This window comes from Aegilops tauschii, chromosome 4 (assembly GCF_002575655.3).
Source record: "Aegilops tauschii subsp. strangulata cultivar AL8/78 chromosome 4, Aet v6.0, whole genome shotgun sequence".
NCBI lineage: Eukaryota > Viridiplantae > Streptophyta > Magnoliopsida > Poales > Poaceae > Aegilops > Aegilops tauschii.
Genome location: NC_053038.3, coordinates 528,669,567 through 528,741,655, shown reverse-complemented (window position 1 = coordinate 528,741,655; position 72,089 = coordinate 528,669,567). Strand labels below are relative to the sequence as shown.

General features: G+C 43.4%; 2 protein-coding genes across 3 annotated transcripts; one reads left to right on the top strand and one right to left on the bottom strand.

Moving 5' to 3' along the window:
- Positions 1 to 35,446: 35,446 nt before the first annotated feature.
- Positions 35,447 to 38,347, top strand: LOC109786837 (serine/arginine-rich splicing factor RS31). Its single transcript, XM_020345401.4, has 5 exons — positions 35,447 to 35,710; positions 36,027 to 36,139; positions 36,232 to 36,464; positions 37,445 to 37,805; positions 37,935 to 38,347. Exons 1-4 carry the CDS (start codon positions 35,605 to 35,607, stop codon positions 37,803 to 37,805), a joined length of 813 nt encoding a protein of 270 aa, XP_020200990.1. The 5' UTR covers positions 35,447 to 35,604; the 3' UTR covers positions 37,935 to 38,347.
- Positions 38,348 to 45,420: 7,073 nt separating this feature from the next.
- LOC109786836 (ABC transporter G family member 45) lies at positions 45,421 to 66,458 on the bottom strand. 2 transcript variants are annotated; one of them, XM_040387771.3, is made up of 22 exons: positions 66,201 to 66,458; positions 66,005 to 66,125; positions 65,769 to 65,857; positions 65,526 to 65,610; positions 65,261 to 65,420; positions 64,956 to 65,032; positions 64,827 to 64,877; positions 64,662 to 64,752; positions 50,141 to 50,442; positions 49,339 to 49,931; positions 49,090 to 49,250; positions 48,872 to 48,975; positions 48,620 to 48,779; positions 48,360 to 48,523; positions 47,944 to 48,276; positions 47,575 to 47,865; positions 47,218 to 47,301; positions 47,016 to 47,149; positions 46,701 to 46,928; positions 46,438 to 46,609; positions 46,082 to 46,336; positions 45,421 to 45,831 (listed from the first exon to the last, which is right to left on the bottom strand). In XM_040387771.3, the coding sequence occupies exons 1-22, from the start codon at positions 66,290 to 66,292 to the stop codon at positions 45,562 to 45,564; spliced, it is 4,017 nt and encodes a 1,338-aa protein (XP_040243705.1). In that variant the 5' UTR covers positions 66,293 to 66,458; the 3' UTR covers positions 45,421 to 45,561. The 2 variants fall into 2 exon arrangements, with proteins under 2 accessions (XP_040243705.1, XP_045084030.1); XM_045228095.2 differs by lacking the exons at positions 64,956 to 65,032; positions 65,526 to 65,610; positions 65,769 to 65,857; positions 66,005 to 66,125; positions 66,201 to 66,458 and having other exon boundaries at positions 65,261 to 65,397.
- Positions 66,459 to 72,089: the final 5,631 nt, after the last annotated feature.

Here is a 72,089-nt window from a genome sequence, read left to right as displayed (position 1 = left end):
CCAGCCGTGACTATGAAGCTAGTTTGTTAAACTTGATGAAGGAGCGATATGAGGTAACTACTATTTTTTCTCTTTTGTCCAATTGCAGTTTATCAACTCCTAGTAGCCCCCAAGTGACGGTTTATGATATCAATCTAAACCGGGACTGTTTTCATAACTTAACTTTGCATATTTAACCTCCAAGGACCGGATGACCTCTTTATGATGAACCGGTTCCTTAAAATTTGCCATACTGCTCTTTCACCGGTATAGCCCCCAAGGGTCGGTTTAACTTTATAAAGATGAACCGGGACTGTATAAGAATTCCCATACCAACAGTTTTTGAGCAAACACACATTAGCCCCCAAGTGCCAAGATTAATACTTGTATTGTGCTTGGGACTTGTAGAAATTTTTGATAAGGAGCAAATATGCATTAGCCCCCAAGTATCAAGGGCATAACTTGTTATGTGCTTGGTACTTCAAATGTGTACTGTCAACTCATTATGTATCTATCTTTTTATAGGCTGAACTGAGCAAGAAGGAAAGCCAAACCACTGATCTGCAAGAGAATATCAAGTTCCAACAGGCCGAAACTTCCAAAGCAAAAGATGAGCTCACGAGCGCCTTAGCCGCTATGGAAAAGCTGAAGGAGAGCTTCGCCAAGGAACGGGCGGATTGGAAGACAGAGAAATCCGCTTTGCGGAAAAGAGCTGAAGACGCAGAAGCAGCTATCAAACCGGTGGTAGACGAGCTGACTGGTGTAAAGCGGCAGATACATGCCATGACTACTGCTGTGTTCGGTAAGCATCCTTGCTTTATACTTTCAACATATCTTCCCATGCATTGCCGGTTTACCGATGTTTGTAATGATACAGGAACTCGCATTAGTCATCTGGGCTCTGATGTTCAGAAGAAGCTGAAGGCTGCCTACACGCTGATAGAGCAACTATATACCAGCGCACAACGAATTATCTGCACCGCTTCTCACAATAAGCTGTCCCTGACGTTAATCAAGGATACCTTAGACAGGCTATCTATGCTGCCTGCCCGGGTAGAAGAGCTAAAGAGGTCTGCTGCAAGGGCTGGCGCTCTGACCGCACTAACCTGGGCAAAAGCATGGGTTCCGGACCTTGATCCGACGGACGTGGCTAAAGGCTACCCAAGCTTAAAAGAAGACGGATCAAAATTTGGCACTGAAGATCTCCGCGCCATAAACCGGGAAGTACGTCCACTGGCTTGCCAACTTGCTGAAGAGCCCGATCTTTCATTTTACCAGGCGAGTTATGATGCCAATAACAAGCGGGTTGCTCCACCAACTTCTAAGGCTCAAAGCCTGATCCCTCCAATCCGTAAGCACACTTATGCCCCTGATATTGAACCGTCAACCCTTATAAGCGACGAAGCTGTGTTCCAAGCTTTAACTGGGATCGACGGGACAACTTTTGACTTCCAGCCATTGGGTAGAGACGAAGAAGATGAACCGGTGCAAGATGATCCGCAGCCATCAGGTCAAGCTGATAAGCAATCATAATCCGGGGGCCGGTTTAGTCTTCCACGTACTACAATGCTTATTGAGAAACAATTATCCCTTTGGGCACTGAAACGCCTTGTAATAGGCTAGTTAAAACACTTGGTCTGTTATGCCTTCGTGCATATTTATCTGCAACTGATGCGTGTTAATCCGCCATGCTTTAATATATGATGTTCATAATCCATAGCTATTTATTCAAGTTGTTCCTGCAGATAAGAAGCTTAAAGTGCCCTGTCGGTTTACCACCGGGCGGGTCATGATACCCAAATATATATATGACCACGGTTTATAACCAAGGTTGTAAAAGATAACCAAATATGGAAATACATGATACCTGTGACCTTTAGGCATAGTGTTGGCTGACCAACTTTGTAATGAGGGTAATAACCCTAATCCGGAGTAGAAGTAATTCCTGTTATATGATGCCAGTTTATCAGAAAACCGTTCCGGGCTGTGATAAACACCGGTTTATTCCATACTGGTGACTTTTAGCCAAAACCAGACCGGGCTGATAGTCTCTGGATTATAACTTGATCATGTACTGACAACTTGTAGTTGACAGCCTAACCGGGTTGATAAACGCCGGTTTGAAAACGTCACAAATCTTATGAAAACAAAGAAAACTCGGAAAAAGGCAAATAAAAACCGTTGTAGTCGAGGCTTTTCATGGGCCGCCAGGCCCCAAATTCGATCAAGAGGTGTAGCTATGGTTTGGGTTCGACCAAGCCCCCAAGTGATGCTGTGGCATTACGCCGATCAAGAGGTGTAGCTATGGTTCGGGTTCGACCAAGCCCCCAAGTGATGCTGTGGCATTGCGCCGATCAAGAGGTGTAGCTATGGTTCGGATACGACCAAGCCCCCAAGTGATGCTGTGGCATTGCGCCGATCAAGAGGTGTAGCTATGGTTCGGATACGACCAAGCCCCCAAGTGATGTTGTGGCATTGCGCCGATCAAGAGGTGTAGCTATGGTTCAGATACGACCAAGCCCCCAAGTGATCCTGTGGCATTGCGCCGATCAAGAGGTGTAGCTATGGTTCGGATACGACCAAGCCCCCAAGTGATCTAATATGAAGCTTTGAGAAGCTAAATCAAGGGGTAAACCGGACGCCGCTTTGTAAGCTCCATGTAACCACACATGATGTAAGGAAAACAATAGATACCCCGCTTTAGCTGAGGGTCCAGTTTATTATATTGATCATAATATATACAATGTCATAATATGTACATAAGCAGAGCCTGTAGCTCAAGTATAGTAGGGCTGAAGATGAGCAATATTCCACGGCCGGTTGGTCTCCTCCTCCGATTTACGGGAGTCTTTGCGCTCTCGAACATTGATTAGGTAGCATGACCCGTTGTGCAGATTCTTGCTGACCATAAAGGGTCCTTCCCAAGGGGGGGATAGCTTATGCATGTCCGTCTGATCCTGGATGAGTCGAAGCACCAAATCGCCTTCTTGAAAGGTTCTGGTTCTAATCCGGCGGCTATGATGACGACGCATATCTTGCTGATAAATCGCCGAACGGGCTCCCGCCATGTCACGTTCCTCATCTAACAGGTCAAGAGCTTCCTGCCGTGCCTTCTCGTTGTCAGCTTCAACATATGCCGCTACACGAGGCGAGTCATGACGGATGTCACTAGGAAGAACCGCTTCCGCTCCATAAACCATGAAGAACGGTGTGTATCCTGTCGATATGTTGGGTGTGGTATTGATGCTCCATAATACTGAAGGTAGCTCCTCAACCCAACAACTCGGCGTCCGTTGCAAAGGAACCATAAGCCGGGGTTTGATGCCTCTCAAGATCTCTTGATTGGCCCTCTCCGCTTGACCATTAGACTGTGGGTGAGCCACTGATGACACGTCAAGCCGGATGTGCTCACGTTGACAGAACTCCTTCATGGCACCTTTTGACAGATTGGTACCATTGTCTGTTATAATGCTGTGTGGAAAGCCGAACCGGAAGATCACCTTTTTGATGAATTGAACCACCGTGGCTGCGTCACACTTACTAACTGGCTCTGCCTCCACCCACTTTGTGAACTTATCAACCGCCACCAAAAGGTGGGTCTTCTTGTCCTTGGACCTCTTGAAAGGCCCAACCATATCCAGCCCCCAAGTGGCAAACGGCCAGGTGATTGGAATCATCCTCAATTCTTGAGCCGGTACATGAGCACGTCTTGAGAATTTCTGACAGCCATCACATCTTTTGACCAAGTCCTCGGCATCAACATGAGCTGTCAACCAATAAAAACCGTGACGAAATGCCTTGGCCACCAAAGATTTTGAACCGGCGTGGTGACCACAATCTCCTTCGTGGATCTCACGCAAAATTTCACGGCCTTCCTCAGGAGACACATAGCGTTGAAACACCCCTGTCACACTGCAATGATGTAACTCTCCATTGATAATAGTCATGGATTTGGACCGCCGGATTATCTGCCTGGCCAGAGTTTCTTCCTCTAGTAACTCGCCCCGGTTCAAATACGCCAGATATGGAACCGTCCAATCCGGGATAACATGAAGGGCCGCCACCAACTGAGCCTCCGGATCAGGAACAGCCAAATCCTCTTCACCAGGGAGCTTGACGGACGGATTATGCAAAACATGCAGGAAGACATTAGGTGGAACCGGTTTACGTTGGGAACCCAGGCGGCTTAAAGCGTCTGCCGCTTCATTCTTTTGCCGGTCCACATGATCCACCTGATAACCTTTAAAGTGACCTGCAACAATATCCACCTCACGACGATATGCTGCCATTAGTGGGTCCTTGGAATCCCAAGTACCGGACACCTGCTGAGCCACCAGATCCGAGTCACAGAAGCACTTAACTCGGCTTAGGTTCATCTCCTTAGCCATCCGAAGACCATGGAGTAAAGCCTCTTTTTCAGCTGCATTGTTAGTGCAAGGGAACATTAAACGGAGAACATAACAAAACTTATCACCTCGTGGGGAAGTTAATACGACTCCAGCCCCCGAGCCCTCCAATTGCCTGGACCCATCAAAATGAATAGTCCAATAAGTATGATCCGGCTTCTCCTCTGGCGCTTGTAATTCTGTCCAATCATTGATGAAATCCACAAGTGCCTGAGATTTGATCGCCGTTCAGGGTATGTATTTCAACCTGTGAGACTCGAGCTCGATAGCCCACTTAGCAATCCGGCCAGTTGCTTCCCTGTTCTGGATTATATCCCCGAAAGGAGCTGACCACCGTGATGGGATGACCTTGGAAATACTGCTTAAGCTTCCGGCTTGCCATAAAAACCCCATACACTAATTTTTGCCAATGCGGGTACCTCTGCTTGGACTCAATAAGTACCTCACTGATATAGTAAACCGGCCGCTGAACCGGATATTCCTTTCCTGCCTCCTTGCGCTCCACCACAATAGCCACACTAACAGCCCGAGCATTAGCTGCCACATATAGCAACAATGGTTCTTTATCCACTAGAGCGGCGAGAATCGGCAGATTAGCCAGCTGCCGCTTTAAGTCCTCAAATGCTTCATTAGCGGCATCACTCCAGACGAAGTTATCTGTTTTCTTCAGCATCTGATACAAAGGGATGGCCTTCTCGCCAAGGCGACTGACAAACCGGCTCAACGCGGCAATCCGGCCTACCAGGCGTTGAACATCATTGATACACTTTGGTTTAGCCAAGGAGGTGATGGCTTTGATCTTTTCTGGATTAGCTTCAATGCCCCTGTTAGACACCAAAAAGCCCAAGAGATTGCCTGCAGGTACACCAAAGACACACTTGGCCGGATTAAGCATCATTTTATAAGCCCGCAGGTTATCAAAGGTCTCCTTCAAGTCATCAATCAATGTCTCCTTCTTCCTTGATTTTACTACAATATCATCCACATATGCATGAACATTGCGGCCGATCTGTTTATGAAGACAATTCTGCACACACCGTTGATAAGTCGCCTGGGCACTCTTGAGCCCAAAGGGCATGGACACATAGCAGAAGGCTCCAAAGGGAGTTATGAAGGTTGTCTTCTCCTGGTCCTTAACTGCCATTTTGATCTGATGATAACCAGAATATGCATCCAAAAAGCTTAAACACTCGCAACCCGCCGTAGCATCAATAATTTGATCAATACGGGGAAGGGCAAAAGGATCTGCTGGACAAGCTTTGTTGAGATCTATGTAGTCCACACACATACGCCAAGTGCCATTCTTCTTGAGGACCAGCACCGGATTAGCCAACCACTCAGGATGGAATACTTCAACGATAAATCCAGCCGCCAAGAGCCTGGCTACTTCTTCTCCAATAGCTTTGCGTCTTTCTTCATTGAACCGGCGGAGAAACTGCTTGACCGGTTTATACTTAGGATCAACATTGAGAGTGTGCTCAGCGAGTTCTCTCATTACACCTGGCATGTCAGAAGGCTTCCATGCAAAGATGTCCCGATTCTCACGGATGAACTCGATGAGCGCGCCTTCCTATTTCGGATCCAAGTTAGCGCTGATGCTAAACTGTTTGGACGAATCGCCAGGCACGAAGTCAACAAGCTTAGTCTCATCAGCCGATTTAAACTTCAGGTCCGGATCATGCTCTGTAGTTGGTTTCTTCAACGAAGTCATATCCGCCGGATCAACATTGTCCTTGTAAAACTTCAACTCTTCTGTTGCACAAACCGACTCAGCATAAGCCGCATGACCTTCTTCACACTCCAGAGCAATCTTGCGGCTCCCATGCACGGTTATAGTTCCCTTGTGACCCGGCATCTTGAGCTGCAGATAGACATAACAAGGTCGTGCCATAAACTTAGCATAAGCTGGCCGTCCAAATAGGGCATGATACAGGCTTCTGATTTTCACCACTACAAAGGTCAAGGTTTCTGATCTCGAGTCATGCTCACCTCCAAAAGCCACCTCCAGAGCTATCTTACCAACAGGATAAGCCGACTTACCAGGCACCACACCATGGAACACCGCATTGGACGATTTAAGATTTTTATCTGTCAGCCCCATGCGACGGAAAGTTTCATAATAAAGGATATTTATACTACTCCCTCCATCCATGAGTACCTTAGTGAACTTATAACCTCCCACCTGAGGTGCCACCACCAGAGCCAGATGACCCGGGTTGTCAACCCGGGGCGGATGATCTTCTCTACTCCACACAATTGGCTGCTCGGACCAGCGCAAATAATGGGGCACTGCCGGTTCAACGGCATTCACCACCCTTTTATGAAGCTTTTGACTGCGTTTGTCCAAGCTAGTGGTGAAGACATGATACTGTCTGCTATTCAACTGCTTCGGGTTGCTCTGGTAACCTGACTGCTACTGCTGCTGATGATTGCCTTGATGATTATAGCCACCTTGGTTACCCTGATTACTTTGATTGTTATGTCCACCCTGATTACCGTGGAAGCCTGAACCGGAATTTCCTCCGCCATTACCCGGCCCATGAGAGCCGGGGCCCGAACCGCCTCCTGGTCCATGATCATACCGGAAAGAATTAGAATTTTTGAACTCCTGCATGATGTAACAATCTTTCCAGAGGTCTGTGGACGGTTCCTCCTTCGTCCCATGCTTTGGGCAGGGCTGGTTCAACAGATAAGACAAACGGTCCGGATTAGGATTTGGCCTTCCACCGCGCTGGGGCGGTTTACCCTTACGCCGCTGGCCCTTGTCATGTGCATTAGTGTTAGCCACAAAGTCTAAACCGTGGTCCGCCTTACGCTTGCCGCCGTTTCCATGACCCGCCGGGTTGTGGTGCTGCCCCTTGGCGTTGCTGCTCTTTTTTCCCTTCCATGTCTTATCATCGTAAGACTCGGGATCCTTGGTACTATCAGAGTCGGCATATTTCACCAGTGCAGCCATGAGGGTTCCCATGTCATTACAATGACGTTTGAGCCGTCCCAACTTCAACTTCAGGGGTTCAAACCGGCAATTGCCTTCCAATGTTAAAACTGCGGTGTCAGCGTTGATGCGGTCCGATGAATGCAAAATCTCCCAAACCCGGCGCACCCAATGGGTTGTTGACTCTCCTTCCTCCTAGACACAGGCAGCTAAGTCCACAATTGACATGGGCTGCTTGCATGTATCCTTGAAATTCTGAATGAACCGGGTCTCAACTCGGCCCATGACCTGATAGAATTAGCCGGTAAGCTCTTTAACCAAGTGCGGGTTGTCCCTTCTAGCATCATGGTGAAGTATTTCGCACATGCCGCATCATCCACATCCAGCATCTCCATGGCCATCTCATAGCTTTCGACCCATGTTTCAGGGGATAAATCGGCGGTGTAATTCGGCACCTTGCGCGAGCCCTTGAAATCCTTGGGCAGGCGCACATTGCGTAACGCCAGGACGAGACACGGCACTCCCAAAGAACTAGAGGTAACTCCTGGTTCCACCGATGTGGTTGGACGAACCGGAGTAAGCTGACGGGATTCATGCTGCGCCGCTAACTCGGCCTCCCTGCGTGCCCGAGCCCGGTCCACCACCTCCTGAGCATCACCAGCACCACCCGCTGGGTTATTGCCATGGGGCGGATCACGGTTCCGCGCATTGCTTGACACTGCCGGTTCATCCATACGCCTGCTGTAACTCCGGCTTGGACGGGGAGTAGAATGAATCCGATCGTAACTATATGAATAAGCCTCCTGTTGAACCAAGGCTGTCTGAAGAAGCTCCTTAACCCGACGCGTATCGACCGCCGCCGGAGAATCGCCTTCGATCGGGATGGCCGCCAGCCGTGAAGCGGCAGCGACAATGTTGTCCATTGGGTTAGAATAATGACCCGGTGGCGTGGGGACATGCGGTACTACAATGTTGTTCTGACGAGGCAAATCCACCAAACGTGGCTGAACCGGCGCCCCTGCTCCAGGAGCCTCTGCCTAGTTTACCACCGGCGGATTACTGGTCCCTGCTCCTGGGGTGTTAAAGAGATTTCTAGCGTCATAAACCGGCGGCAGGCGAGATCGGTGCCTCCTCTTCAGGACTTCGTTCGACGCACTCTGATCTAGCATAATCCGGAAAGCTTGTGCATCCAAAGCGGCCCGCTCCACGGCTATCCTGGTATCCTCAGCTGCTAAATCGGCTTTGGCCTGGGTGATCTGATCTTTCACTTTTGCGATTTCCACATTGTGTGCATCCTGATCCGCCGGGTTAACCTCCGCCATCAGTGTCGCCAATGCATCAAACAAATCAGATAGAACCTGAGCTGGCGGTCGCACAGGGCCTCCTGCCCCGGCATCTTGTATAGAATTTGCCCTAAAACCGACCAAACGCGACTCAAAAACAAAGGACACGCAAAAACTCCTCGATAACTACCTCTTTCGTGGCTCGTCCAATATAACTTTTTACTACCCAATCCATGCTTAAAAATGTTGTTCACGGATTTTTTTTCCATGTTAGGTACCCATATATGATGTCTTGTACAGAATTTGCCCTAAAACCGACCAAACGCGACTCGAAAACAAAGGACACGCAAAAACTACTCGATAACTACCTCTTTCTTGGCTTATCCAAAATAACTTATTGCTACCCAATCCATGCTTAAAACTGTTGCTCACATAATTTTTCCAAGTTAGGTACCCATATATGACAGCTTGTCCAGAATTGGCCCTAAAACCGACCAAACGCGACTCGAAAACAAAGGACACGCAAAAAAATCCTTGATAAATACCTCTTTCGTGGCTTGTCCAAAATAACTTTTTGCTACCCAATCCATGCTTAAAAAATGCCGTTTACATAATTTTCCAAGTTAGGTACCATATATGACAACTTGTGCATAATTTGCCCTTAAACCTACCAAACGCGACTCGAAAACAAAGGACATGCAAAAACTCCTCGATAACTAACTCTTTCATGGCTCGTCCAACATAACTTTTTATAACCCAATCCATGCTTAAAAATTCCGTTCACATAATTTTTCCAAGTTAGGTACCCATATATTACATCTTGTCCAGAATTTGCCCTAAAACCGACCAAACGCGACTCAAAAACAAAGGACACGCAAAAACTCCTCGGTAACTACCACTTTCGTGGCTCGTCCAACATAACTTTTTGCTACCCAATCCATCCTTATAAAATGTCGTTCACAGAATTTTTCCAAGTTAGGTACCCATATATGACATCTTGTACAGAATTTGCCCTAAAACCGATCAAACGCGACTAAAAAATAAAGGACACGCAAAAACTCCTCGATAAATACCTCTTTAGTCGCTCGCCCAACATACTTTTTGCTACCCAATCAATGCTTAAAAAATGCCGTTCACAGAATTTTTCCAAGTTAGGTACCCATATATAAGAGATCTTGTATAGAATTTGCCCTTGAACCGAACAAAGGGCACGCAGAAACTCCTCGATAACTACCTCCTTCGTGGCTTGCCCAAAATAACTTTTTACTACCTAATCCATGCTTAAAAATGCCTTTCACAGAATATTTCCAAGTTAGGTACCCATATATGACATCTTGTACAGGGTTTGCCCTAAAACCGACCAAACGCGACTCAACAACAAAGGACATGCAAAAACTCCTCGATAACTACCTATTTCGTGGCTTGCCAAAATAACTTTTCGCTACCCAATCCATGCTTAAAAAATGTCGTTCACAGAATTTTTTCCACGTTAGGTACCCATATATGGCGTCTTGTAGAGAATTTGCCCTAAAACCAATCGACCAAACGCGACTCGAAAACAAAGGACACGCAAGAACTACTCGATAACTACCTCTTTCTTGGCTCATCCAAAATAACTTATTGCTACCCAATCCATGCTTAAAAAATGCTACTCACAGAATTTTTCCAAGTTAGGTACCCATATATGGCAGCTTGTCCAGAATTTTCCCTAAAACCGACCAAACGCGACTCGAAAACAAAGGACACGCAAAAACCCCTCGATAACTACATCTTTCATAGCTCATCCAAAATAACTTTTTGCTACCCAATCCATGCTTAAAAAATGTCGTTTACATAATTTTTCCATGTTAGGTACCCATATATGACGTCTTGTACACAATTTGCAATAAAACCGACCAAACGCGACTCGAAAACAAAGGACACGCAAAAACTACTAGATAACTACCTCTTTCTTGGCTCATCCAAAATAACTCATTGCTACCCAATCCATGCTTAAAAAATGCTGCTCACAGAATTTTTCCAAGTTATGTACCCATATATGACAGCTTGTCCGGAATTTGCCATAAAACCGACCAAACGCGGCTCGAAAACAAATGACACGCAAAAACTCCTTGATAAATACCTCTTTCATGGCTCGTCCAAAATAACTTTTTGCTACCCAATCCATGGTTAAAAATGTCGTTCAAATATTTTTTCCAAGTTAGGTACCCATATATGACATCTTGTGCATAATTTGCCCTTAAACCTACCAAACGCGACTCGAAAACAAAGGACACGCAAAAACTCCTCGATAACTAACTCTTTCGTGGCTCGTCCGACATAACTTTTTATAACCCAATATATGCTTTAAAAATGCCGTTCACATAATTTTTCCAAGTTAGGTACCCATATATTACATCTTGTACAGAATTTGCCCTAAAACCGGCCAAACGCGACTCAAAAACAAAGGACACGCAAAAAATCCTCCATAACTACCTCTTTCATGGCTCGTCCAAAATAACTTTTTGCTACCCAATGCATGCTTAAAAAATGCCGTTCACAAAATTTTTCCAAGTTAGGTAACCATATTTGACATCTTGTACAGAATTTTCCCTAAAACCGACCAAATGCGACTCCAAAACAAAGGACACGCAAAAACTCCTCGATAATTACCTCTTTTGTCGCTCGTCCAAAATAACCTTTTGCTGCCCAATCCATGCTTAAAAAATGCCGTTTACAGAAATTTTCCAAGTTAGGTACCCATGTATGACATCTGTTACAGAATTTGCCCTAAAACCAACCAAACGCGACTCGAAAAGAAAGGACACGCAAAAACTCCTCGATAACTACCTCTTTCGTTTCTCGTCCAAAATAACTTTTTTGCTACCCAATCCATGCTTAAAAAATGCCGTTCACAGAAAATTTCGAAGTTAGGTACCCATATATGACATCTTGTGCATAATTTGCCCTTAAACCTACCAAACGCGACTCGAAAACAAAGGACACGCAAAAAGTCCTCGATAACTAACTCTTTTGTGGCTTGTCCAACATAACTTTTTATAACCCAATCCATGCTTAAAAAATGTCGTTCACATAATTTTTCCAAGTTAGGTACCCATATATTACATCTTGTAGAGAATTTGCCCTAAAACCGACCAAACGCGACTCGAAAACAAAGGACACGCAAAAACTCCTCGATAACTACCTCTTTCGTGGCTCGTCCAACATAAATTTTTGCTACCCAATCCACCTTAAAAAATGTCGTTCACAGAATTTTTCCAAGTTGTGTACCCATATATAAGACATCTTGTATAGAATTTGCCCTTGAACCCACCAAACGCGACTCGAAAACAAAGGACACGCAAAAACTCCTCCATAACTACCTCTTTCATGGCTCGTCCAAAATAACTTTTTGCTACCCAATCCATGCTTAAAAAATGTCGTTCACAGAAATTTTCCAAGTTAGGTAACCATATATGACATCTTGTACAGAATTTTCCCTAAAACCGACCAAACGCGACTCCAAAACAAAGGACACGCAAACTCCTCGATAACTACCTCTTTCGTGGCTCGTCCAAAATAACTTTTTGCTACCCAATCCATGCTTAAAAAATGTCGTTCACAGAATTTTTCCACGTTAGGTACCCATATATGACATCTTGTACAGAATTTGCCCTAAAACCGACCAAACGCGACTCGAAAACAAAGGACAGACAAAAACTCCTCGATAACTACCTCTTTCATGGCTCGTCCAAAATTCATGGCTCGTCCAAGTAGTTTCAAGAAAAAGGGCAAGGGAAAGAAAAGGGAACTTCAAAAAGAAGGGTAAGAAAGTTTCCGCTTCCATGAAGAAGCCCAAAGCTAGACCCAAGCATGAAAATGAGTGCTTCTACTTCAAAGGAATTGGCCACTGGAAGTGGAACTGCCCTAGATACTTGGCGGATAAGAAGGATGGCAAAGTTAACAAAGGTATATTTGATATACATGTTATTGATGTGTACTTTACTGCTACCTCTTGAGCATGTGTTGGTTTTCCCTTGAAGAGTAAAGCGTGATGCAGCAAAGTAGCGTAAGTATTTCCCTCAGTTTTGAGAACCAAGGTATCAATCCAGTAGGAGACAACGCACAAGTCACCTAGTACCTGCACAAACAATCAAGAACCTTGCAACCAACGCGATAAAGGGGTTGTCAATCCCTCACGGTCACTCGCAAAAGTGAGATCTAATAAAGATAGTAAAGTAAATATTTTTGGTATTTTTGTTGTATAGATTGGAAAGTAAAGATTGCAAAAGAGTAAACGAGATGCGTTGTAAATAAAAGAGATGCAATATAATAAGAAAGAGACCCGGGGGCCATAGGTTTCACTAGTGGCTTCTCTCAAGATAGCATGTATTACGGTGGGTGAACAAATTACTGCCGAGCAATTGATAGAAAAGCGCATAGTTATGAAGATATCTAAGGCAATGATCATGAATATAGGCATCACGTCCGTGTCAAGTAGATCGAAACGATTCTGCATCTACTACTATTACTCCACACATCGACCGCTATCCAGCATGCATCCAGAGTACTAAGTTCATAAGAACAGAGTAACACATTAAGCAAGATGACATGATGTAGAGGGATAAACTCAAGAAATATGATATAAACCCCATCTTTTTATCCTCGATGGCAACAATACAATACGTGCCTTGCTGCCCCTACTGTCATTGGGAAAGGACACCGCAAGATTGAACCCAGAGCTAAGCACTTCTCCCATTGCAAGAAAGATCAATCTAGTAGGCCAAACTAAATCGATAATTCGAAGAGACTTGCAAAGTTATCAAATCATGCATATAAGAATTCAGAGAAGAACCAAATAATATTCATAGATAATCTTGTTCATAAATCCACAATTCATCGGATCTCGACAAACACACCGCAAAAGAGTATTACATCGAATAGATCTCCAAAAACATCGAGGAGAACTTTGTACTGAGAATCAAAGAGATAGAAGAAGCCATCTAGCTAATAACTATGGACCCAGAGGTCTGTGGTAAACTACACACGCTTCATCGGAGAGGCAATGGTGTTGATGTAGAAGCCCTCCATGATCGATTCCCCCTCCGACAGATCGTCGGAAAAGGCCCCAATATGGGATCTCACTGGTACAGAAGGTTGCGGCGGTGGAAAAGTGGTTTCGTGGCTCTCTGCGATGTTTCTAGGATATAAGAGTATATATAGGCAAAAGAAGTACGTCGGTGGAGCTACGAGGGGCCCACGAGGGTGGGAGCGCGCCTACCCCCTAGGCGCGCCCTCTTGCCTCGTGGCCGCCTCATGGAGTTCCAGACTTTGACTCCAAGTCTTCTGGATTGCTTTCGGTCCAAGAAAGATCATCACGAAGGTTTCATTCCGTTTGGACTCCGTTTGGTATTACTGTTCTGCGAAACTCTAAAATAGGCAAAAAAACAGAAACTGGCACTGGGCCTCCGGTTAATAGGTTAGTCCCAAAAATAATATAAAAGAGCATATTAAAGCCCATTAAACATCCAAAACAGATAATATAATAGCATGGAACAAACAAAAATTATAGATACGTTGGAGACGTGTCAAGCATCCCCAAGATTAATTCCTGCTCGTCCTCGAGTAGGTAAATGATGAAAACTGAATTTTTGATGTGGAATGCTACCTATCATAATTATAAATGTAATTTTCTTTATTGTTGCATGAATGTGCAGATTCGAAAGATTCAAAACAAAGGTTTAATATTGACATAAAAATAATAATACTTCAAGCATAGTAATAAAGCAATCATGTCTTCTCAAAATAACATGGCCAAAGAAAGCTATCCCTACAAAATCATATAGTCTGGCTATGCTCTATCTTCATCACACAAAATATTTAAATCATGCACAACCCCGATGACAAGCCAAGCAATTGTTTCATACTTTTGATGTTCTCAAACTTTTTCAATCTTCACGCAATACATGAGCGTGAGCCATGGACATAGCACTATAGGTGGAAGAGAATGGTGGTTGTGGAGAAGACAAAAAGGAGAAGATAGTCTCACATCAACTAGGCGTATCGATGGTTAGATGCCCATCAATAGATATCAATGTGAGTGAGTAGGGATTGCCATGCAACGGATGCACTAGAGCTATAATTGTATGAAAGCTCAAAAAGAAACTCAGTGGGTGTGCATCCAACTCGCTTGCTCACGAAGACCTAGGGCATTTTGAGGAAGCCCATCATTGGAATATACAAGCCAAGTTCTATAATGAAAGATTCCCACTAGTATATGAAAGTGACAACATAGGAGACTCTCTATCATGAAGATCGTGGTGCTACTTTGAAGCACAAGTGTGGAAAAGGATAGTAGCATTGCCCCTTCTCTCTTTTTCTCTCATTTTTTTATTTGGGCCTTTCTCTTTTTTTATGGCCTCTTTTTTTCTCCCTTTTTTATTTTTCGTCCAGAGTCTCATCCCGACTTGTGGGGGAATCATAGTCTCCATCATCCTTTCCTCACATGGGACAATGCTCTAATAATGATGACCATCACACTTTTATTTACTTATAACTCGAGAATTACAACTCGATACTTAGAACAAAATATGACTCTATGTGAATGCCTCCGGTGGTGTACCGGGATGTGCAATGAATCAAGAGTGACATGCATGAAAGAATTATGAAGGTGGCTTTGCCACAAATACGATGTCAACTACATGATCATGCAAAGCAATATGACAATGATGAAGCGTGTCATAATAAACAGAACGGTGGAAAGTTGCATGGCAATATATCTCGGAATGGCTATGGAAATGCCATAATAGGTAGGTATGGTGGCTTTTTTGAGGAAGGTAAATGGTGGGTTTATGGTACCGGCAAAAGTTGCGTGGTACTAGAGAGGCTAGCAACGGTGGAAGGTTGAGAGTGCGTATAATCCATGGACTCAACATTAGTCATAAAGAACTCACATACTTATTGCAAAAATCTATTAGTTATCAAAATGAAGTACTATGCGCATGCTCCTAGGGGGATAGATTGGTAGGAAAAGACCATTGCTCGTCCCCGACCGCCACTCGTAAGGAAGACAATCAAAAAATAAATCATGCTCCGACTTCATCACATAACGGTTCACCATACGTGCATGCTACGGGAATCACAAACTTTAACACAAGTATCTCTCAAATTCACAACTACTCAACTAGCATGACTCTAATATCACCATCTTCATATCCCAAAACAATCATAAGGAATCAAACTTCTTATAGTATTCGATGCACTTTATATGAAAGTTTTTATTATACCCATCTTGGATGCCCATCATATTAGGACTAATTTTATAGCCAAAGCAAATTACCATGCTGTTCTAAAAGACACTCAATATAATATAAGTGAAGCATGAGAGATCAATAATTTCTATAAAATAAAACCACCACCGTGCTCTAAAAAGATATAAAAGCACTAGAGCAAAATTATCTAGCTCAAAAGATATAAGTCAAGCACATAGAGCATTCTAATAAATTTAGATTCATGCGTGTATCTCCCAAAAGGTGTGTACAGCAAGGATGATTGTGGTAAACTAAAAAGCAAAGACTCAAATCATACAAGACGCTCCAACCAAAACACATATCATGTGGTGAATAAAAATATAGCCTCAAGTAAAGTTACCGATAGACGAAGACGAAAGAGGGGATGCCTTTCGGGGCATCCCCAAGCTTAGGCTTTTGGTTGTACTTGAATTTTACCTTGGGGTGCCTTGGGCATCCCCAAGCTTAGGCTCTTGCCACTCCTTATTCCAAAATCCATCAAATCTTTACCCAAAAACTTGAAAACTTCACAACACAAAACTTCAGCAGAAAATCTCATGAGCTTCGTTAGTATAAGAAAATAAACCGCCACTTTAAGGTACTGTAATGAACTCATTCTTTATTTATATTGGTGTTAAACCTACTGTAATACAACTTCTCTATGGTTCATACCCCCCGATACTACTCATAGATTCATCAAAATAAGCAAACAACACACGAAAAACAGAATCTATCAAAAACAGAACAGTTTGTAGCAATCTGATTTGTTCGAATACTTATGGAACTCCAAAAATTCTGAAAAATATTGGTGGACGTGAGTAATTTGTCTATTAATTATCTGCAAAAATAATCAACCTAAAATCACTCTCCAGTAAAAAAAATGACAGCTAATATCGTGAGCGCAAAAGTTTCTATTTTTTACAGCAAGATCGCAAAGACTTCACCCAAGTCTTCCCAAAGGTTCTACTTGGCACAAACACTAATTAAAACATAAAACCACATCTAAACAGAAGCTAGATGAATTATTTATTACTAAACAGGAACAAAAAGCAAAGAACAAAAATAAAATTGGGTTGCCTCCCAACAAGCGCTATTGTTTAACGCCCCTAGCTAGGCATAAAAACAAGAATAGATCTAGGTATTGCCATCTTTGGTATTGGGGAAGAAAAGAGAAAATTTCTTATCTATAACATTTATCTTTCTGTTTTGTGAGAGCACATCGCCATTGATAGTGGAAGAAATACTAAGCACATTGCGAAAATTTGCATCTAAACTTGCCTTCATCTCTTTAATTATTTCGTTTTGATAGAAACTCATAATGGCGGTAGATTCAACATCCTTTTCCTTGGGGTGCCCAAATATGGTTTTCATCTTCTCATAAGTATCGATGGCATCCCCTCCAAGAAAACCTCTTTCAAAAATAGAATCCAAAACTTTCTTAAAAGAAGGGGGAGGCCAAAATAAAAGCTCTTTAAGTAAACCTCAATTTGATATTGGGGCACATAGCTGGCTCGAATCCTCAGCAGCCGATCCCAAGCGTCCTTCAAAGATTCATCAAGCAAATAGCAAAAAATTCCGGGATCATCTTCATCAAGATTGAAATCCTCCTCAACTATCCCAGTAAGGTTTTCCATAGCATCATTATTTATGAGCTTGGAAAGGATAGATGGGTTATCCAAGATACTTGATCCTAAGAGAAAACCCGAAGTTCCTCTAGATTCGTCCATGGAGAAAGAGTCGAATAAAAAGGGAAGCAAGGGCGAAGAAAAGGCAAAGTTTTCGAAAATCGTTTTAGAAGTGGGGGAGAGGAAAACGAGAGGCTAATGGCAAATAATGTAATGCGAGGGAGAAGAGTTTATGATGGGTACTTGGTATGTCTTGACTTGGCGTAGATCTCCCCGGCAACGGCGCCAGAAATCCTTCTTGCTACCTCTTGAGCATGCGTTGGTTTTCCCTTGAAGAGGAAAGGGTGATGCAGCAAAGTAGCATAAGTATTTCCCTCGGTTTTGAGAACCAAGGTATCAATCCAATAGGAGACAACGCACAAGTCACCTAGTACCTGCACAAACAATCAAGAACCTTGCAACCAACGCGATAAAGGGGTTGTCAATCCCTTCACAGTCACTCGCAAAAGTGAGATCTAATAAAGATAGTAAAGTAAATATTTTTGGTATTTTTGTTGTATAGATTGGAAAGTAAAGATTGCAAAATAGTAAACGAGATGCAATGTAAATAAAAGAGATGCAATATAATAAGAAAGAGACCCGGGGGCCATAGGTTTCACTAGTGGCTTCTCTCAGGATAGCATATATTACGGTGGGTGAACAAATTACTGCCGAGCAATTGATAGAAAAGCGCATAGTTATGAAGATATCTAAGGCAATGATCATGAATATAGGCATCACGTCCATGTCAAGTAGATCGAAACAATTCTGCATCTACTACTATTACTCCACACATCAACCGCTATCCAGCATGCATCTAGAGTATTAAGTTCATAAGAACAGAGTAACGCATTAAGCAAGATGACATGATGTAGAGGGATAAACTCAAGCAATATAATATAAACCCCATCTTTTTATCCTCGATGGCAACAATACAATACGTGCCTTGCTGCCCCTACTGTCACTGGGAAAGGACACCGCAAGATTGAACCCAAAGCTAAGCACTTCTCCCATTGCAAGAAAGATCAATCTAGTAGGCCAAACTAAACTAATAATTCGAAGAGACTTGCAAAGACATCAAATCATGCATATAAGAATTCAGAGAAGAACCAAATAATATTCATAGATAATCTTGTTCATAAATCCACAATTCATCGGATCTCGACAAACACATCGCAAAAGAGTATTACATCGAATAGATCTCCAAGAACATCGAGGAGAACTTTGTATTAAGAATCAAAGAGAGAGAATAAGCCATCTAGCTAATAACTATGGACCCGAAGGTCTGTGGTAAACTACTCACGCTTCATCGGAGAGGAAATGGTGTTGATGTAGAAGCCCTCCGTGATCGATTCCCCCTCCGGCAGATCACCGGAAAAGGCCCCAAGATGGGATATCACGGGCACAGAAGGTTGCGGCGGTGGAAAAGTGGTTTCGTGGCTCTCTGTGATGTTTCTAGGGTATAAGAGTATATATATAGGCGAAAGAAGTACGTCGATGGAGCTATGAGGGGCCCACGAGGGTGGGGGCGCGCCTACCCCCCTGGGCGCGCCCTCCTGCCTCGTGGCCGCCTCGTGGAGTTCCAGACTTCGACTCCAAGTCTTCTGGATTGCTTTCGGTCCAAGAAAGATCATCGTGAGGTTTCATTCCGTTTGGACTCCGTTTGGTATTCCTTTTCTGCGAAACTCTAAAATAGGCAAAAAAAATAGAAACTGGCACTGGGCCTCCGGTTAATAGGTTAGTCCCAGAAATAATATAAAAGAGCATATTAAAGCCCATTAAACATCCAAAATAGATAATATAATAGCATGGAACAAACAAAAATTATAGATACGTTGGAGACGTATCATTTACTAGTGTTTATAGCAACCCCTCGGTATTTGATACCGGTTCAGTTGCTAAGAGTAGTAACTCAAAACAGGAGTTGCAAAATAAACAGAGACTAGTTAAGGACGAGGTGACGATGTGTGTTGGAAGTAATTCCAAGGTTGATACGATCACCATCGCACACTCCCTCTACCTTCGGGATTAGTGTTGAACCTAAATAAATGTTATTTGGTGTTTGCGTTGAGCATGAATATGATTGGATCATGTTTAGTGCAATACGGCTATTCATTTAAATCAGAGAATAATTGTTGTTATGTTTACATGAATAAAACCTTCTATGTTCATACACCCAATGTAAATGGTTTATTGAATCGCGATCGTAATAATACACATATTCATAATATTGATGCTAAAAGATGCAAAGTTGATAATGATAGTGCAACATACTTGTGACACTATCGTTTATGTCATATTGGTGTAAAGCGCATGAAGAAACTCCATACGGATGGACTTTTGGAATCAATTGATTATGAATCATTTGATTCTTGCAAACCATGCCTCATGGGCAAGATGACTAAAACTCCGTTCTCCGGAACAATGGAGTGAGCCACTGACTATTGGAAATAATACATACCGATGTATGCGGTCCAATGAGTGTTGAGGCTCGCAGCGGGTATCGTTATTTTCTGACCTTCACAGATGATTTAAGCAGATATGGGTATATCTACTTGATGAAACACAAGTCTGAAACATTTGAAAAGTTCAAAGAATTTCATAGTGAAGTGGAGAATCATCATAACAAGAAAATAAAGTTTCTACAATCTGATTGCGGAGGCGAATATTTGAGTTACGAGTTTGGCTTTCATTTAAAACAATGTGGAATAGTTTCACAACTCACGCCACCTGGAACACCACGGCGTAATGGTGTGTCTGAATGTCGTAACCGTACTTTATTAGATATGGTGCGATCTATGATGTCTCTTACCGATTTACCACTATCATTTTGGGGTTTATGCATTAGAGACAGCTGCATTCATGTTAAATAGGGCACCGTCTAAATCCGTTGAGACGACACCGTATGAACTATGGTTTGGCAAGAAACCTAAGCTGTCGTTTCTTAAAGTTTAGGGTTGCGATGCTTATGTGAAAAAGCTTCAGCCTGATAAGCTCAAACCCAAATGAGAGAAGTACGTCTTCATAGGATACCCAAAAGAAACTGTTGGGTACACCTTCTATCACAGATCCGAAGGCAAGATCTTTGTTGCTAAGAATGGATCCTTTCTAGAGAAGGAGTTCCTCTCGAAAGAAGTGAATGGGAGGAAAGTAGAACTTGATGAGGTAATTATGCCTTCTCTCTAATTGGAAAGAAGCTCATCACAGAAAACCGTTCCCATGATGCCTACACCAACTAGAGAGAAAGCTAATGATAATGATCATAAAACTTCAGATCAAGTTACTACCGAACCTCATATGTCAACCAGAGCACGTTCCGCACCAGAGTGGTATGGTAATCCTGTTCTGGAAGTCATGTTACTAGACCATGACGAACCTACGAACTATGAAGAAGAAATGATGAGCCCAGATTCTGATAAATGGCTTGAGGCCATGAAATCTGAGATAGGATCCATGTATGAGAACGAAGTGTGGACTTTGGTTGACTTGCCCGATGATCGGCGAGCCATTGAGAATAAATGGATCTTCAAGAGGAAGACGGACGCTAATGGTATTGTTACTATCTACAAAGCTCGAATTGTCGCAAAAAGGTTTTTGACAAGTTCAAGGTGTTGACTAAGATGAGATTTTCTCACTCGTACCGATGCTTAAGTCTGTCCGAATCATGTTAGCAATTGCCACATTTTATGAAATCCGGCAAATGGATATCAAAACTACATTCCTTAATGGATTTATTAAAGAAGAGTTGTATATGATGCAACCAGAAGGTTTTGTCAACCCTAAAGGTGCTAACAAAATGTGCAAGCTCCAGCGATCCATCTATGTAGTGCAAGCTCCAGCGATCCATCTATGTAGTGCAAGCTCCAGCGATCCATCTATGGACTGGTGCAAGCATCTCGGAGTTGGAATATACGCTTTGATGAGTTGATCAAAGCATATAGTTTATATAGACTTGCGGTGAAGCATGTATTTACAAGAAAGTGAGTGGGAGCACTACAGCCTTTCTGATAAGTATATGTGAATGACATATTGTTGATCGGAAATGATGTAGAATTTTTCTGGAAAGCATAAAGGACTGTTTGAAAGGAGTTTTCAAAGAAAGACCTCGATGAAGCTTCTTACATATTGGGCATCAAGATCTATAGATATAAATCAAGACGCTTGATAAGATTTTTCAATGAGTACATACCTTGACAAGATTTTGAAGTAGTTCAAAATGGAACAGTCAAAGAAGGAGTTCCTGCCTGTAATGCAAGGTGTAAAGTTGAGTAAAGACTCAAAACCAGACCACGTCAGAAGATAGAAAGAGAATGAAAGTCATTCCCTATGCCTCAGCCATAGGTTCTATAAAGTATGATATGATGTGTACCAAACCTATTGTGTACCTTGCCATGAGTTTGGCAAGGGGGTACGATAGTGATCCAGGAGTAGTAAAAGTTATCCTTAGTTACCTAAGAGGACTAAGGAAATATTTCTCAGTTATGGAGGTAATAAAGAGTTCGTCATAAAGAGTTACGTTGATGCAAGCGTTTACACCGATCCGGAAGACTCTGAGTCTCAATCTGGATACATATTGAAATTGGGAGCAATTAGCTAGAGTAGCTCCATGCAGAGCATTGTAGACATAGAAAATTTGCAAAATACATACGGCTTTGAATGTGGCAGACCCGTTGACTAAACTTCTCTCACAAGCAAAACATGATCACACCTTAGTACTCTTTGGGTGTTAATCACATAGCGATGTGAACTAGATTATTGACTCTAGTAAACCCTTTGGGTGTTAGTCACATGGCGATGTGAACTAATCACATAAAGATGTGAACTATTGGTATTAAATCACATGACGATGTGAACTAGATTGTTGACTCTAGTGCAAGTGGGAGACTGAAGGAAATATGCCCTAGATGAATAATAAAGTTGTTATTTATATTTTATTTCCTTATATCATGATAGATGTTTATTATTCATGCTAGAATTGTATTAACCGGAAACTTGATACATGTGTGGATACATAGACAAAACACAGTGTCCCTAGTAAGCCTCTACTAGACTAGCTCGTTAATCAAAGATGGTTAAGTTTCCTAACCATAGACATGTGTTGTCATTTGATGAACGGGATCACATCATTAGGAGAATGGTGTGATGGACAAGACCCATCTGTTAGCTTAGCATAATGATCGTTAAGTTTTATTGCTATTGCTTTCTTCATGGCATATACATATTCCTTTGACTATGAGATTATGCAACTCCCGGATACCGAAGGAATACCTTGTGTGCTATCAAACGTCACAACGTAACTGGGTGATTATAAAGATGCTCTACAGGTATCTCCGAAGGTGTTTGTTGGGTTGGCATAGATCGAGATTAGGATTTGTCACTCCGAGTATTGGAGAGGTATCTCTGGGCCCTCTCAGTACTACACATCATAATAAGCCTTGCAAGCAATGTGACTAATGAGTTAGTTGTGGGATGATGTATTATGGAACGAGTAGAGAGACTTGTCGGTAACGAGATTGAACTAGGTATGAAGATACCGACGATCGAATCTCGGGCAAGTAACATACCGATGACAAAGGGAATTACATATGTTGTCATTGCGGTACGACCGATAAAGATCTTCGTAGAATATGTAGGAACCAATATGAGCATCCAGGTTCCGCTGTTGGTTATTGACCGAAGAGGTGTCTCGGTCATGTCTACATAGTTCTCGAACCCGTAGGGTTCGCACGCTTAACTTCGATGACGATTTTGTATTATATGAGTTATGTGATTTGGTGACCGAATGTTTTTTGGAGTCCCGGATGAAATCACAAACATGACGAGGAGTCTTGAAATGGTCGAGAGGTAAAGATTCATATATAGGACTATAATATTCGGACACCGGAAGTGTTTGTTGGGGAACGTAGTAATTTCAAAAAATTTCCTACGCACACACAGGATCATGGTGATGCATAGGAACGAGAGGGGAGAGTATTGTCCACGTACCCTCGTAGACCGAAAGCGGAAGCGTTAGCACAACGCGGTTGATGTAGTCATACGTCTTCACGATCCGACCGATCAAGTACCGAACACACGACACCTCCGAGTTCAGCACACGTTCAACTCGATGACGTCCCTCGAACTCCGAGCTTTGAGGAAGAGTTCCGTCAGCACGATGACGTGGTGACGATGATGATGTTCTACCGACGCAGGGCTTCGCCTAAGCACCGCTATGATATTATCGAGGTGGATTATGGTGGAGGGGGGCACCGCACACGGCTAAGAGATCAAGAGATCAATTGTTGTGTCTATGGGGTGCCCCCTGCCCTCGTATATAAAGGAGCAAGGGAGAGGCCGGCCCTAGAGGGGGCACGCCAAGTGTGGGGAGTCCTACTAGGACTCCCAAGTCCTAGTAGGATTCCCCTTCCCTTTCCGGAGTAGGAGAGATGGAAAGAGGAGGAGAGGGAGAAGGAAAAGGGGGCTGCACCCCTTGTCCAATTCGGACTAGAGGGGGGGGCGCGCTCCTCCTTCCTTTTGGCCTCTCTCCTCTATTCCCGTATGGCCCAATAAGGCCCAATACTTCTCCCGATGAATTCCGTAACTCCCCGGTACTCCGAAAAATACCCGAATCACTCGGAACCTTTCCGAAGTCCGAATATAGTCGTCCAATATATTGATCTTTACGTCTCGGCCATTTCGAGACTCCTCGTCATGTCCCCGATCTCATCCGGGACTCCGAACTACCTTCGGTACATCAAAACACAAAAACTCATAATATAACCGTCATCGAACTTTAAGCGTGCGGACCCTACGGGTTCGAGAATAATGTAGACATGACCGAGACACGTCTCCGGTCAATAACCAATAGCGGAACCTGGATGCTCATATTGGCTCCCGCATATTCTACAAAGATCTTTATCGGTCAGACCGCATAACAACATACGTTGTTCCCTTTGTCATCGGTATGTTATTTGCCCGAGATTCGATCGTCGGTATCTCAATACCTAGTTCAATCTCGTTACTGGCAAGTCTCTTTACTCGTTCCGTAATACATCATCCCACAACTAACTCATTAGTTGCAATGCTTGCAAGGCTTAAGTGATGTGCATTACCGAGAGGGCCCAGAGATACCTCTCCAACAATCGGAGTGACAAATCCTAATCTTGAAATACGCCAACCCAACAAGTACCTTCGGAGACACCTGTAGAGCACCTTTATAATCACCCAGTTACATTGTGACGTTTGGTAGCACACAAAGTGTTCCTCCGGTAAACGGGAGTTGCATAATCTCATAGTCATAGGAACATGTATAAGTCATGAAGAAAGCAATAGCAACATACTAAACGATCAAGTGCTAAGCTAACGGAATGGGTCAAGTCAATCATATCATTCTCCTAATGATGTGATCCCGTTAATCAAATGACAACTCATGTCTATGGCTAGGAAACTCAACCATCTTTGATTAACGAGCTAGTCAAGTAGAGGCATACTAGTGACACTATGTTTGTCTATGTATTCACACATGTATCAAGTTTCCGGTTAATACAATTCTAGCATGAAGAATAAACATTTATCATGAAATAAGGAAATAAATAATAACTTTATTATTGCCTCTAGGGCATATTTCCTTCAGTCTCCCACTTGCACTAGAGTCAATAATCTAGTTCACATCGCCATGTGATTTAACATCAATAGTTCACATCACCATGTGATTAACACCCATAGTTCACATCGCCATGTGACCAACACCCAAAGGGTTTACTAGGTTCAATAATCTAGTTCACATCGCTATGTGATTAACACCCAAAGAGTACTAAGGTGTGATCATGTTTTGCTTGTGAGATAATTTTAGTCAACGGGTCTGTCACATTCAGATCCGTAAGTATTTTGCAAATTTCTATGTCTACAATGCTCTGCACGGAGCTACTCTAGCTAATTGCTCCCACTTTCAATATGTATCTAGATTGAGACTTAGAGTCATCCAGATCTGTGTTAAAACTTGCATCGACGTAACTCTTTACGACGAACCTTTTGTCACCTCCATAACCGAGAAATATTTCCTTATTCCACTAAGGATAATTTTGACCGCTGTCCAGTGATCTACTCCTAGATCACCATTGTACCCTCTTGCCAAAATCATGGTGTGGTACACAATAGGTCTGGTACACAGCATAGCATACTTTATAGAACCTATGACTGAGGCATAGGAAATGACTTTCATTCTCTTTTCTACCTTCTGTCGTGATCGGGCTTTGAGTCTTACTCAATTTCACACCTTGTATCACAGGCAAGAACTCTTTCTTTGACTATTCCATTTTGAACTACTTCAAAATCTTGTCAAGGTATGTACTCATTGAAAAACTTATCAAGCGTCTTGATCTATCTCTATAGATCTTGATGCTCAATATGTAAGCAGCTTCACCGAGGTCTTTCTTTAAAAAACTCCTTTCAAACACTCCTTTATGCTTTGCAGAATAATTCTACATTATTTCCGATCAACAATATGTCATTCACATATACTTATCAGAAATGTTGTAGTGCTCCCACTCCCTTTCTTGTAAATACAGGCTTCACCGCAAGTATGTATAAAACTATATCCTTTGATCAACTTATCAAAGCGTATATTCCAACTCCGAGATGCTTGCACCAGTCCATAGATGGATCGCTGGAGCTTGCATATTTTGTTAGCACCTTTAGGATTGACAAAACCTTCTGGTTGCATCATATACAACTATTTTAATAAATCCATTAAGGAATGCAGTTTTGTTTATCCATTTGCCAGATTTCATAAAATGCGGCAATTGCTAACATGATTCGGACAGACTTAAGCATAGATACGAGTGAGAAACTCTCATCGTAGTCAACACCTTGAACTTGTCGAAAACCTTTTTGCGACAATTCTAGCTTTGTAGATAGTAACACTACTATCAGCGGCCGTCTTCCTCTTGAAGATCCATTTAATCTCAATGGCTCGCCGATCATTGGGCAAGTTAATCAAAGTCCATACTTTGTTCTCATACATGGATCCCATCTCAGATTTCATGGCCTCAAGCCATTTTGCGGAATCTGGGCTCATCATCGCTTCCTCATAGTTCGTAGGTTCGTCATGGTCAAGTAACATGACCTCCAGAACAGGATTACCATACCACTCTGGTGCGGATCTTACTCTGGTTGACCTACGAGGTTCGGTAGTACCTTGATCTGAAGTTTCATGATCATCATCATTAGCTTCCTAATTAATTGGTGTAGGTGTCACAGGAACCGGTTTCTGTGATGAACTACTTTCCAATAAGGGAGCAGGTACAATTACCTCATCAAGTTCTACTTTCCTCCCACTCACTTCTTTCGAGAGAAACTCCTTCTCTAGAAAGGATCCATTCTTAGCAACGAATATCTTGCCTTCGGATCTGTGATAGAAGGTGTACCCAACAGTCTCCTTTGGGTATCCTATGAAGACACATTTCTCTGATTTGGGTTCGAGCTTATCAGGTTGAAGCTTTCTCACATAAGCATCACAACCCCAAACTTTAAGAAACGACAACTTTGGTTTCTTGCCAAACCACAGTTCATATTGTGTCGTCTCAACGGACTTAGACGGTGCCCTTTTAAACGTGGATGCAGCTGTCTTTAATGCATAACCCCAAAACGATAGTGGTAAATCGGTAAGAGACATCATAGATTGCACCATATCTAAGAAAGTACGGTTACGATGTTCGGACACACCATTACACTATGGTGTTCCAGGTGGCGTGAGCAGTGAAACTATTTCACATTGTTTTAACTGAAGACCAAACTCGTAACTCAAATACTCTTCTCCACGATCAGATCGTAGAAACTTTATTTTCTTGTTACGATGATTTTCCACTTCACTCTGAAATTATATGAACTTTTCAAATGTTTCATACTTCTGTTTCATTCAGTAGATATACCCATATCTGCTCAAATCATCTGTGAAGGTCAGAAAATAATGATACCCGCTACGAGCCTCAATATTCATCGGACCACATACATCAGTATGTATGATTTCCAACAAATCTGTTGCTTGCTCCATTGTTCCGGAGAACGGCGTTTTAGTCATCTTGCCCAAGAGGCATGGTTCGCAAGCATCAAGTGATTCATAATCAAGTGATTCTAAAATCCCATCAGCATGGAGTTTCTTCATGCGCTTTACACCAATATGACCTAAACGGCAGTGCCACAAATAAGTTGCACTATCATTATTAACTTTGCATTTTTTGGCTTCAATATTATGAATATGTGTATCACTACGATCGAGATTCAACAAACCATTTTCATTGGGTGTATGACCATTGAAGGTTTTATTCATGTAAATAGAACAACAATTATTCTCTAACTTAAATGAATAATTGTATTGCAATAAACATGATCAAATCATATTCATGCTCAACGCAAACACCAAATAACACTTATTTAGGTTCAACACTAATCCCGAAAGTGTAGGGAGCGTGCGATGGTGATCATATCAATCTTGGAACCACTTCCAACACACATCGTCACTTCACCCTTAACTAGTCTCTGTTCATTCCGCAACTCCTGTTTCGAGTTACTACTCTTAGTAACTGAACCAGTATCAAATACCGAGGGGTTTCTATGAACACTAGTAAAATACACATCAATAATCTGTATATCAAATATACCTTTGTTCACTTTGCCATCCTTCTTATTCGCCAAATACTTGGGGCAGTTCTGCTTCCAGTGACCAATCCCTTTGCAGTAGAAGCACTTAGTCTCAGGCTTAGGACCAGACTTGGGCTTCTTGACTTGAGAAGCAACTTGCTTGCCATTCTTCTTGAAGTTCCCCTTCTTCCCTTTGCCCTTTTCTTGAAACTAGTGGTCTCGTCAACCATCAACACTTGATGTTTTTCTTGATTTCTACCTTCGTCGATTTCAGCATCACGAAGAGCTTGGGAATTGTTTCTGTTATCCCTTGCACATTATAGTTCATCATGAAGTTCTACTAACTTGGTGATGGTGACTAGAGAATTCTGTCAATCACTATCTTATCTGGAAGATTAACTCCCACTTTATTCAAGCGATTGTAGTACCCGGACAATCTGAGCACATGCTCACTGCTTGAGCTATTCTCCTCCATCTTTTAGCTGTACAACTTGTTGGAGACTTCATATCTCTCAACTCGGGTATTTGCTTGAAATATTAACTTCAACTCCTGGAACATCTCATATGGTCCATGACGTTCAAAATGTCTTTGAAGTCCCGATTCTAAGCCGTTAAGCATGGTGCACTAAACTATCAAGTAGTCATCATATTGAGCTAGCCAAACGTTCATAACGTCTGCATCTGCTCCTGCAATAGGTCTGTCACCTAGCGGTGCATCAAGGACATAATTCTTCTGTGCAGCAATGAGGATAATCCTCAGATCACGGATCCAATCTGCATCTTTGCTACTAACATCTTTCAACATAATTTTTCTCTAGGAACATATCAAAAATAAACACAGGGAAGCAACAACGCGAGCTATTGATCTACAACATAATTTGCAAAATACTATCAGGACTAAGTTCATGATAAATTTCAGTTCAATTAATCATATTACTTAAGAACTCCCACTTAGATAGACATCCCTCTAATCCTCTAAGTGATCACGTGATCCATATCAACTAAACCATGTCCGATCATCACGTGAGATGGAGTAGTTTCAACGGTGAACATCACTATGTTGATCATATCTACTATATGATTCACGCTCGACCTTTCGATCTCCGTGTTCCGAGGCCATATCTGTTATATGCTAGGCTCGTCAAGCTTAACCTGAGTATTCCGCGTGTGCAACTGTTTTGCACCCGTTGTATTTGAACGTAGAGCCTATCACACCCGATCATCACGTGGTGTCTCAGCACGAAGAACTTTCGCAACGGTGCATACTCAGGGAGAACACTTATACCTTGATAATTTAGTGAGGGATCATCTTATAATGCTACCGTCAATCAAAGCAAGATAAGATGCATAAAAGATAAACATCACATGCAATCAATATAAGTGATATGATATGGCCATCATCATCTTGTGCTTGTGATCTCCATCTCCGAAGCACCGTCATGATCACCATCGTTACCGGCGCGACACCTTGATCTCCATCATAGCATCGTTGTCGTCTCTCCAATCTTATGCTTCTACGACTATCGCTACCACTTAGTGATAAAGTAAAGCATTATAGGGCGATTGCATTGCATACAATAAAGCGACAACCATATGGCTCCTGCCAGTTGCCGATAACTCGGTTACAAAACATGATCATCTCATACAATAAAATTTAGCATCATGTCTTGACCATATCACATCACAACATGCCCTGCAAAAACAAGTTAGACGTCCTCTACTTTGTTGTTGCAAGTTTTACGTGGCTGCTACGGGCTTAGCAAGAACCGTTCTCACCTACGCATCAAAACCACAATGATAGTTTGTCAAGTTGGTGCTGTTTTAACCTTCGCAAGGACCAGTCGTAGCCACACTCGGTTCAACTAAAGTTGGAGAAACTGACACCTGCCAGCCACCTGTGTGCAAAGCACGTTGGTAGAACCAGTCTCGCGTAAGCGTATGCGTAATGTCGGTCTGGGCCGCTTCATCCAACAATACCGCCGAACCAAAGTATGACATGCTGGTAAGCAGTATGACTTATATCGCCCACAACTCACTTGTGTTCTACTCGTGCATATGACATCTACGCATAAAACCTAGCTCTGATACCACTGTTGGGGAACGTAGTAATTTCAAAAAAAATCCTACGCACACACAGGATCATGGTGATGCATAGCAAAGAGAGGGGAGAGTGTTGTCCACGTACCCTCGTAGACCCAAAGCGGAAGCGTTAGCACAACGCGGTTGATGTAGTCGTACGTCTTCACGATCCGACTGATCAAGTACCGAACGCACGACACCTCCGAGTTCAGCACACGTTCAGCTCGATGACGTCCCTCGAACTCCGATCCAGCCGAGCTTTGAGGGAGAGTTCCGTCAGCACGACGGCGTTGTAACGATGATGATGTTCTACCGACGCAGGGCTTCGCCTAAGCACCGCTACGATATTATCGAGGTGGATTATGGTGGAGGGGGGCACCGCACACGGCTAAGAGATCAAGAGATCAATTGTTGTGTCTATGGGGTGCCCCCTGCCCCCGTATATAAAGGAGCAAGGGAGAGGCCGGCCCTAGAGGGGGCGCGCCAAGTGTGGGGAGTCCTACTAGGACTCCCAAGTCCTAGTAGGATTCCCCTTTCCTTTCCGGAGTAGGAGAGAAGGAAAGAGGAGGAGACGGAGAAGGAAAAGGGGTCTGCACCCCTTGTCCAATTCAGACCAGAGGGGGGCGTGCGCCTCCTTCCTTTTGGCCTCTCTCCTCTATCCCCGTATGGCCCAATAAGGCCCAATACTTCTCCCAGTGAATGCCCGTAACTCCCCGGTACTCCGAAAAATACCCGAATCACTCGGAACCTTTCCGAAGTCCGAATATGTCGTCCAATATATCGATCTTTACGTCTTGGCCATTTCGAGACTCCTCGTCATGTCCCCGATCTCATCCGAGACTCCGAACTACCTTCGATACATCAAAACACAAAAACTCATAATATAACCGTCATCGAACTTTAAGCGTGCGGACCCTACGGGTTCGAGAACAATGTAGACATGACCGAGACACGTCTCCGGTCAATAACCAATAGCGGAACCTGGATGCTTATATTGGCTCCCACATATTCTACGAAGATCTTTATCGGTCAGACCGCATAACAACATACGTTGTTCCCTTTGTCATCGGTATGTTACTTGCCCGAGATTCGATCGTCGGTATCTCAATACCTATTTCAATCTTGTTACCAGCAAGTCTCTTTACTCGTTCCGTAATACATCATCCCACAACTAACTCATTAGTTGCAATGCTTGCAAGGCTTAAGTGATGTGCATTACCGAGAGGGCCCAGAGATACCTCTCCGACAATCGGAGTGACAAATCCTAATCTCGAAATACGCCAACCCAACAAGTACCTTCGGAGACACCTGTAGAGCACCTTTATAATCACCCAGTTACGTTGGGACGTTGGGTAGCACACAAAGTGTTCCTCCGGTAAACAGGAGTTGCATAATCTCATAGTCATAGGAACATGTATAAGTCATGAAGAAAGCAATAGCAACATACTAAACGATCAAGTGCTAAGCTAACGGAATGGGTCAAGTCAATCATATCATTCTCCTAATGATGTGATCCCGTTAATCAAATGACAACTCATGTCTATGGCTAGGAAACTCAACCATCTTTGATTAACTAGCTAGTCAAGTAGAGGCATACTAGTGACACTATGTTTGTCTATGTATTCACACATGTATCAAGTTTCCGGCTAATACAATTCTAGCATGAATAATAAATATTTATCATGAAATAAGGAAATAAATAATAACTTTATTATTGCCTCTAGGGCATATTTCCTTCAGTGTTCCCGGGGGTACCGGGTACATATCGGGTCACCGGAAGGGGTTCCGGGCATCCCTCCGGCAACTACATGGGCCTAATGGGCCAAGAAGGGGACAGACCAACCCCTAGGGGGCTGGTGCGCCCCATGTAGGCCAAAATAAGGAGGAAGGAAAGAGGGGAAGAGAGAAAGGAAGGGGAGGGATTCGGCCTCCCCCTTCCTTCTCTCCTCCCTCCTCCTTCCTTCCCCCTCCGGATGAATATGGAAGGGGGGAGGCCGAATTGGGAGGCGCCCAAGTAGGATTCCTCCTACTTGGGGCGCCCCCTTGGCTGCCTCTCCTCCCCTCCAACCTATATATATGAGGGGGGGCACCGCTAGAACACACAACATTGATTCCTAGCCGTGTACGGCACCCCCCTCCATAGTTTACGCCTCCGGTCATATTCACGTAGTCCCTAGGCGAAGCCCTGCACGGATCTCTTCACCATCACCGTCACTACGCCGTCATGCTGACGAAACTCTCTCTCGACACTTTGCTAGATCAAGACTTCGAGGGACGTCATCGAGCTGAACGTGTGCATAACTCGGAGGTGCCGTACGTTCGGTGCTTGATCGGTCGGAACGAGAAGAAGTTCGACCACATCAACCGTGTTGTCAAACGCTTCCGCTATCAGTCTACGAGGGTACATGGACACACTCTCCCCCTCTCGTTGTTATGCATCTCCTAGATAGATCTTGCATGAGCGTAGGATTTTTTTTGAAATTGCATGCTACGTTCCCCAAAGGACTAGCCTCACTCGGGTAGATCTTCACTAAGTAGGCGATCTCCTTGCCCTTACAAACTCCTTGCTTCAACTCCACATGATTTTGGAGGCTCCCAAGTGACACCTAACCAGTCTAGGAGACACCACTCCCCAAAAGGTAATAGATGTTGTGTTGGTGATGAACTACTTGCTCTTGTGCTTCAAATGATAGTCTCCTCAACACTCAATCTCTCTCTCACAGATTTGTCTCGGATAGGAGAAGGATTGGAGTGGAAAGCAACTTGAAGAGGCTGGAAATCAAGGTTCAAATGGTAGGATTGGAATCTCTTGATCTCAACACATGAGTAGGTGGAAGTAGTGTTTCATTCTGATGGCTCTCTTAGAGAGTAGGTGGGGGTGGAGTGGTATAAATAGCCTTCACCCAAAATCCAACCATTACACACTTTTGACTCAAATTGATGAGATCGAACATAAACTCGGTGAGACAGATCTGTGTAAAAGATATGAAAGTTGGGCTTTTCGATGGGACCGAAGTTGAACTACTCGGTCGGACCGAAGTGCAATGGCTAGGGCAGAATCTCGTTTTGGAATTTCTGATTGTTTCAACTCGGTGATTCCAAAGTGAAACAATGTCATTCGAGAAACTTGGCAAGGCCATCTCGGTGTGACTGAGATCCATTTTGGTCAAACCGAATTGCTAGGGTTTGGCTGTGGCAATGTGTGGGTTCATCTCAATGAGTCCAGAGTAAAAGATATCAATGGGATCGAGATGAAGAATTAGGGTTTGGACAGATGTGTTTGACAAAGTTGCTGAGGATTTTTGGAGCAATATCACTAAGCACTTGAGCAATAACCTCATGATCAATACCTCATCCCCTTTTAATAGTATTGGCTTTCCTAAGGGACACAACGTGACCTTGGATCACTTAACCAAAAATGTAGAGTCTTGAAGCTATGTCAATTTTGTCCTTAGCATATTGAGGCGTCCACATCCATTAGTCCTTGACATGCCAATCATTGATCTTTTCTGAAATCTGTTAGCAATGAGCATTAGATCAATGACATATATGTTGTTATTAATTACCAAAACCACCCGGGGATTAGTTGCACTTTCACCTACCTTGAACATGATGCTTTATGCTATATATTATTATCCAAAGCTGTGTAGCCATCCTATGATGTTTGAGTAGATTCCTTTTGTCCTATGGGTTGATTAATGATCTTGATTGGTTTGAGTTGCATGTTTTATTTTGGTGCTGTCCTATGGTGCCTTCCGTGTCGCGCGCACATGGGGGATTCCTGCTGTAGGGTGTTGTGATATGCTCATGACTTGCGCATCGTCGGTTGTGGGAGTGACGGAAACCTAAACACAGATAAGCGAGTTGTTACGTATGGGATAAAGGGTACTTTACACTTAAGTCTATGGTCGGGTTTACCTTAATGATCTCTAGTATTTGCGGATGCTTGCTAGAGTTCCAATCATAAATGCATATAATCCAAGTACGGGAAGTATGTTAGCTCATGCCTCTCCCTCATATAAATTCGCAATAATGATTACCGATCTTGTTATCAATTGCCTAGGACAATTTTGCAAATACTATCATCACTTTTACACACTTGCTGTACTAACTTAATTGTTCTTTTATTAAAACAACACCTAACTTTTATTTTTCACGTTCTTTATTATCTTACAAACTTATCCCATTACACCTATAAAGTAGTTTATTATTGTTTCTAGGTAAAGCAAAGGTTGGTGTGCGTAGAGTTTTATCGGTGGTCAATAGAACATGAAGATACTATTCATTCTACCTTTAGCTCCTCGTTGGGTTCGACACTCTTACTTATCACAAAAGGCTACACAAGATCCCCTACACTTGGGTTTTCACTAACATATCAGCTGGGATATCCAAAACTAGGCATTCATTTACAGAAATTGGGAACTTGTGATGCTTGAACTAGTGAAATTAGCTAATTGTGCTAATTCCTGACACACCTCATCATAGGGTCCAATCCTAGATCCCAATGGCATGTTTAATCGCAATCGACACATCAAAACAAGCAACAGAATACGTGAAAAACAATATACATTGTGTTGATGCACTATACATATGTAGTGTCCTTGTGCTTTTTGTACTTTTTATATACTTGAAGTAGTAATATAAGATTTCCATAGCTGTGCCTCACACTTAAAGGGAAAATAGAATAATGATTGCAGTTTTGAGAATTAAAAAATAAAGAAAGTATTTCATCAACGCAACTGACCATTAGGCAATGGAGAAGGCCCTATGATCAATGTTAACACATGGAGTATAGGGATGACCATGCAACTAGGATGCACAAAGAGCTCTGAATATGCGAAAGCCTTCCTATGGGATAAGTGGGGTTGCATCCAAAGGTTCTCCACTAGTATGAAACATATGAAATTTTCTACTCAACAATGCATGAAGTGGTGCTACTTTTGAAGCATATAAGTGTATACTAAAAAGAATAATGGTATTGCTCCTTCTCTCATCCTCACTTTTTTTTTCTTCATTTTTCCTTTTTACTTTTTTTGTGGCACCTCCGTGGTGCATCTTTTATTTGGTCTTTTTTTAATTGGTAGAAGCAACACCTTACAATGATGAGTTTTTGTATTGACACCTTACAATGATTTTTGTTTTTTGAGAAAACACCTTACAATGATTGTGGATGCATGCATCCATGCATGAAACCCAGCGGCCGGACCGAGCGGCTAGGCCCATGAAGAGCCCACAACGTTTGTTTGTGTGTAGCTTTGGTTGCTTGCTAGAGTTAGGGTTCCACTTCCACCTCCCCTCCTCTCTCTTTCTCTCGCCCTCGCCCTCGCCGCCGCCGCCGCACCGCACCGCACCGCACAGCAGGGAGGGGTTCGGATGAGGCCGGTGTTCTGCGGCAACTTCGACTACGAGACGCGGCAGTCGGACCTGGAGCGCCTCTTCTCAAAGTACGGGCCCATCCGCCGCATCGACATGAAATCCGGTACTCAGCTCTCAGCTCTCATCCTGCTCTGCTCCTGTATGCTCTGCTATTATCATGTTCTGTTCTGTGGATTATCATCTGGACCTCCCTCCCTCCCTCGTCTAGTGTCCCCCCTGCTCTGCTCTGCTCTGCTCGTGTCCCTCAAATAGATGATAGATAGATACTCCTAGACAGTATTCAATTGCTCTGCTCTGCCCTGCTCTGCTCTATGGATGAATGAATGAATGCTCAAACGCCACATTTGGATAGAATGAGTTTCATGTGGACGGAGGCAATAAATAAATGAATGAATGCTCAAAAAAGAAACATACTGCAGGCTACGCCTTTGTCTACTTCCAAGACGAGCGCGACGCCGAGGATGCAATAAGGCGCCTCAGCAACGCCGAGTTCGGCCATACCAGCCGCAGGCTCTCTGTCGAATGGTCAAGGGTAACCTGCTCTCTCTGTCTCTCTCTCTCTCTATCTCTCTCTCGCTCTCTCTCTCTCTGTCAAGGGTAACCTAAATTCATTCATTCCTCCAGCAAGAGGAGCCGGTGCCCAAGAACCGCGACAGGCCTACAGGGGCAGATGCAAAGCCCACCAGGACGCTCTTTGTTATCAACTTTGACCCCATCCGCACCAAAGTCGTCGACATCGAGAGGCATTTTGAGCCCTACGGCAAGATTGCAAACATTCGAATCCGCAAGAACTTTGCTTTCGTGCAGTACGAGGCGCAGGAGGACGCCAGTGTAGCCGTCAACAAGACCGACAAGAGGTATGTATCATCCGCTTCCCACTGCCCATCCTCCATCCAGTATCAACAAACAATGCTGCAAATTTTCTATGACTGATTAGTTGTTGCCAAGTGCATTTCCCCGCATCCACTTTGCTCTACACTAGAGCCCTGGGCAGGCATGTCATTGCTGCTATTACTACTGCATCCAAAAATGCACTGATTTTTTTTTGTGGGAAACTAAAAATGCACTGATTCTTCCGTCATTTCATTTGGGGTCCATAACATCTTCATACTGGATTCCCTCCCCCCGACTAGTTAGGTTATTTCGCACTGTGCTGAGGTCTCAAATTCTCTGCTACATCATGTGACTGATGCAATACCTGACATTGATTTTTATGATAGTTGGATGGTCTTTCTTCTTACTATAATTATTTTTACATCAATACGAAAGCAAAACTGTTAGGTAGGCTGCAATGTTTAGGCCCTCAAATATTATCTGCGCGCTTGCTCCACTGAAGCACCGTCAAGTCATTAACTCTCCAATATCGTAGGAATGCTTGCTCTGCTCCACTGAGCCATCGTCTAGTTCTGCTTCATGCACTTTGGCAAGTAGATTTGGTAACCAGCTATTCTTTTTTGAATTAATCCCCCCTTTTTGGGTCTTGAGCTAGTTTCATGTGGATGGCCTCAGTTTTGGTTTGCTGAATTTACACTGTCATGCCATATGCAGTTGCAATTTTCCCTTGTAAATTTGTAGCTACTTTTCTAGGAATTGAAATTTGACGAAGTACGTTTGCTGCTGAAGCTTTTCTCATTGTCTCATATTATCTGCAACCCCCTCTTATATCATTCATAACATACATGGTGATTATTTTTGGGATAGTAGCTTCTAGGCTGCTCTTCCCATCAAGTCTAATGTATCTGTAAACTGTAATATTGTCGGCATCTTGCTTTGCTCGTGCAGACTTTTACGTCACATTTCTCATTGCTGGGTGTCATCCCTTCCTGTTTCTGTGCAGCACGATATTGGACAGGGTAGTGACGGTTGAATACGCCTTCCGGGATGATGACAATGAAAGAGATGACAGACATGGCAGTCCCAGGCGAGGCGGTGACAGATACGGCAGCCCGAGACGAGGGGGTGACAGATATGGCAGTCCTAGACGAGGCGGTGACAGATATAGCAGTCCAAAAAGAGCTGACCAGGGCAGGCGTCCCTACGTGCGGTCCCCTAGCCCTAGGTACCGAAGTCCAGATTACGATCGCCGTCCACGTAATTCTGGGTATGATGGCCGCGATGGAGCACCCTATGGTAGGAGCCGAAGCCCTGTGTATGATCGTTATGAAAGAGGCAGGAGCCCCGGCTATGGTCGTTATTAGGTAAGAATACTGAGTGAGTTTCTGAAAGAAACCATTATTATTATTTTTTACTACCTTTCCTAGCATATCTTTGAAGTGCTTATTCCGTTTGGCGGTGCTACATTTGATTTTCTATCCCACACTTTTCAGGGTGGATCGATTTCGAAGGATCACAAAGGAAGGAATCCCAGGGAGGAAGGAGGATGCATACGCTCAGACCCTTTTCGGCCGTGTGCTGGAAGAGCGAGGGAAGGGAAGGGCAACGCGATGCTATTTTTTTTTCATATCAACACCACCTTGTGTATTTGAGACGAATAGTTCATATCAGGTGGGATCATGATGTTTTAAGCGATTGTTGGTCAAACTGATATGGATGATGTACGCTGTTACGCCTCTTGACAAACTAGGACGGTGAATCCCTCTGCATTTCCCACCTGACACTTTGGAGAAGTAGTTTGTTTGTTTGTTGTGATGATCGATCCCTGTATGGTGTTGATTGACAATAAGATGTTAGTAACCCAAAATATGTATGTATGGTTGAGTGGCAATGGTTTTTGTTGCTATGTTTGTTTGTTGTGATCTGCCATCCATTGCCATTGGTTAATAATGAAAACCACTTATTTGTTTTCCCAATGACCGATCTTGTTGTAAGTTTCACTGATAATTCATTTTCTAGATAAAAATCAGTTAGGTTTTTTTTTGAGAAGAAGATAAAAATCAGTTAGGTGGGGAAAAAGAGTTTGCATTTCGAAAGGGACTGACTGAATTTATGTATCAGGCAGGCCTTAGAGCATCTACAGCCGGACGCCCGGCCTTTGTGTGCGCCATTTGTCACCGACCTTTTCTTTTCTGCCCCAAGGTCCTGCCGCTGCACGCTACCTGTTGGCCTGACAAAGGAGGGAGGCCTCCATCCAAAAATAACATGCACTCAAAATTCATAGTTTAGTTTTGCAAGACGATATATAGCTTGTGGCAAAGGAGGGAACCGTGTTTTGTTCTTTTTCTTTTTATCTTCTCTCCTATTTTCCTTTTCCTTTTTCTTTTTCTTTGACTTTTTTCCTTTTTTTCTATTTACCGTTTCCTTTTTTTCTTCATAAATTCAATAATTTCAGAATTCCAAAATTTTCTTCAAAATTTTGAAATATTCCATGTCAAACGATGTTCACAATTTTGAATGTTTTATTATTTATTAATCAATGTTCCAAAAAAATCAGAATTTTCAAATTTTGTTCATATTTATTAATCAATGTTAAAAAATTCAAAAAATGTTCATAGTTCTAAAAAATGTTCACGTTATCAAATTTAGTTCAGAGCTTGAAAATGTGTTCCCGTTTTCAAGAATTGTTAATAGATCCAGAAAAAAGTTCACATTTGAAGGAATTTTGAAAAACGCTAACAGTTTTTATATTTCTATAAATTTCATATAAAATAATTCGCAAATTTAATCAGATGGAATACAAAGACTGGCGTCGTTTTAAGTTCTTTCAACTGAAACAAGTTGCGAATTTGGAAAAAAAAATTTTAACAGAATTGAAAAATGTTCATTGTTTTAGTAAAATGTTCATGAATTTGATTAAAAAGTTTGCGAAATTGAAAAAAAATCATCGATTTGAATAATAGTTCATGGATGTGAAAAAGTTTCAACGATTTGACAAAAAAAATCATGGTTTTGAAAAAGGTTTGCGAATTTATGAAAATGTTCACAAATTTAAAATAGCGAATTAAAAAAATGAAAAAAAACGTAAAAATGGAAAAAAGACTAAAACCGAAGGAAACCAAACCGAAAAGACGCACAACAAGAAGAAAAAAGAAAGTAAATAGGCACAACAAGGTTGTTTTCCCAACTGGTTAGGTACACTAGAAGGTTGATAGTTGGAACCCCACCTGACGCACCTATTTTTTTCCAAAATTAAAAAGAGAAAAAAGCAAGCTAATGGGCACATACGGCATATATGTTTCGGTGAGTGACCATTCATACATATGTACGTAAGTACGATTTGCTAAAAATCCATATTATCCTTTATACATTCAGTGAGGAGAGTTGTATTGAAGCGGGGCTCAATACAAAATACGTGATACCAAATTCTCTATTTATTATTTGTACCAATTAATAAAGCTAGTGAGGTTGATAACCTCACTAGAAATGCTAATGACACAATTAAGTTGTTAATTTTACAATAGTACATGCTTCTGTTTTTTCTTTGAGAAACAATAGTGCTTCTTTAGGGGCCTTGACAAAGACTTAGGGCATGTTTGGTTCGTGCCCTGAGTAGCATGCCTGAGAAAAAGTGTTGCCTGGCAACAGCCTGAGATGTGGAATATTTTTTCTTGGCCAGGCTAGCTTGTGACATGAGTGTTTGGTTGGTGCCTGGCCTATAGGGGCTAATTGTTAGTAATTCGCAAAAAAAGGCTAATAGTTAGTACAAGTCATATAGGATGTAGGTCAAATAAAATAATATATGAGAGTCATTAGTTTTCAGGCAGCGGTTGCCTCGTGTCCAGTCCAGGCACAAGAAATAGGAGGCCTGAGTCCGGCTAATCACTTGCCTGGACTAATCTGCTATCTCAGGCCAGATTAGCTCCCTGCCACGCGGGGCGTCAACCAAACACTACTCAGGCAATACTTAGGAAGGCGGCAGGTCAGACACATGATGTAAGAACACCACCATTGCTAGGTACAACCAGTCCTAGAGTTTTTACTCCAGAACTCAAATCCTTGTTCTTATAGCACCACCAAACCAATGTCACCCTGTACTGCCGCCTCCCACTTTCAATGAAGAAGTTACTGCTGCAAACCAGATTGTCACTCCTCAACGGCCATATACCCTCACAACCCTGACGTGGACAAACGCAACCGGGCATACCACACATATGGGAAGCAGGTCGGAGCACAACCGCCAACATCAACAAGGTAAGGTAATTGACGCCGCCAAGAACCCATGAGAGGCCATCTGACAGCCCCAAGTCTTCAACAATGGTTGGACACAATTTGCAGTCAAAATCCATCATTGCCATCAAGATCCCACAAAGGCCAACTGAGAGTCATGTCTTCACGGAAGTCAAGCCGACAACAGAGGAGGACATGAAGCCAAGCATACAGATGGACATAGCTTGCAGAGAAACCTCGTAGGTCCGATCATCCACGGCCCGTCTTCATGTGCGACGTTGCCACGCACCTCATGTCCGATGCCACCGTGTGCAAACCGAGCATCTATGTGCCTCACTTGCGCCGATCCACCATTGTCATATACCTCGTGTTTGCCACCAATGTGCCAAGGCAATGGCGACACCAGAACTGGCAAGGAAGCCTCGTCCAGGGCCAGATCACCTGCTGCCCAACCGGTATAGCAAGCCCCATCCAATTGCCGCCCCATCTCGAACGCGAAGGAGACGGCCGCTACCGCCTAGATCTGATCTGATCTGATCCGGCATGGGCCATAGCCACGCATCACGCCGTGACGTAGTAGACCACTATGTGGCTGCACCACGCCCTGGCAGGCCGGATCCCCTCGCGCACAACCGCAGGTGACCTGGGAGGAGTTGTACGAGGCCATGGATGCATGGCATGGAGCAGCCACTAGTCAAGATCAAGGAGACACAAATGAGCTTGTTAACTAAACAAGTTAATATGTTAACCATGTCAGAGGATATATGGAAACGATGGATCTGCATCACATAATGATGGGTCGGAGATCAAATGGTAAGTATTTGGACATGATGGATACATATCAATGACATAATGAATGCATTTGCATAAAAATTTCCAAACATCTCAGAGTTTCTGCATATACTCCTACGGTGCGCTGCAACAGAACAATAAAATAAAATACAAATGAAAAATTAGTTATACTTTTGGAACCACCCCATGTGTTGGGCATAAATCCTCGTGCATCATTCATCATGCCGGGCTAGTTGTTTTGGGCCACCACGTTGGGCTTTCCTTAATAGCTAGACGATACTACGAGGAGTCTGAAGGGGCGAATCCGGTTACTACTGTTTCTGCAAATCGGCGCCTGCAGCCACCACCATAAACGGGCCGGCCCATTCTGTTTTTAGAGAAACGTCCAAAAGATGCCTGATCCAGGGTTTGAACCCGAAAACACTTTGTTGCGAGTGCTAGGCTCTAACCACCCGACCATGATCCCACTTGTGTAAAGCTACTTTAGTCCTTCCTTTTATTGTCTACGTCAGTTCGGTTTTTTCTTTTTCTTTTTGTTTTTTCTTATCCTTTTTTGTTGTCTTTAATGCGTTTAAGAAAATTGTGAACCTTTTTGTTTTGGCCTTTTTTCTTTTCCATTTTAAATTTCATGATTTTTTTAAAACTAATGGACTTTTCTTTTAAATCAATGAATTTTTTTCCAAATTTGATGAAATATTTTCAAATTTGTGAACCTTCTTTAAAATCGATGAATTCCTTTTCAATTTGGATGAACTTTTTCAGATTCGATGAATTTTTTTCAAAATTAATGTGCATTTTTTCAAATCCGATGAATTTTTTTCAAACTCGATGAACTTTTTTTACATCTGATGAACTTTTTTCAGATTCGATGATTTTTTTTTCAAATCTGATGAACTCTTTTCAAATCCAATGAAATTCAATGAACTTTATTCAAAATTGCACAACTTTGAAAATTCCTGAACTTTTCTTCAAAACCGTGAACATTTTTGAATTCACAATCTTTTTCGTTTTATACGAGTTTTTCATATTTAATGAACGGTTGACTGGAACGAACCCACGAGCGATCGACCCGGAGCGAACCACTAGGGACGGGTGAGTCACTCATGACTTTGGAAAATTAGTTTTCCTCTGATGATCAGTGTATTCCACTTCATAGCGAGATGTTCATACCCAATATATTTTGCGGCACTAGGCCTAGAAGCTGTGGCACTAGCCCTAGACGCAATTAATCAGCGTGACCTGGCATTTGTTGGAAGCTTGCCAATCACGGGTATTGGCTAAACTAGTTTTTAGATCAGTCTTTTGCGGTTTCTATGATGTTCCCTAAAAACGCTCGCCCCTCTGTAAATTGCGTCTTTTCGCCATCCCTTCTGTAAGAAAAAGGCAGTGCTCCTGCTGGTACCTCAAAAAAAAAAAAAATTGCGGCGTGCTTGCCTCATTCTGTAGGAAACCTGAAACATCATAAGCTAGCTATAGAGGAGCTCCTACTTGAGCCCTTGAAAACCGAAACAAAAATGTCCTTACAAAAAACAAAATCATCTCGGCACCACCAATGGGTGACATGCCCTAAATTTTGTTGCTAACCCTACCACTACCGGACTGAGGCCAATGGCCGCCCCATCCGATCCTGGAGCGACAGACGCAAGGTGAGGGGGCCTCGGCCTCGCCGGGGAGCAGAAAGAAAGAACACTTTGTTCAGTTATCGAGCTTAACAAGTATTATCAATTTAATTAACCAAATTGCAAATTTGGGTGCCATGATAGTTCCCCTCGCCGATGTTAAGGAGTCGATGAGGACATGCATGCATGCACTCATATATTTTTGCAGGGGACATCTATTAAAAAATGTGTACAGTACAAATGTACAATATAGTACTCTCTTCCCAAAAATAAATAAAAATATAAAAGTGTTTAGGTCACTATTTTATAATTCTTTACGCAGGGAGTATTATCTTATCATCAAAATCACAAGTCCTACTCATTTTTAAGAACTACCTACGTCTTTATTTGTCATGACCACATGTCCACATTTACAGAGGATTAATATAAACCATGGGTTGCTTATGAGTACATGTGACACGCACGTGGCCTGCTACGTATCCATATCCATACATATATAACATACATCACGTGCTTGGTGACGCATGCATTTGGAGCATCCGTTCCTCGTCCAGCCAGGCTAAGAAGCCATTCAAGTGGGCTGCGCCCATCCTGATCCTCTTGCATACTACTCCCTCCGTTTCTTAAATATATAAGTTTTTCTAGAGATTTCAATACAAACTACATACATACAGATTTGTATAGATATATTTCAGAGTGTATGATATTCACTCATTTTGCTCCATATGTAGTTCATATTGAAATCTCTAAAAAGACTTATATTTAGGAGCGGAGGGAGTACGAGATTGCACAAAAGATGTGTCTGCACATGTATGCATGTGCATTTATCAGTCAATCCTTAATCTTTTACTCAGCTGCTGCGAGGCTGAACGTGACAACGTGATTATGCTGAATTGGTGTATATGGCAGCTTTGTAATGATCTGATCCATGAAAAAAGTGTACCTTCAGTCCATGTTACGGTTGAGTACCTTGCTAGCTACATGAAGTCCATTGGCAATGTAAGTAGATACAGTACGAACGAGATACTCAAGGGTAAGATGCCAGTAGATGATTTCATCCCACCTATGGTGAAGAAGTCTCATGCTCCTCATAGGCCTTGGCCACCATTCTTGGATCATGTTGCCTTGTCTGTGGATGGTTCCATTTCGATGAAGAGTGGGGCGGCGGCGGCAGGTATGATTCTACGGCAATATGATGGTTCTGTCATTTTTGCAGCTTATCAGTTTGTGTTTAACTGCAATGACGCCCTGGAGGTTGAAATCCACGCAATCATGTAGGGGGTGGCTTTGGCGTTACAACACCCTAGCCTCCCCGTCATTGTCCAATCGGACTCCACGGAGGCCTTATCCTGTATTACTGGCGATTGTCTTATTCGTTCGGCATACGATCATCTTGTTGCAAAAATCAAAACTTTAGTGGTAGATAGGGTATTTATTCCTCAGAAACATAGTAGGGATCAATAGAGCTGCCGACTGTTTGGCGAATTATAGTTGTACGGACTGCACCACGGCTGTGTGGTTGCATCAAGGACCCCATGTATGGAGGAACTTTTGCCTCATGACTGTAACTCTATAATCATGGAATACCCCCCCCCCCCCCCCCCCCCACGCAATAAAGGGTGTATGGGGTCATCCAACTCTTACATGACTTCAAATTGTCGATGATTAAGAGGGAGGCAAATTTTGTGACTGTTGGGTTAGCGGGAAAACAATCCAGTGCTAAAGCTATGAGTGTGTTAGTGGGTGGTATGTTGTCTCGTGCGACGAGTTGGTTCTTTCTGATTGTAGGAATATTTCTTGAGTAATAAACACATATGGGGTTTTAAAAAATGACTGCAAAATGTGCTTATGTGCTTGATTGAATGGTGTGACTGGCAAGTGCGACAAAATGATCCACAATTGCTAGGTGTTACTCAGTTACTGGATGCGCCTTCACAGCAAATAAGTAATAATACTTGCTTCACTTCAAATTAAATAAAGTTCTAGTTTTGTCTCAAGTCGAACTTCTCTATATTTAACCAAGTCCATACAAATATGCTAATATCTACAACATTAAATGTACAAAAAATGCGATAATATCTAATACATTATGGATATACAAAATATGCGATAATATCTAATACATTATATATATATATATATATATATATATATATATATATATATATATATATGATCAATCTAATGGAACTAATTTGTTGTTACAGATGATATTTTCGTATATACTTGGTCAACATTTAAAGAAGTTTGACTTAAGACAATACTAAAAGTACAATTTATTTAGAATGGAGAGAGTACATATACAACTTCTCACTCAAATATGGTGATTACTTTAACATTTCCTCTTGAACCAACATCATTGTGCTCATGTGTTTATTTATAATTAATTGGGCACTTCTCTTCTCTTAGCTTTATACAGTAAAGTGGTTTATCACTTAGTGTACTTGTAATTCAGATGACACCATTCATTTTGTTTGTTCTATCTCCGCTGGAAATTGAGGTACTTCAAGGAGATAAAGAAGACAATGGTGAACAAGGCGATAATGGCCACATGCAGGTAGGTGACAAGGTTCATGTAGACATCCTCGAGGCCAAGGTAGCTCTCCAGGAACTCCCGCACTGTCTGGTATGGCAGCCCGGGCACAAGAATCAGCTCCGTACGATCGCCCAGCTGCGAGAACATGAGCGCATACACCGTCCATGCTGATGGATTTGCCCAATACGCCCACCTCCACCACACCGGGATTAGCTGCATACACATTTTTATTGTTCATCAGGTTAACCATGCATGATCTGTCCTCCTTTATTGTTTATTTTGAAAAATAGTCAAATATAAACCCCAAATCTAAATCATGATGCAATCTATTTAGCAGTTAGTTAGGAATTCCATGAGCCTAATATTTGGGTTTTCTCTCATGTTTGCTCTATAATTACAGGGAAAAATATTTTGGGAGGGGGGGGGGGGCGTAACAAGTGGTAGACTGAGAAGGGAGCCATACCAATCTTCCAACGACGAAGCCAGAGAAGACATTCCAAAAGAGGAAGATAAGATAGACTAATCCAGAAGCTATCTCAACATTTGGTGTCAGTGCTACTGTCATCATCCCGAAGAGTGTGTAGTACATGTAACTTAGCACCATGTAAAGGATAAACTCAAAGAACTTGCCAACGGTCATTTGGAATCCAATCATTGGGTAAATGATTGCCGCAAACATGAACACTTGGACAAGCATGTAAGGCAATTCAATTGCCACCTACAAATAGAAATCCAATGTTGGAGTTGAGAAAAATATGCCAATCCTCCTAGGTTTAGATTTTTTTTCCATTTTAGAATATGTTGGTAAAGTAACATTACCTGAGCTATGGCATAGGCCAAGGTGGAGTATGTGCCTGCTGCCTTTTCTCGATAGAGAACAACCCTCTCCACGGCCACAACTGGTTGTAACATAGTGCAATTATTGAAGCCCAGAAATAGTGATGTTCCATATATGAGTCCTAGTATGTTGAATATATCTTGTTGCTGTTTACTATTACACAGGAAACTAAGTTAAGATATAGTTGAGGCATGATAAATTTTCATGAAATAAAATCATTAGGTCTGTTGTCATTCCTACTTACATTGTTGATCCAGTTTGCCAAAATACAACTCCAAACATAGTTGATTGAACAAACGTGTTTAGGAATCGAGCAACATTATGTTCCGGGTTTTTCCAATATGCACATCTTTGTTTCCACAAGCAAGCCATGCATTGTGCCCTAAAGTTCTGCCAGTATATTGGAGGAAAATGTAGATCCTCTATGCCGGGTGTTGGTTTTCCAAGCTCGTCAACTAGAATCATGTTCTCCCTACAGAATCAAGATAACAACAATATTTTTTGTTATAAAATCCATTTTATATTATAGGGGTTATAGAATTATGATTACATCACTTACTTGTATAGAGAGGAGCGTCGATAAATTTCTGCATAGTCCAGTCCAATCTCGTATTCTGTTGTGTTTGAACTAACATTCAACATCCATGCTGCTGGGTTTTGTCCCTCTTTTATTCTAGGAACACAGGGTATAGCCTGTGACAAAGCATATAAATTTTTTGTTCCCAACGTGTGAATATACATTCAAAATTAGGCACTCTTACCTCGAAATAATCTATCATGTTGCAAGAATGTGGACCTAGTGAACCACTATATATGATCCGACCACCTCTTTTCATAAGTAGAAGCTGCAATTAGTCAAATTCAATTAACATATAGGAAGCAACTTAGTGGTACTGATTCATAATAATTAAGACATGTATGTTTAAAAATCATATATATAGACACTTGACTGTCAGTAAGAATTATTATCATGTGTATGATAATTTTCCGCTCTTTCCAGTCTTTGACTTGATGCCACAAGACTATTAATTTTCTTTCTTGCTTGTTTTGTAGGAATAATTTCGACCTATTTTCCCTAACAAAAAACTCAACGTATTTCAAATTAGACTTACTCTTACCTCATCAAATGATTCAAATATCTCAATGCTTGGTTGATGAATTGTGCATACAATAGTTCGTCCCGTGTCCACTGTCTTTCTTACAGCTCTCATGACAATTGCTGCAGAACGGGCATCCAAGCCAGTGGTTGGCTCATCCATAAATATGATGGAGGGACTAGCTACCAGCTCCACGGCCATTGTTAGCCTTTTTCGTTGCTCAGCTGACAGGCCAGTTGCTCCTGGCAGACCCACCATTGCATTCTTCAATCTAGTTAACTCAACTAGGTGCATCACTTCATGTATAAACATCTAAAAAAATGCAAAGATATGTATTGTGAGATATTTTCATGTGTATTAACTTCAAATGATGTTAATAATTGCACATACATCTCTTTGGTGCGATGTAACTTCCGAAGGCAAGCGAAGTCTTGCAGAAAACTGAAGTGACTCGTATACAGTGAGGTTAGGGGAGTGAATGTCACTTTGTTCACAATAGCCCGAGATCCTTGAAAATGTCTCTTGCTTCTTTGGGTATCCTGCTACCTTGATAGTACCTTCAATATACCCTCCGGTTTTTCTTCCGGCCAAAACATCGAGCAATGTTGTCTTTCCAGCACCAGTGATCCCCATCAGAGCTGTTAACACTCCTGGCCTGAAAGCACCGCTGACATCTTGTAGTAGATGAAGTTTTTTCTCTGTTACTCCATACTTCATCATCTCCTAGTGTAAGATATGTGTTATTTTGGTGAACATGATCAGAATGGATGCTACTATTTAGTAAGATATTGTGTGCTCGAGCATACCTTAGGCATATCGACAGAATAGTTGATAGCATCGAATGCAAAGGAAAGAGGCTGAAATGGAAGGACACCTTGTGGAATTGATGCATCGTGAGATCCATTTTTTTTTGTTGCACACTCCATCATTGTATCCGTGGCATTGGTGTGAACTTCACGTTTATGTGGCGCTGCAAATAGAAAAATGGTAAAAAACATAATGAATACCAATTGTAATTATGATTCAACATTTATAGTGTTTTGGATATATATCTTGATGTACGTACAGTTCAAGAACTCCAGTGCAAATATACTGAGTATATTGAAGACGAGCGCGAATCCAAATAAAACGCTGACACAAATCCAATACCAGTGCGACTCCGTGAGAAAACCCCTGATCTTGAGGATAGCTTCACCAATCGTATTAGCATTTTCATAATGAAATTCCTGTAAAGAAACAAGAACATCATCATCAAGTTACAGTTCTAGTACATATTTGATGCACCTTATCAGAAATGTTAATTGAAATGATTGCTTACTGTAGCCCATCTTTCATCAAGGAACTCATTTAAAGAGATTGCATTCTGCGCATAGGCGAATGGTGATGTCCAATATCCCCACTGTAACCATTGTTTGAGATCATCTGTTTCATTTTACAATTTTTTGAGTGTCTTAGTTGCAAACATGTCCTAAAACATGTGCTATGTTATAGTTTTTATATACATATTGCATTAGACTAAGCTAAATCCGATCTAACCTTTTGAAATGACGATGCCTCCAAATATAAAGATTGCTATAAGGGTTGTGGTTGCTAGAACGTTGGCCATTACTAGCGTCCTTGCCACTGCTGCTAACAAACGACACATGCCCATTGATGTTTGATGCATGGAAAAAAGTACCAAGAAGTGCTTCATGAATCTGCAAGAAGTAATTAAGGCAACCTTTTTCTACCACTCAAATTCATTTGAACATCGTTATATATGTAATTGACCAAGAGGAGAGATACCTGATAAAGGAAGGTGCATAGCCAATCAAATAGTAGGTTAAGCTAGTCCAAAGACCTGTCTGCATAAGTGATATTGGGATACTAAGAAGGAAATTTGGAGTAAGGAGTGCCCATCCTGGCAATGCTAGTAACTCTCTTTGTTTGTAGAAAGTGGGAAGTCTCTTTATTGTCATTGCAATTTCAATCATGCCATTGAAATTTACTAGCATAACAGCAATAAAGAGAGCTCCAACATACTTGTTGGCATCAAGTATAGATTTGTGGTTCATATTTGTTCGAAGGAAAATAGTCGATATCACCAAAGCAAGGATAGTTATCTGTATGGTTGTGAATATGTGTATTGGGGAGTTTCTTTTCAGAAGTAGTACTTCCCTTGAAAAACATGTCTTGAAAACATTCCATCTCGAGAGACCTGAACCAGTTTTTACCACCTCGCCCTTTATTGTATTAGTATTTGGCAGTAAAAGTTTGTCTTGTACAAGTCGAGGGAGATAGGATGAACGGAATGATTCCGCAAATTTTTCAATTGAATGGTAGTGATACCTATGTTGTTCACCAATCCAATATTGCTTTTGGTCCATCATGGAGGTCACCTAGGAAAATGGAAAACAACCATTGTTAATTCGTTACTATGTTATTGTGAGCAAGTACACATTACAAAATAAATTCCCCTGATTGAAATTTCACGATTTTAAAGTACTAGTTGCCCATAAGTTATTCCAAATAGTAATTTGGTAAGGATAATAAATTGTTCGCACTATTGTTTATCCAATAGTTCTTTCATACAACACTAACATAGTACCTCTTGAAGGAAATCAGCTATATTCTTCCTGTCGGGGCATTTGAATCCCATAATCTCAAAGAAATCAGTAGCATTTTCTCGAGGGCCCTGGTATACAATTTGACCCTCACATAAAAGAATTATGTCGTCAAATAATTCCAATGTCTCAGGAGGTGGTTGAAGCAAGGAAATAACCACCGTGAGATCTAGTAAATGAGCCATTTGTTGTATAACTTTTATGATCTCGTACGTCGTGGAGCTATCAAGACCAGTTGAAATATCATCCATAAAGAAGCATTTTGCTAGACCAACTAGCATTTCTCCTGCATTAAGGAGATCATTGTGAAATATAACACTAGTTATATAATGAGGGAAAGATATTAGTTAGAAAATAAATATTTTGGCACCATAAAACATTTTTTGGTTATACTTAGCTGATTAGCTGACATATTTGTTGTAGAATGGGCCGGTTTGTATTATTAACATGTACTTCATTAAGTACTGTAAAAAAGATGTACTTCATTGAATAGAAAATATAAGATATGAATGTAGTCCATTTGTGTGAGCACCTTTCACTTGTCTACAAAATTCCTTTTTATATAAAGACATGGTACAAAGCCAAGGTGGAGGTCCAGCTATAATAGCATATATCTAGGCCCCTAAATTTCAAGATAGGATCAATTTTAATCTTAAGATGGTTTGAAAGGTAGTTGGGGAACTAAAATATGTCTGGAAGGTTGTCTAATGTGGCAGATCATGTGATTAACGACATACTCCCTCCCTCCAAAAATTAGTGTCTCAACTTTAGTACAATGAGACACTTATTTTGGGATGGAGGGAGTATTAGATATTCTCATAAAAATGTAAAAAAATCATAAGTTCAGAAAAGGGCACGACTATTTGGTGGTCTCCCACGCTAGGGATTTTGCTAGTGTTCACTTTTGGATTATCCCCACTTCCTATTTTTTGACTTTCCCTCCCCCACTTAATCTCATTTGTTGGCAAATTTTGTTCCTGGATTGGTACCCTTCCACTTCTATTCCATTCTTGGAACATTTAAAAAATGATCAAACTTCTAAGAAAAAAGGTCAAACATTTGGAAAATTCAAAATCTAAAAGAAAATCAAACTATTGGAAACTTCTACTTTAGGGAATTTCAGACTAATAGAAATTTTAGAAACGAAATGTGTAGGGGGAGAGACACAGTGGGCCAAATATTATTGCACGCATGTTTCTGCATAAAAAACATGATGCAAAGGTGGGGGTCGCCACCCATCCGTCCCATATTCATGCATCTGGTTTGGTCGGAAAACAAGTGAGTGTTAGGTGGGTGTCCGTGGACACGACTACCGTAGGAGAGTTGTTTTGTTTCCAAAGAGTCATAAAGTTATTCTAGAATCTAGATATTAGTGGCAATTATGTATAATGCTTGAATATGTTAACAAAGTTCCAAAAAACTCAAAGCAATTAGTGGAAAACAATATCACCCCCCTAATATTTAGCTACATTTCCACTGAAATATATATATATAATCATGAATCTGAATAGACTAGTTTTAATAATATCATTCCACATTTTTAGTAGTTTTTATTCTGCCAAATATTTTGAAATTTTTGCATTAGACTAATCGTGTTATTATCTACCTCATGTGCAAACATCAACCAAAATTGTCCTCATCACACTGCTCGTCAGAGGAAGCATCACTGAAAATACCGTATTCTCCAAAATGACTAATGGCCATGAAGGTTGACTCTCATATATCTCTATTACAACTCGTGGTTTAAGTTTGACCTTGTGTTATAGTTAGGGTTCAATGTGTACTTATAATCTAACACACATGGTTGCTCTGATGTTGTAGAATAAATATCAAATGTCATCCTTTCTATGGATATCTGTTCCTTGAGAATAATTTATATTTCAACTTGTATATAATTCTATAGTATTTCCGTAGGCTCACTATAAATACTACTTATACCACACTTATAATGCATATTTTCTCGAACAGATAACACTTTAGTTGAATTAGCAATACACCAGATGGTTTCATGAATGTAGATGGTTGGCATAATATAGCTCTTCTAAGACCATCCTTGTCGAAGATCACTATTGTTTCACAAATGTGCACAAATGTGTTCCATGGTGGAGAAAGACGAATGGAGTGTCATGAGGTGGTGGATAGAGAGTTTGTGGAGAAATGCTTCCATATTATAATCATGCCAGATAAAACCAAATTAAAATGTAAACCATGGGATGAATTATATCACTTTGTGGTGTTAATTAAGATGATTCATTATAAGAGAGTAAATTAAAACATCATCAGAATTGGCGACAAAAACTTCTTTTACAATCCTAGATAACCTAGAATTGGCGACTAGTACTTCGTTTTCAGTATTGATATTGCTCTTCATGGTCCTTTTGATCGAATACGTTCAAAAATTATGGTGTCATTTTGATATGTTGCACTATAACCTTTACATGCATGGTGCACTAATACGTTTTTATTTAACTGATAAATATCTCACACAATGAGGACCCTATGGTAGCCTGCATTAGGCCCATCCAGGCCCGCGCGGGATGAAAATGGGATGTTTGGATGTCTATGTTTACTGTTTGGCCCGCATAGCACGAACCTCAAAGGACCCCTCAGCCCGGCCCGCTAGGAACGGCCGAATCAGCCGTTTCTAGTGAGCCAGGCTCGAGCGATGCAGGGGAGGAGAACGCCTCGCCGCGCCGCGCAGGGGAGAGAGATGGCGGGAGCGATGGCGCATCTCTGAAAAGGCGGCGGGACTAATTCGAGTCACCGCCCGCCGATTCGGTCGCCCTATATATCGAGGGTCACCGCCGCGGCAAAACTCCCGCCACCATTTGCCCCCTCTCGAGCTTTCCCTCCAGCGCGGATCCACTTCAACGACGAGGTAAGCGGCGCATCTACTCCGGCGACCGGTTGACTGTGGCGGTAGGTCGACTCCTCCTCCTCTCCGACGTGCCAGGCACCTCATCCGCGGTCATTCCGATGGCCTCTGTAAGTTCAATCACCACCTCCTCTTTTCTAGTTCTAGCTAGATCTGTCCGTATGCTAAGGTTAGGTCGTCCGATCCGTTTGACTGTGATGGTGTAGTAGCTAGTTGTGATAGATTTGGAGCATGCTAGGGGTTGTTTCCATGTGGGCAAGTGTTGGTAGTTAGTGGTCATGGATGAATCGGTGGTATGCTAGTGTGCAAGTGTTGAACAAGATCATCCATGCGTCCATGATTAGTGCTCTGTTCTCCATGATTAGTGCTCCATTATGCTGTGGTCTGCTTGTGCATGTGTTACTGCTAGTTTGATCTGTCCATGATGTAATGCTAGTTCGATCTGTCCATGTTGTACTGCTAGTTCATATTGTCCATGTGTAATGTCTTGTGGCGTTGATGACACTTACGTTTGTAGGACATGACCACGCAAGAGTTTCGTTAGGCCATCGTGCTGTCCGAGAGCTAGTTCCCGCCATCCTGCGTCGAGGAATCCCAGCCTCCTCTGGAACAGATGCCTCTTGATTCAGAGGTTTTCGAGGTGCCACCTACGGTTCCTCCATTTGTGCTGGCACAACCCAATGCTGTTGCTCTAAAGGCAGCAGCAAAGGAGAAGAAGGATCGCAGGGGGAACAACATGAAATGGAAGTCGTTCCTCTCCACTTTTGTGCTTAACAAGATGTGTGAGATCATAGCTTCAAGGAGGTGCACTTGACCCTTGTTGCAAAGCAGGTGTTTGACTTCTGTGGACAAGAGGTCACCTCGACTCAGGTGTAGAACCACCTGAGGAAGTGGAGAGCGAGGTGGATCACCGCGTCCAAGCTCAAAGACCCGTGCTTCATGGGATGAGGACACCTCCTCGATCCTTCTGGAGGCAGAGTACTACCAAGGCCACGTCGTGGTTAACTCACAAACCATGCCATTCTAACAAACCAGCAGTTCAAGCCTATGAACCGTTGCCATACTAACTAACTTCTCTGCCCTGTTTCTTCTTAGGCTCACTCCAAGGACGCAGAGTTCTGTTGGAAATATGCCCTAGAGGCAATAATAAATGGTTATTATTATCTTTCTTTGTTCATGGTAATTGTCTATTGTTCATGCTATAATTGTACTGTCCGGAAATCGTAATACATGTGTGAATACATAGACCACAACGTGTCCCTAGTAAGCCTCTAGTTGACTAGCTCGTTGACCAACAGATAGGCATGGTTTCCTGACTATGGACATTGGATGTCATTGATAACGGGATCACATCATTAGGAGAATGATGTGATGGACAAGACCCAATCCTAAGCATAGCATAAAAGATCGTGTAGTTTCGTTTGCTAGAGCTTTTCCAATGTCAAGTATCTTTTCCTTAGACCATGAGATCGTGCAACTCCCGGATACCGTAGGAGTGCTTTGGGTGTGCCAAACGTCACAACGTAACTGGGTGACTATAAAGGTGCACTACGGGTATCTCCGAAAGTGTCTGTTGGGTTGGCACGGATCGAGACTGGGATTTGTCACTCCGTGTGACGGAGAGGTATCTCTGGGCCCACTCGGTAATGCATCATCATAATGAGCCCAATGTGACTAAGGCGTTGTTACAGGATCATGCATTGCGGTACGAGTAAAGAGACTTTCCTGTAACGAGATTGAACAAGGTATTGGGATACCGACGATCGAATCTCGGGCAAGTAACATACCGATTGACAAAGGGAATTGTATACGGGATTGATTGAATCCTCGACACCGTGGTTCATCCGATGAGATCATCGTGGAACATGTGGGAGCCAACAGGGGTATCCAGATCCCGCTGTTGGTTATTGACCGGAGAGGCGTCTCGGTCATGTCTGCATGTCTCCCGAACCCGTAGGGTCTACACACTTAAGGTTCGGTGACGCTAGGGTTGTAGAGATATGTGTATGCGGAAACCTGAAAGTTGTTCGGAGTCCCGGATGAGATCCCGGACGTCACGAGAGGTTCCGGAATGGTCCGGAGGTGAAGAATTATATATAGGAAGTCAAGTTTCGGCCACCGGGAAAGTTTCGGGGGTTACCGGTATTGTACCGGGACCACCGGAAGGGTCCCGGGGGTCCACCGGGTGGGGCCACCTATCCCGGAGGGCCCCGTGGGCTGAAGTGGGAAGGGAACCAGCCCCTAGTGGGCTGGGCGCCCCCCCATGGGCCTCCCCCCTTGCGCCTAGGGTTGGGAACCCTAGGGTGGGGGGGCTTCCCACTTGCCTTGGGGGGCAAGGCACCCCCCTTGGCCGCCGCCCCCCCACCCTAAATGGGTTTGGCCGGCGCCCCCCCTTCCAGGGGGGCCTATATAAAGGGGGGGGGAGGGCAGCAACATTACAGCCTTGGGCGCCTCCCTCCTCCCCTGCTACACCTCTCCCTCTCGCAGAAGCTCGGCGAAGCCCTGCCGAGACCCGCTACATCCACCACCACGCCGTCGTGCTGCTGGATCTCCATCAACCTCTCCTTCCCCCTTGCTGGATCAAGAAGGAGGAGTCGTCGCTGCACCGTACGTGTGTTGAACGCGGAGGTGCCGTCCGTTCGGCACTCGGTCATCGGTGATTTGGATCACGGCGAGTACGACTCCATCAACCACGTTCATTGGAACGCTTCCGCTCGCGATCTACAAGGGTATGTAGATGCACTCCTTTCCTCTCGTTGCTAGTATACTCCATAGATGGATCTTGGTGAGCATAGGAAAAATTTTCAAATTCTGCTACGATCCCCAACAGTGGCATCATGAGCCAGGCCTATGCGTAGTTACTATGCACGAGTAGAACACAAAGCAGTTGTGGGCGTTGATGTTGCCAATTCTTCTTGCCGCTACTAGTCGTTTCTTGTTTCGGCAGCATTGTAGGATGAAGCGGCCCGGACCGACCTTACACGTACGCTTACGTGAGACAGGTTCCACCGACTGACATGCACTAGTTGCATAAGGTGGCTAGCGGGTGTCTGTCTCTCCTACTTTAGTCGGAACGGATTCGATGAAAAGGGTCCTTATGAAGGGTAAATAAAAATTGGCAAATCACGTTGTGGTCTTACGTAGGTAAGAAACGTTCTTGCTAGAAACCTACAAACCACGTAAAAATTTGCAACAACAATTAGAGGACGTCTAACTTGTTTTTGCAGCAAGTGCTATGTGATGTGATATGGCCAGAAGATGTGATGAATGATATATGTGATGTATGAGATTGATCATATTCTTGTAATAGGAATCACGACTTGCATGTCGATGAGTATGACAACCGGCAGGAGCCATAGGAGTTGTCTTTATTATTTTGCATGACCTGCGTGTCATTGAATAACGCCATGTAAATTACTTTACTTTGTTGCTAAACGCGTTAGCCATAGAAGTAGAAGTAATCGTTGGCGTGACGACTTCATGAAGACACAATGATGGAGATCATGATGATGGAGATCATGGTGTCATGCCGGTGACGAAGATGATCATGGTGCCCCGAAGATAGATATCAAAGGAGCATAATGATATTGGCCATATCATGTCACTATTTGATTGCATGTGATGTTTATCATGTTTTTGCATCTTATTTGGTTAGAACGACGGTAGTAAGTAAGATGATCCCTTATGATAATTTCAAGAAAAGTGTTCCCCCTAACTGTGCACCGTTGCGAAGGTTCGTTGTTTCGAAGCACCACGTGATGATCGGGTGTGATAGATTCTAACGTTCGAATACAACGGGTGTTGACGAGCCTAGCATGTACAGACATGGCCTCGGAACACACGCAATACACTTAGGTTGACTTGACGAGCCTAGCATGTACAGACATGGCCTCGGAACACGGAGGACCGAAAGGTCGAGCATGAGTCGTATAGAAGATACGATCAACATGGAGATGTTCACCGATCTTGACTAGTCCGTCTCACGTGATGATCGGACACGGCCTAGTTAAACTCGGATCATGTTTTCACTTAGATGACTAGAGGGATGTCTATCTGAGTGGGAGTTCATTAAATAATTTGATTAGATGAACTTAATTATCATGAGCTTAGTCTAAAATCTTTACAGTATGCCTTGTAGATCAAATGGCCAACGTTGTCCTCAATTTCAACGCGTTCCTAGAGAAAACCAAGCTGAAAGATGATGGCAGCAACTATACGGACTGGGTCCGGAACCTGAGGATCATCCTCATAGTAGCCAAGAAAGATTATGTCTTAGAAGCACCGCTAGGTGAAGCACCAATCCCTGAGAACCAAGACGTTATGAACGCTTGGCAGCAGCGTGCTGATGATTACTCCCTCGTTCAGTGCGGCATGCTTTACAGCTTAGAACCGGGTCTCCAAAAGCGTTTTGAGAAACATGGAGCATATGAGATGTTCGAGGAGCTGAAATTGGTTTTCCAAGCTCATGCCCGGGTCGAGAGATATGAAGTCTCCGACAAGTTCTTCAGCTGTAAAATGGAGGAAAATAGTTCTGTAAGTGAGCACATACTCAGAATGTCTGGGTTGCACAACCGCTTGACTCAGCTGGGAGTTAATCTCCCGGATGACGCGGTCATTGACAGAATCCTTCAGTCGCTTCCACCAAGCTTCAAGAGCTTTGTGATGAACTACAATATGCAGGGGATGGAAAAGACCATTCCTGAGGTATATTCGATGCTGAAATCAGCGGAGGTGGAAATCAGAAAAGAACATCAAGTGTTGATGGTGAATAAAACCACTAAGTTCAAGAAGGGCAAGGGTAAGAAGAACTTCAAGAAGGACGGCAAGGGAGTTGCCGTGCCCGGTAAGCCAGTTGCCGGGAAGAAGTCGAAGAATGGACCCAAGCCTGAAACTGAGTGCTTTTATTGCAAGGGAAGTGGTCACTGGAAGCGGAACTGCCCCAAATACTTAGCGGACAAGAAGAAGGCCGGCAACACCAAAGGTATATGTGATATACATGTAATTGATGTGTACCTTACCAGTACTCGTAGTAGCTCCTGGGTATTTGATACCGGTGCGGTTGCTCATATTTGTAACTCAAAACAGGAACTACGGAATAAACGGAGACTGGCGAAGGACGAGGTGACGATGCGCGTTGGGAATGGTTCCAAGGTTGATGTGATCGCCGTCGGCACGCTACCTCTGCATCTACCCACGGGATTAGTTTTAAACCTCAATAATTGTTATTTAGTGCCAGCTTTGAGCATGAACATTGTATCTGGATCTCGTTTAATTCGAGATGGCTACTCATTTAAATCCGAGAATAATGGTTGTTCTATTTATTTGAGAAATATGTTTTATGGTTATGCCCCGCTGGTCAATGGTTTATTCTTGATGAATCTCGAATGTGATGTTACACATGTTCATAGTGTGAATACCAAAAGATGTAAAGTTGATAATGATAGTCCCACATATCTATGGCACTGCCGCCTTGGTCACATTGGTGTCAAGCGCATGAAGAAGCTCCATGCAGATGGACTTTTGGAGTCTCTTGATTACGAATCATTTGACACGTGCGAACCATGCCTCATGGGTAAGATGACCAAGACTCCGTTCTCCGGAACAATGGAGCGAGCAACCAACTTATTGGAAATCATACATACCGATGTGTGCGGTCCAATGAGTGTTGAGGCTCGCGGAGGATATCGTTATGTTCTCACTCTCACTGATGATTTAAGTAGATATGGGTATGTCTACCTAATGAAACACAAGTCTGAAACCTTTGAAAAGTTCAAGGAATTTCAGAGTGAAGTTGAGAATCAATGTGACAGAAAAATAAAATTCTTACGATCAGATCGTGGTGGAGAATATTTAAGTCACGAGTTTGGTGCACATTTAAGGAAATGTGGAATAGTTTCACAACTCACGCCGCCTGGAACACCTCAGAGAAATGGTGTGTCCGAACGTCGTAATCGCACTCTATTGGATATGGTGCGATCTATGATGTCTCTTACCGATTTACCACTCTCATTTTGGGGCTATGCTTTAGAGACTGCCGCATTCAATTTAAATAGGGCTCCATCTAAATCCGTTGAGATGACACCGTATGAATTATGGTTTGGGAAGAAACCTAAGCTGTCGTTTCTAAAAGTTTGGGGATGCGATGCTTATGTCAGGAAACTTCAACCTGAAAAGCTCGAACCCAAGTCGGAAAAATGCATCTTCATAGGATACCCTAAGGAAACTATTGGGTATACCTTCTACCTCAGATCCGAAGGCAAGATCTTCATTGCCAAGAACGGGTCCTTTCTGGAGAAGGAGTTTCTCTCGAAAGAATTGAGTGGGAGGAAAGTGGAACTTGATGAGGTGATAGTCACCCCTTCCGAACCGGAAAGTAGCGCAGCGCGGGAAAATGTTCCTGTGGTGCCTACACCGACTGGGGAGGAAGTTAATGATGATGATCATGAAGCTTCGGATCAAGTTACTGAACTTCGTAGGTCCACAAGGACACGTTCCGCACCAGAGTGGTACGGCAACCCTGTCCTGGAAATCATGTTGTTAGACAACGGTGAACCTTCGAACTATGAAGAAGCGATGGCGGGCCCGGATTCCGACAAATGGCTAGAAGCCATGAAATCCGAGATAGGATCCATGTATGAAAACGAAGTATGGACTTTGACTGACTTGCCCGATGATCGGCGAGCCATAGAAAACAAATGGATCTTTAAGAAGAAGACAGACGCAGATGGTAATGTGACCATCTATAAGGCTCGACTTGTCGCTAAGGGTTATCAACAAGTTCAAGGGGTTGACTACGATGAGACTTTCTCACCCGTAGCGAAGCTGAAGTCTGTCCGAATCATGTTAGCAATTGCCGCATACTATGATTATGAGATATGGCAGATGGACGTCAAAACGGCATTCCTTAATGGCTTCCTTAAGGAGGAGTTGTATATGATGCAGCCGGAAGGTTTTGTCGATCCTAAGAATGCTAACAAAGTATGCAAGCTCCAGCGCTCAATCTATGGGCTGGTGCAAGCATCTCGAAGTTGGAACATTCGCTTTGATGAGATGATCAAAGCGTTTGGGTTTACACAGACTTATGGAGAAGCCTGTGTTAATAAGAAAGTGAGTGGGAGCTCTGTAGCATTTCTCATATTATATGTGGATGACATACTATTGATGGGAAATGATATAGAATTCTTGGAAAGTATAAAGGCCTATTTGAATAAGTGTTTTTCAATGAAGGACCTTGGAGAAGCTGCTTATATATTAGGCATCAAGATCTACAGAGATAGATCGAGACGCCTCATTGGTCTTTCACAGAGTACATACCTTGACAAGATATTGAAGAAGTTCAATATGGATCAGTCCAAGAAGGGGTTCTTGCCTGTATTGCAAGGTGTGCAGTTGAGCACGGCTCAATGTCCGACCACGGCAGAAGATAGAGAAAAGATGAGTGTCATCCCCTATGCCTCGGCCATAGGATCTATTATGTATGCCATGCTGTGTACTAGACCTGATGTAAACCTTGCCGTAAGTTTGGTAGGAAGGTAACAAAGTAATCCCGGCATGGAACACTAGACAGTGGTCAAGAATATCCTGAAGTACCTGAAGAGGACTAAGGATATGTTTCTCATTTATGGAGGTGACGAAGAGCTCGTCGTAAAGGGTTACGTCGACGCTAGCTTCGACACAGATCTGGATGACTCGAAGTTACAAACCGGATACGTGTATATTTTGAATGGAGGAGCAGTAAGCTGGTGCAGTTGCAAGCAAAGCGTCGTGGCGGGATCTACATGTGAAGTGGAGTACATGGCAGCCTCGGAGGCAGCACAGGAAGCAGTCTGGATGAAGGAGTTCATTACCGACCTAGGGGTGATTCCCAATGCATCGGGCCCGATGACTCTCTTCTGTGACAACACTGGACCTATTGCCCTTGCGAAGGAGCCCAGGTTTCACAGGAAGACCAGGCATATGAAGCGTCGCTTCAACTCCATTCGTGAAAGTGTTCAAAATGGAGACATAGATATTTGTAAAGTACATACGGACCTGAATGTAGCAAATCCGTTGACTAAACCTCTCCCTAGAGCAAAACATGATCAACACCAGGACGCAATGGGTGTTCGATTCATCACAATGTAACTAGATTATTGACTCTAGTGCAAGTGGGAGACTGTTGGAAATATGCCCTAGAGGCAATAATAAATGGTTATTATTATATTTCTTTGTTCATGGTAATTGTCTATTGTTCATGCTATAATTGTATTGTCCGGAAATCGTAATACATGTGTGAATACATAGACCACAACGTGTCCCTAGTAAGCCTCTAGTTGACTAGCTCGTTGATCAACAGATAGTCATGGTTTCCTGACTATGGACATTGGATGTCATTGATAACGGGATCACATCATTAGGAGAATGATGTGATGGACAAGACCCAATCCTAAGCATAGCATAAAAGATCGTGTAGTTTTGTTTGCTAGAGCTTTTCCAATGTCAAGTATCTTTTCCTTAGACCATGAGATCGTGCAACTCCCGGATACCATAGGAGTGCTTTGGGTGTGCCAAACGTCACAACGTAATTGGGTGACTATAAAGGTGCACTACGGGTATCTCCGAAAGTGTCTGTTGGGTTGGCACGGATCGAGACTGGGATTTGTCACTCCGTGTGACGGAGAGGTATCTCTAGGCCCACTCGGTAATGCATCATCATAATGAGCTCAATGTGACTAAGGCGTTAGTCACGGGATCATGCATTGCGGTACGAGTAAAGAGACTTTCCTGTAACGAGATTGAACAAGGTATTGGGATACCGACGATCGAATCTCGGGCAAGTAACATACCGATTGACAAAGGGAATTGTATACGGGATTGATTGAATCCTCGACACCGTGGTTCATCCGATCAGATCATCGTGGAACATGTGGGAGCCAACATGGGTATCCAGATCCCGCTGTTGGTTATCGACCGGAGAGGCATCTCGGTCATGTCTGCATGTCTCCCGAACCCGTAGGGTCTACACACTTAAGGTTCGGTGACGCTAGGGTTGTAGAGATATGTGTATGCGGAAACCCGAAAGTTGTTCTGAGTCCCGGATGAGATCCCGGACATCACGAGAGGTTCCGGAATGGTCCGGAGGTGAAGAATTATATATAGGAAGTCAAGTTTCGGCCACCGGGAAAGTTTTGGGGGTTACCGGTATTGTACCGGGACCACCGGAAGGGTCCCGGGGGTCCACCGGGTGGGGCCACCTATCCCAGAGGGCCCCGTGGGCTGAAGTGGGAAGGGAACCAGCCCCTAGTGGGCTGGGCGCCCCCCATGGGCCTCCCCCCTTGCGCCTAGGGTTGGGAACCCTAGGGTGGGGGGGCTTCCCACTTGCCTTGGGGGGCAAGGCACCCCCCTTGGCCGCCGCCCCCCACCCTAGATGGGTTTGGCCGGCGGCCCCCCCTCCTAGGGGGGCCTATATAAAGGGGGGGGGGAGGGCAGCAACATTACAGCCTTGGGCGCCTCCCTCCTCCCCTGCTACACCTCTCCCTCTCGCAGAAGCTCGGCGAAGCCCTGCCGAGACCCGCTACATCCACCACCACGCCGTCGTGCTGCTGGATCTCCATCAACCTCTCCTTCCCCCTTGCTGGATCAAGAAGGAGGAGACGTCGCTGCACTGTACGTGTGTTGAACGCGGAGGTGCCGTCCGTTCGGCACTCGGTCATCGGTGATTTGGATCACGGCGAGTACGACTCCATCAACCACGTTCATTGGAACGCTTCCACTCGCGATCTACAAGGGTATGCACTCCTTTCCTCTCGTTGCTAGTATACTCCATAGATGGATCTTGGTGAGTGTAGGAATTTTTTTTAAATTCTGCTACGATCCCCAACAGGTTCCTCAACACCCCTATCCAGAACTACCACCAGATGCAGCAGATCTTCTCCTTCGGGCTGGCAACTGGCAAGCATGCCATGGGCTCTGGTCAGCCACTGGGCTCGCCGATGCCGGAGTATCCAGACACCCAGGAGTCAGACCCCATCAACGTTGATGCTCCTGAGAAGGATGGTGAGCATGTTCCTGTGCTCGATAGGAAGAGGAAGCGGGCGAGTTCATGGAGGAGGAGCTGAGCGTCTTCAGCAGCATGACTGAGGCAATGAAGGAGGTGGCCACTGCCATCAGGGAGAGCAAGAGTGTGGACGTCCACCCTCAGCTATACAACACCGTCATGGAGCAGATTGGCTTCAGCCCAGAGGCTCTCATGGTGGCTCTCAGCCACCTGCTGGATAACAAAGCCCAGGGTGTTGGGTTTGTTGCCATGGGAGCAGCCCATAGGGTGCTCTGGCTGAGGACCTGGCTAGGCAAGCACTACTGCTAGTGCTACTTCTGTTGGTGGCGACGGCGTGCATGATCCTCGATGGCGACGGCGACCAGGACGACGACGACGATGATGACGTATATTTTGTGTAGTTAGGGCTTGAAAACAATCTTATGGTGTGTATATTTGGGTGAGGTGGTATATACTAACCCCTCACGGTGATCCTCACGGTGATCACGAACTTGCGGTGGTAGGATAACACCCTCTTTTGGATGTGGTGGTAGTACGACACCAAAGTAGTGCTAGGTTGAACTTGCTATGATCATGCATGCTTACTAATGCTCTTTTGCTCCATTGCCTGCTCCTAGAGTTCTTCATTGCTTGCTGTTTGTGTGTTCCAATGCTTGTTGCTTCAACTTATTGCTCGTTTGCACTGCCAGGGGAAGTGGTATGTGGTGTTCGAAGGTAGGGTTCAGGGGTTTACAGTTCATGGGAAGCTTGCAACAAACAAGTTTCAGGGTACAACGACAACAACCACAGAGGAGGGTTTAAGACTAGGCACTCGGCAGAAGATGCTTACTCCAAGTATGTGCGAGAGCATTCATGCAGCAAGGCTGAGGTTGGCAAGAAGGTGGATCGACCGTTAGGGCTGAAGAACTTCATCATCTTTGTCCAGTTCATCGTCACAGAAGTGCTGTGGCGTTGGTGTGCTCGGTGTGATCGTGTGTAAGATGTAGTAGTATTGGTAAGCTCACCAAGTAGGGTACAAGGTGAGCACAACTCTATGCTCGTATGTAACCAAACAACATACACCCGTGTGAGCACATACAATGCGAGCAACCAAGCGGTGTGTAGAGGCATCGTTACGATGCAGGGAGATGACATGCAGACAACCAAACTAAGTGCATATGTTGGTTTTTGACTTGCATTTGCTCAGCCAGGCCCAACTGGGACAAGTATGCAAATGGGCAAAAAATGATGCAGGTAACCAAACACGCCCTAAGTGCATAGACAAGATGGTAAAATTTTAGTTGAGTTATCTACGAAAATGGGAAGTTTGTTTCAAAATGGCAACCTCATATGTGACAACAAAAGTTGATGAGCCATAAGCTTGATATATTGAGGAAATATGGTCAACATGGGTTATGCATGGAAACAGTGTAGCTCGTAACTATTTTACATGAGTGGTTTGGCTCGAGTCTTGAACTATAGACCTCTTAGCTATGGTACCTCAATCATTTGGATGTATTTAAACAGATACCCAAAATATTGAGCGGTTGGGGTAAGGTTGGCAATAAATTCAAACATTGAGGATCACATGCAATAGAAAGGATAGAATCTTAACCGATTGTTAATCTTTTCTTTTGTCCTCCAGATATGCCTCTCCTCATCTCATCCCCCACTAGGGTATCTGTACACTCAGACAAACCAAGTATCTGCATTACAAAGAATTTGTGATTATGTTGTCAAGATAAATGAGAGTAAATGGAGAAGTTACAATAGCACATACCTTGATAATGTAGTTTGTTGTAAGGTTTCTTCCTTCTCCAAATGTGGTAGCCTGCATATAACATATTGTAAGTGACCAGGGAAATGGAATCTTGTTTTAGCAGATCGGAGGAACAATTAAAGCAACCACCTTAATAAATGAGTCAAGATTTTTGTCAACTTCGTTTACAACATCATGTTTTCTTCTTGCTGCTTCTCCAATCATCTCTATGGTTTCCATTCCAAATATGAGAACTATATTAATTAGTATTCATGTCACAGCAAAAACAAAAAGACACCTTGAGCAAACACACAGAAAAAGACACCTTGAGCATCACCATGGGTCCTTCTAAAGTTATAGTTTACATATGGATTCTATTATACATTAGCTCATTCCTGCACATAGAATCTAGAGCTATTTGAGACAAGTAATATGAATAGGCGGTGCCGCCTTACCGAATTCATTGTTGGTTCCCAACATATTGGATGCAAAATCAATCGTCTCTCTGACCGTCATCTCAGCATGGTGAAGATCATACTGGCTAATGTAAGCATGCATGTGTTGTGGTGTTGAGGAATTCACTTCATCTCCATTGTACATGAGCTTTCCTTTGCGCTATTAAGAGATGTTACATCAAGAACAATTGTTTTGTTATCCAGTGCTTTTCTTGTAAGTAGGAAGTTTCGTTTGCATGTGTATATAACTTAATCTGCTACGTACCTTCAAAGACAAATCCAGCTTTCCTGCCAATGCTTTTAAAAAGGTTGTTTTCCCGGAACCAGGTGCTCCCAGTAGAAGTGTCATCCTGATTTATGATAGGGTTACAAAGTATCTTTGGTCAGTAAACTAATGAATCATCTACCAAGATATATATGTTCCTTAGAAAAAATTGTTTTGAGGAAAACTGTGTCTTGATATTTACTATTGAGCTAGCTAGTAAAATAAATATATGCATATCCTTACCTTGATGGTCGAATTGTTCCACTTGCTGCATTTATAATTTTGACCGCTCTTTTCCTTGGTGTGCACATGTGCGAATATGATGCCAACTCCTACATAAAGAGATTAGAAAGATGTTTCTGAAGTCATTAATTCTACTCAGAAATAGTATAGACAGTTACATCACTGAGGGCCTAGGCGAACGTCCTCCTCCTGAGATATAGAGCAAACATGACTCTCTGTTGGTGGGCAGTGCGTACCTGGGCGGCGTTGACGACGCAGTTGGGCAGCGTCGGCAGCTCCCGGCGGCCGATGCGCACGTAAGTCTCCACGGTGAGGTCCTGGAACTGCACCTCCACCTTGGGGCTGCCGATTCCCAGCCTGCAAAACAAAGCAAATTAAGCACGATCCCTCCATATAAACACATATCAATCGTCGTTGCACTCGCATATATACATTTGCTTCTTGTCGCGGAGCATCTGGAGGAAGCGGCGATTGTCCTCATGGGTGAACGGCGGCGGCTCGCCCTCCGCCATCGTTGCCGCCATTTCCGGCTGCGAGCAAACGATATGTATGATCCTCGCGCGCAGATTGCAAGTGGCTAGCTTGGCTGCTTTGTCCTCATGGATAACTAGTTTGGGTCAGCGCGCGAAACTACTTATTGATAGTTTGGAGGCTCATCGATCGCGTGGAGAAATAAAGAAACGAAAGTCTTGGGTTGGATAGCAAAGTGCCCACTTCCCCTAGCTAGCTAGTATCTTTTCTTTATTTCTCCACGCGATCGATCAGCCTCAGACCATCGATCACCGGCTATCACGATCACGATCACGATCCGATTGCATGCATGCTTCAAGTTTGAAAGGTTTGATCCGGCCGGGTGGACTTTAGGTAATACGTGTACGTGTGTACGTGTTTGTTGGCAGACATCTCTCTCTCTCAAAACAGACTTTCGTCCCTCTTTATCAATAAAGCAACAGAACAAAGTACACGGCCGAACGATACAGTGTGGTGAGGAAGCCCTCTTACAAAGCAGATCAAAAGATACAATATTAACCTAGAACAAGCTAACACCTCTCCGAGATCCGACCGACAACTCCTGAGCTCCACGACAACGCCCCGAAGGTGACGGCGCGCAGCGTCGCCGTTGCCGAGTCCAAGCAAACAAACATAGGTTTTCACCCGGAGCCCTGACCTAACGAGACCCTCGACGACAACTCCAATAAGCAAACAGCACGCACAGGCGCCGCCGACGCCGGCGCCAAATAGTGCGAAGCTTTCGCTCTAGAGCTTGCCAATGCCACCAGGAGGAGTGCGGATCAACACCTCTACAAGGGCCAGCCCGTCCACACCAGATCTAGGCACTGCCAGAGCAGACTAGAGCCTCCCATCACTCCACCCCTTGCCGCCCACACGACCAAGAAGTAGAGTCACCACCGCCACACCGCCACCACAGGGCCTGCTAGAAAGCCAACCGCGAGGCCCGCCATCCAAGACCATAGTCCCGGCATCCATGGCCCCGGACACCACCAGTCATACACATCATGACCCCCCACCATGGTAGTAGGAGTAAAAGGGACCTCCTTTCACTCCTAGCCCGGCATCAGCCACCGGGTCTGGGTTAGCGCATCCACAGTAGGAGGCGCCCACACTTGCCTCACCTGCTGGTCCCGGTGGACCGTGGGAATGCAACCCAGTGGCTGCCGACGGCCACTACCGAGCAAGCTCGAACGATGCTATGCCCATGGTCTTCGAAGCCGATCCGTTCGATGACACAGCAACACCCGAAGAGTCGAGCTCGGACCGACGCCATAAACAAGCATCAGACACGAAAAGCACAACGTGAACGAAACCAACGTGGACCGATTCAACCTCTCGTATCCATGCGCCAGTAGTCGTCCACCACCACTAACCAGATCCACGCCGCACACCAAAGACGTCCACAACCCGGATCGCACCGCCGCCAAACCGCAATAGCCGCGCAGCCCCATAGCCAACCGGAGAGCCCGGAAGACGCCGCCACCGACCGCCACCCGGACCAAGCCCATCCTCACCTACCCGGACCGGAAGCTCCAATCCGCATCGGGCCCAGATCTGGCCCGCCCGAGCACAGACCCTAGGTCCCAACCTTCACCGGCTCGGACCTAGGAGAAGGGAAGATGCCGCCACTGCCGCTCGAGCCACCGAAGCCGCGTCGTTGGCCGGTGCCACCACCAAGATCCATACGAGCTAGAGCAGGGCAACGCCACAACGAGCCCCACCCTGCCCAGTTCGTCCCCCAGCCGACCACCACCACCGCAGAGGAAACAGCCAGGCACCGCCAGCGCCCAGCCAAGCCGTGCAGCAACCGCAAACCCAGCACCCCCCACACCGTCGGCGCGGCCGTCCGCCTTGCTGCCGCTGCGTCCCACACCAGCGCTGTGCTCCAGGAGATCCACCGCATCCCGCGTTGCGACCGACCACCGGGAAGGGAGAAAAGCCCCGCCGCCGCCTACGCCGACCGGGCTTTGCCCGGCGGCGGCGAGGGGAGGGGAGGGCTGATGGCGGAGCAGACTAGGCCCCCCCCCCCCCCCCCCCCCGGCCCGCGGGCAGGGCCAAGTTTTTTTTCCACATCTCTCTCTCTCTCTCTCTCTCTCTCTCTCTCTCTCCATAATTAGTATTTCTTGCTTGCCAACTGTCTACCATCATATACAAAAAATTAATAATACTCTGGATCGATCTCCCATCGGTCACACTGCTTGCAATTAAGCGCGCCCATCCTTGCGAGCAGTGCCACACATGACATGCATGTATGCTGTCTCTCACCATCACAACACAACCTGACTCACACATCTTGGATCAGCGATATGCTGAAAAAAGTCTTCGATTCGATGGATGGCTACGTCTCCTCTCTTTTTTTGATTTCTCAACGAGCGAGGACATCCAGCTTCACACCATTGAGCTAGCTGGTACTATCTGTACCATGTCATGGATGTTGGCTATGTATGTATGTATGTATGTATGTATGTATGTATGTAACAACATATAGGGTTCAGACGTGACCAAAGTTTTAAATAGAGTGCTATGTCATTCGGCGGCAGCTCAGCCAGAAGCAATGAAATGTTACTAAGGAGCTATAGCCAAGCTAGGCACATTCAATGTTTTTCTTTAAATCATGAAAAAGTTGAAAAACAAAGCATACATGATTGACCAACAACCTATGCTTGATATACACATGTGCATGCATCAAAGTACCAAGCGCTGATCAAGCATCCTAACTTAACAACCAAGCTTGGGCATCAATGCATCATATATATGAATGCATCAAATGGCAATTTGGAGTGCTACAACGTGATTTAGAATTTTTTGGCCCAATCGGCAGGTCAGATGGAGTGCATTATGCCAACCTAAAAGTCAAGGGGTCCTTGGAGCTCAAGACTTGAGATTAAAAATATCGCTCTTCTGAGTAAATGGGTTTAGAAACTACTCATTGAGAATGAAGTGTTGCAGGAAATTATTCGTAACAAGTGCGTGGGGTCCAATGCCATTTCTCAAGTTTATTGCAAAACCCAAGGATTCACATTTTTGGCATGGTGTGATGAAGGCCAAGGAATTATTTTCCAATTTGGCACTTTCTCGGTTAGGAATGGTTCTCAGATTTGATTCTTGGAAGATACCTGGCTGGGCGCCACCCCACTTATGATGCAATACGTAGCTTGTACAGGATTGTCAGACATAGATTTGTCATGATCAAACAAGTTTTGGGACAACAAAACCCTGATATTTCTTTCCGTAGGGACCTTTTCATGCCTCACCTGGCAAAATGGAATTAATTACTCATTCGTCTAGAGGACATTCAGCTGTCAAGCAAACCAGACAAGTTTCGATAGAATCTCCATCAGAACGGCAAATTTTCAGTCAAGTCCTTGTACCATGCAGTGGCTCATAGTGATGTTCAGGTTGATGAGAAAAGATTGTGGAAGATCAAAATACCTCTAAGAGTGAAGATATTCCTCTGGTTTCTGAACAGAGGGGTAATCTTAACTAGAGATAATATGCCACGAACGACACAACTGACAACGTAGCAAGACATGTGTCTTCTGCCAGCAAGACGAGTCTATTAAATACTTGTTTTTTGAGTGTAAGTTTGCTCGGGCGATGTCGACCATTAAGGATGGCAATTTTACCCATGGGTATCCGACCCGAATGGATAGGGTTTGGATATGCTTTTGTGCCCATGGGCGGCGGCCAAACCCGACCCGATTGCTTGCGGGTAGGGCATGGATATAATCTTGTACCCGTGGATATACCCGAACCCGACCCAATAGTATGCATTAATGGGCAAAAATCTGCTATGCCTACCCCATAGTCACATGTCCACTACAATTTGAAACTTTGTTATGTAAAGCATGCAAAAGGAAATTGCACAATCCCCACTGTAACTTTCATTAGTTGACATTCAATCCCCACTGACATACTCTTGCGCCCCTTCCCTTATTTTTATCTCCTCGTTAAATGACTCGTCATTCTCATCTTTTATAAAAGTACTAAATGATGTTAGGTTGTTAGTGGACGTTTTTAGTGAAGTCTAGCTTGCCACAAGGTGAAGAATGGAAGATATTATGTTAACATTGTCTTATGTCTTATTTTTATATCTTGAGAGGACCCAATGGATATCCAGTGGGTATGGATATCCATCGGGTTTGGACATGGACACAAATTTTCACCCGTGGATTATTTCACGGGCGGGCAAAGACTATCTTCATGGATATGGATATGGATTTGATATTGTTCAACCCGATACAAACCCGATCCATTGCCATCCTTATCGGCCATAGTTCAAGTAGCTTCAAATCTGTATCCCTCCAGTAGTGCACGCAACATGTTCGGCAATTGGTTGTTGTGTATTGATAAACTGTTTTATGCAAACATTCTTGTGGGGGTAGCTGCCTTATATGCTGGCCTTTGTGGCTTTTCAGGAATGATGTTGGTTTTTAATAATAAATATGTTTTATCTCCTTTGCAGGTTATTCATGCATGTACGCGATGGCTCCATGCCTAGTATACCCTGCAGAGGCTGGAGGAAAGAGACTTTTTTTATGGTGGCGTCTACACGGCTGGAGCATACAACGAAAGAGGTTTTCTTCCTTCATGGATGGCGGTAACCTTCGGATAGGATCTACACCACCATATGCCGAATTGATTTATGTTTGCTGTAAAATGATGTTTATTTTTGCTTGCGTTGGACTTGTATGTTGTGCGCATCATGCTATACAGAGGCCATGCATTCTTTTGATGTGATTGTATCACCTCGATATACTGATTCAATGAAATGTCCTTTATTGAAAAACTGACTCTAACTTTAGCGTGATACTCCCTCAGTCCCGCTTTACTAGGCCCCATCTTATTTTGGGCTAAAGTTTGACCTAAAACTTTCACTACCAAACTATAAATTATATGTCACAAAAATCATATTGGCGGAAAGCTCTTTCAAATACAAATCCAACAGTATAATTTTTTATAGTATATAATTAATATTTTAGTAGTCTATAGATGGTCCAAGTCTGGCCCAAAATATGAAGGTGCCCAATAAATCTGGACGGAGGTAGAAGTGAAAATCAACAAGATGTTGCTTTTTTAATTTATAATGTGTTAAAAAGTACTCGCTCCATTCCTTTATCTAAGATGTATTATTTTCAGCACGGTGACCAAGGCACATAATTATGCACTAGTTAGGACAAAATTACCCTTCTCTAATTTGTAGATTAGCAGCAAGTAAATAATTTAGGCTAGGAAAGAAAGAGATACACACAATCGGAAGAGAGATAGTTTCCTTTTCTTTCTCTACAAGGAGAGATACAGCCAATCAGGGAAGAGATAATTTCCTTTTTCTGGAGGCCCAAGATCGGAATTACGAGGAATTAGAACAAATGCACGTTACATTGTTGAATTTTACCAAAATACAAATACACCTTATATAAAGGAACGGAGGGAGTACATAAATATAGCGTGAGAGCTTTCCAAAAGCTATAGTGGAGCTATAATCTTGGATCTGAAAAGATCATTTTGTAATCTCCTAATATCTTCTTATTCTTCTTTTGGAAAGATCTTCTATTATTTTTTTCTCGAAATCTCAAGGATCATACGAGTTGAAAATCAAGTTGTTCACAAAAAAAATGCTCTAATTAACTCCGGTGGTAGCATATTAATAGAAGCGCAATCATCGCGTGCCCAGGAAGTACTTTTTTTGAAAAAGAAGGATAACCCCCGGCCTCTGCATCAGAATGATGCATGCAGCCATTTTATTAAAAAAATCCAATCAAAACAAAATTAGTAGCACTGTAGGATCCACCGCCCATTTCTTATCCT

Bases quoted from the DNA above. Each gene is read 5' to 3' on its own strand.
- LOC109786837 (XM_020345401.4), top strand. From the start codon at position 35,605: ATGAGGCCGGTGTTCTGCGGCAACTTCGACTACGAGACGCGGCAGTCG. The intron at 35,711-36,026 runs GTACTCAGCTCT...AACATACTGCAG, and splicing joins CCGCATCGACATGAAATCCG to GCTACGCCTTTGTCTACTTC. The intron at 36,465-37,444 runs GTATGTATCATC...GTTTCTGTGCAG, and splicing joins GTCAACAAGACCGACAAGAG to CACGATATTGGACAGGGTAG.
- LOC109786836 (XM_040387771.3), bottom strand. From the start codon at position 66,292: ATGGCGGCAACGATGGCGGAGGGCGAGCCGCCGCCGTTCACCCATGAG. The intron at 64,753-64,826 runs GTATGTGCTATT...TTTGTAATGCAG, and splicing joins CAACAAACTACATTATCAAG to ATACTTGGTTTGTCTGAGTG. The intron at 46,929-47,015 runs GTAAGTGATGTA...TTGATTCTGTAG, and splicing joins CGACGCTCCTCTCTATACAA to GGAGAACATGATTCTAGTTG.